At 45.8% G+C, this 62,825-nt stretch overlaps 3 protein-coding genes and 1 long non-coding RNA gene across 5 annotated transcripts; 3 read left to right on the forward strand and 1 right to left on the reverse strand.

Annotated features, from left to right (window-relative positions):
* The first annotated feature begins 19,682 nt into the window (after nucleotides 1–19,682).
* Nucleotides 19,683–22,902, forward strand: LOC101780124. The gene is made up of 3 exons (XR_215869.3): nucleotides 19,683–19,972; nucleotides 22,364–22,513; nucleotides 22,624–22,902. It is a non-coding gene; the product is annotated as an uncharacterized LOC101780124 (long non-coding RNA).
* A 6,871-nt stretch (nucleotides 22,903–29,773) lies between these two features.
* On the forward strand, nucleotides 29,774–33,593 carry LOC101780797. The gene is made up of 7 exons (XM_004983196.2): nucleotides 29,774–29,935; nucleotides 30,168–30,544; nucleotides 31,967–32,093; nucleotides 32,574–32,716; nucleotides 32,903–32,965; nucleotides 33,057–33,122; nucleotides 33,223–33,593. Exons 2-7 carry the CDS (start codon nucleotides 30,374–30,376, stop codon nucleotides 33,298–33,300), a joined length of 648 nt encoding a protein of 215 aa, XP_004983253.1. The 5' UTR covers nucleotides 29,774–29,935; nucleotides 30,168–30,373; the 3' UTR covers nucleotides 33,301–33,593.
* Nucleotides 33,594–34,662: 1,069 nt separating this feature from the next.
* On the reverse strand, nucleotides 34,663–39,117 carry LOC101780395 (pentatricopeptide repeat-containing protein At2g01390). The gene is made up of 3 exons (XM_014804597.2): nucleotides 38,281–39,117; nucleotides 35,959–37,018; nucleotides 34,663–34,799 (listed from the first exon to the last, which is right to left on the reverse strand). The coding sequence occupies exons 1-2, from the start codon at nucleotides 38,939–38,941 to the stop codon at nucleotides 36,036–36,038; spliced, it is 1,644 nt and encodes a 547-aa protein (XP_014660083.2). The 5' UTR covers nucleotides 38,942–39,117; the 3' UTR covers nucleotides 34,663–34,799; nucleotides 35,959–36,035.
* Nucleotides 39,118–58,253: 19,136 nt separating this feature from the next.
* LOC101781197 lies at nucleotides 58,254–60,414 on the forward strand. 2 transcript variants are annotated; one of them, XM_004983197.3, is made up of 4 exons: nucleotides 58,254–58,762; nucleotides 58,846–58,964; nucleotides 59,319–59,447; nucleotides 60,039–60,414. In XM_004983197.3, the coding sequence occupies exons 1-4, from the start codon at nucleotides 58,492–58,494 to the stop codon at nucleotides 60,231–60,233; spliced, it is 714 nt and encodes a 237-aa protein (XP_004983254.1). In that variant the 5' UTR covers nucleotides 58,254–58,491; the 3' UTR covers nucleotides 60,234–60,414. The 2 variants fall into 2 exon arrangements, with proteins under 2 accessions (XP_004983254.1, XP_004983255.1); XM_004983198.3 differs by lacking the exon at nucleotides 59,319–59,447.
* The last annotated feature ends 2,411 nt before the right edge of the window (nucleotides 60,415–62,825 follow it).

Here is a 62,825-nt window from a genome sequence, read left to right on the forward strand (position 1 = left end):
CACTTACATATTGGATCACCATTATAGGTATATGGATAGGGGAACGAAACGTGCTCCTCCAGCACTCGGCCGCCACCACCCATTCAATGTTTCATCCTGCAATATATATTAAAAGTGTGATGCTAGAACCAGCACCCGTTCAATGCTTGTGTAAGGGGGCAAAAGATAGCCACCCAAGGTAACTTGCAAAGTTTAGCAAGTGTTGTAACGACCTAACTTAGGAAAATGGCTCATGCTCACTCTACACGCTGAGTGGACCATACCTACACTGCAACCTGCTTATATTTTCGCTCTCGCTTTGGGTAAAAGAGTTAAACCAAGGTTGCAATGCTTCGTAGCACCGGTTATTTAAGTTTGCCTCAATCTCTCTTGACTAGCAGTATGGAACTATCCCATACATGCTCCTTTGGTGGAGTGACCGCATGGTCACTTTTGGCCCATGGGCCTCGCAAGTACTCCCTCCATTTCAAATTATAGATCATTTTGACTTTTATAGATACATGATCTTTACTATACACCTAGATATAGATTATGTCTAGATACATAGAAAAATCTATGAATCTAGAAAAGCTAAAGACCTACAATTTGAAATGGAGGGAATATCATATTGCCCTACTTATGCTAGGGTTGGTGACTCTATGTGGCCACTATAAAGACCAAGAGATAAGGATGTTTCTAATAGGATTTATTTGATTATGACATTACAATTGTCATCATTGGGAGATATGTTATTACTATTGGCGATATTATAATCGTACCATTACAATTCTTCATATATTTGGGTATTGCAATATTGCAATTCTTCATCTATTACTATTCTCGATAGGGCTATTGGGCCCACGCGCAAGCCACCGTATTTGCGTATTGCACCAAATGCCCCCGCAACTCCTCCCCCTTTCTTTGTCTCAGCAGGTGGCGGTGGCCACCGCCGTCACAAGCTCCTGCTTGGTGGCGAGCATCTCCCTGCTCTCCATGGCCGAGCATGTCCCCCTATGGGTGCCAGCAAGCATCTTTCCTCCCCCACCATGACCACACCTCACCTATAGAATGGTCACGTGCCTCTGTAAGGATGGCACCAACAATAAGAAGTTTAGATTCGAGTTCGTTCACCCACCACAAACACATTCTTTTCTCATCCAATATTTTCTCTGCTTCTTTTACACCAAGGTTCTTGCATGGTTGTGGTTTTCTTGCACCGATGAGGGGAATCAGGAGAGTCAGAGATGGTTGTTCTAGAGGTATTCATCCCCGTCCCCATCCCCATTGCCGACACCAAATCCCACTCCCGCCAAGCCAAAGCAAGAGATAACTAGGCTTTGAGGTGCGCATTTTCGAGCTAGCTGAGAAGGCTATCATGTCTTTCTCCAGCAACCCGGATGGCAACTGTCACACCCGATTTTAAGGACAAAATCGAGTGCATTAAATACATGTGCGCCAGGATCAAGTTACACACATGTACGACAATAGTGAATAACAAAGACAGTGCTAAAGCGAAAAGAGAGAGTATTAAACATTATTACATGACCGAAAGTCTCAATAAAACATAAGCCTAATTTATTATGCAGCGGAACTCCAAAGACGACGACGACTCCACAGGCAGCTGACTGAAGAAACGTACGCCTAGAACTCCTCAAAGTCATGTAGATACTCCTCTTCCCAATTAGCTTGGTCTGAACAGCGGTTTTGCAAGGGTGAGTACACTTATGGTTGGTACTCAACAAGTCGTGGGGAATAGTGTAGTGTAAGGCAAATTCAAGGTATGGCTAAGGCATAAATAGCATTCGCTTTTACTTAAGTTGGTCAAGTTTTATTAGCAATTAACTAAGTGTAAGTTCATACCACCCGAAATTAAACATGATCATAAATAAAGTAAACAACATATGCATGAAATGATAACAAGTTAAATCCATCTTTCGATAATATTATCATGTGAGGGTCCAGGCCGCTCTTAACCGTGAGCACGGCTGATCGATCAGTTTTACACTCTGCAGAGGTGGCACATCTTTACCCATAAGTCGCGTAAAATTTCAATAGAACTTTGGACCCAACCATGCGGTGTTTGCAAGGCACCATACCACACTTCCGAGGTGTGATTGCATAGGGACGCTACGAGGCCTTTACAAAGATCCGCTAGCAATGTGGTAACCCGCTAAGGTTTCAGGTCGAAGCGAAACATAGCAGTCCCCTAGAGGGTATAGTGTCTTAGCCAAGCCCACTTCCCAAGAGAGCGAGTGCTATATCCCATCAACGCCTCCCCTCTTGCCCTTTTGGTAAGATTACCCCAAACTAGAGTTTCTAATTATTCAGCCAAGACCAGAGCCATTTAGTCTTGTGGTAGCACTATTTTCCTAGGTGGTCGCTCCATGTTCCGATTAACAATAATGATCTTGTCTTAATGAAAGGTATAATAGAAGTAAAGCAAGATTAAACATTGTGTTTAGTTAAACCACCATACCAAGTAAGCACTAAGCATGAGCTACCCAACATAAAGTAAACCGGTTGGTCAAGGCAAAGGTAAATCAATCTAGGCGAACCTTAATTGGGACCCATCAATTTAATCTTAACATGTGCATAGCATAAATGTTGAGTACGAGAAAGTAAAGGTGTATAGGACAAAAAGGTAGTGATCAAGGACACGACTTGCCTTCTTGGCCTTGCTCCTGCTGTTCGTACTCCTCGAAGGCTTGATCTTCAACTCCCTCGAACTGCGGGACGTCTACACGCGTCACACGAGCACATACAAGCAAACATGGGCAAAAGTAAGAAAACACTACACCAATCATAGTTAAACAGAGAAAACAAGCTTGAAAATTTGATCTACGCTTCAAAACGAACACGTGGATATAGAGAATGCGAAAAACGGAGTTAAAATGCAAAAGATATGTTTAAAACAAGATCCAGGGACTTTTCTGTGAGAAAAACAAAACTTTTAGGGCCAAACCGCAAAAACCGAGGGCTTATACGTAATTACACGTATAAACCGAAGGTCTAACGCGCAAAAACTCAAAATCCGGACGGCGGGTTGATTCTTGAAAGTTCAAGGGTTAAAACGAAAAGTGCGAGGGCAGATCTGTGAATATTTTTCAACGCGATTTGGACCGCGGGTTAAATTGCGAAAAAGGCGGGGGTTTAAGAGCAAAAATGGCGCGGCGCGGCGCGGTTGATCGGTACGCGGCCGGATTGACTCGCGATCGGCCGTCGGATCAAGATCTGACGGTCGCGGTGATCGATGACTCGCGGTGGCGGCGGAAAAAGAAACGGCCGGCGGCGGCGAGCGGCGGCGTGCGACGGCGGGTCGCCGGAGTTGGCCGAAAAGGCGCTCCGGGGCACGGTTTGGCGCGCGTATTGCACCAGAAGAAAGAGGAGGTTGCGGCGAACTCTTTTTGGGGGTCCTTGGCGACCGGAGCTCACTGGAGGCGGCGCTTGACGGCGGGGAAGAGGCGGCGGCGCGGGAGCTCGGGCGCTAGGGTTTTGGGTGCTTCGGCGTGGGTGCTCGAGGCCGGGAGGTGGCGGCGGTTTATATAGGGGCGGTGCTTGGAGATAGGGCGGCCCCGGGTTTAAACTCCCCGAAGGAGTCGGAGCGGAGGCGGGCGGTTGCGGAGTCGGCGGCGGCCGTTGCGGGAGTCCCGGCCGGATACGGCCGGAGGTAGGCGACGACAGTGGGGCCCACCCGTCAGGCCGGAGGAGGAAAGCGGTAGGTGGGTCGGTGCGACTTCGTGGGCCGGCGCGCGTTCGCGGGCCGCGAAGGAAGGAGCGAAGCGGCGGCCGCGCGAGAGATAGGGAGCTGGGCTGGCGGGGTGTTTCGCAGGCCGGTAAAAGAGAAAACGGAGGGGGGGCCGGCGAGCGAGGAAAGCGGGGCTTCGCGGGCCGATGAGAAGGTGGAGCGGGCCGTAGGCACTGGTGCGCGGCTGGGCCGAAAGATGAAGAAAAAGAGAAAGGAAGGAGAGATGCGGCCCAGGAGGAGAAGAAGAAAAAAGAAAAAGAAAGAGGAAAAAGAAAAGGTTTTGGAAATTGAATTTAAACTTGAAATTCAAATTTTTGGTTCAAACTCCAACAATCAAAAATTATGCTCCAGCATGAATGCACAAATAATTCCTATGATGAATTAATTAAATTAAATAAAATGAAATTAAATGCTTAGAATTTAAATGACACCCTAATTTGAGCAAATTTTAATGAATTTGAATTCTCTAAAATTTTGGGTGTTACAGCAACCCTGGGTGGAAGCGATGCTGGAGATGCAGAGCATCTTCTCTACCCAAAACCTTGACTCCTTCCCCAACTTATCGTGCAAGGGTAGCACGGGAGGATGATGATGCAGAGTCGACGTGGAGCAACGAGGAGGAGCGAGAGCAAGGAGGTGTGGCTCGCTGCTCCTATGGGAAAATCCATGGCGAGTCCATGTCATTTGCGAAGCTAGCGCTGAGATGCCGCTGCAGCAATAGCCGAAGGAAGAAAATGAGGAGGCAGATGAACTGGAGAGATAGGAGAGCAGAAAGGAAGAAGACGGCATAGTCATTAATTGAGTTATCAATCCTCACGACCCACTCTAATTGAGTTATCAATCCTCACTGAGTCATCGATCAGCCTTTTGTAACTCCCTATCATTAATGATGAGTCTTGTAATATTATAGATTTAATTGAAGATAAATGGGCCAAGCCCAATCAAATCCAATAGCTGCCTCATGCACCAATGCAGGCAGGCTGCGTCGCTGCATCCGCATGCGGAGCCCATCAAGGCAACAACATCCTCACGTCATGTTGCATTCTGCCCACGTTGTTGCTCCTTGCAAGCATGCAAGCGGAGGTGCGTGTAGCGCAAGCGGCGAGTGGAGGCTTCCGTGGTAAGCAGAGGACAGAGGTGGCCATGCGACATGGAATGCATGTGGGCGGGTGGAGGCTATGACAGGCATGCAATTTGTGAAGTTGGGGAAAAAGAATTGGGGAAGAAGAAGAAGTGGAAGCGTACTTTTGCTTTTACGTTTTGGTTCATGCAAAGGCGTTAGGAGGAGAGACAATTGTTCACATTGTTGTCCATTATTATGGCTGAAAAGAGAAAAGAAAAAAAAATAGGAACCTACGAATAAAAACAATTCATTTAAAATTTTGAAAGACGTGCCAATTTGATGTCCAATCCAGTTGTATGTATTGAATGTCAAATATCAAAATTTCTAAAAAAAATAGGACCTGTCTATCCATCACCTAGGTGAAGGACTCCCATTACTTGAATTCTAAACCATCTGATCAATATCCGACATCTCATGTTCATCTTCTACCTCCCGTCAAAAATCAGCTGGACTCTTCACAGCTCGCCATTTCGCCACCCACCGTCTCCTCGTGCCTCCACCCTTCCACCGCGTGCAGGCTAGGGTCTTGCTGCCGCCTGTGGTGGAGCACCTCGGATTAACTCAACTAAAGCACGGTTATGTCGCTTAACACGCGAATCTCATGCCTTAATCAAGTTAACTCGACGATTCGTCGGATTTCATCCGATTTAACCACTTAACAGGACCAAGTTAGCATAGCTCACACGAAGGTGAGTGGTTCCAGAGAATACAACAGATCCACAATTTATTTAACAATTCATTACACACTGGTTTGAAATCAGAGTTTTACAAGGTTCGCAAGAAACAACGGAAGACAAAAGCATAGCGGAAGCTAGCGTCGGGGTCGGATGTCCCTGGTGAGGCCAACAGGACATCAGTGATCCCACTCCCCGCCGTCCGAGGAAGGATCCCACTCGACCGTCCACCCAGGAGGAAGCTGGGGCGGCCAAGTGCCAACAGCAGCAAGCTCGAAAGTTTCAACTTCACCTGAAAAGAGATGCCACAAACAAGGCTGAGCTTCTAAGCTCGATAAGACTTAACCGACCAGTGGGAAAAACTACTCCACCACTTCTAGACATGCGAGGCTCTTTGGCTGAGGGGTTTTGTTTGCCAAAAGTGACTATGTTAGGTCCCTACTTTCAAGTTTTAGCTCAGATTCTAAATTCATTAACCAGTCTACATTGGCAACTTACACTACGCAAACATAGATCCAACATTATGTATATAAGCTCAACATCAAGACCATGTCATCATCAGACTCCTTATTTACTCAGTGTAGCATAGCGATCAAGCAGTCTCAAACTGTGAGAGGCAAACGAATCGATTCGAGTTCTTTAACCATGCATGGCGAACCTAACCTCATGACATCCGCGCACCACCGAGGGTCACTTCCTGTGTTAGCCGTCCCCATCAATTCCCTAACCCGTGTCGGTCCACTTCCCTTGGTGCAAGGTTCCACAGACCCGGCCTCTGCCGTTTCGTGACCACACTTGCCACCACATGCGGACGCACGGGAACTTCGTTCTAGAGACCGTGGATCGAACCGCTCACGTCCAGGTTCAATCATGTACTAGGTTTCCCCATCCCATAATGGGTATGAGATTAGTACTTTCAAACACTTGATCACGAACACCACCACTGTCGGGCCTTAAACAGATTCAATAAACAGACGGGGCGATCAGCCGACCACCAAAAGAGTTCACCAAAACCCTACGCCGTCCATCATCCTTATAGTTGTAAATAGAAGGAGAACAACCAACTCCTATAACTCACGAGTGATAGAAAATCACTCGACTTTTACCGAGTCCTATTAAGCATTGCAACTACACGGACCCAACACACTAGTGTTCAGATCAAAGGAACTAAGTCATGCATCTATGGTTGCAAGCAACTCCTATACGTAAATGCACATTACATAAGAAGGAAGGCATGTGCAAGTTTAGAAAGTGGGTTCATGCTCCGGGGCTTGCCTTCAAGCGGGGTGGAGGTGAACTGGTCCTCAGCGGGTTCTGCTTCGGCTTCTGCGATCGACGGCTCAGCTACTGCTCCGTCTTCAGGCTCCGGATGTAGCTCGTAGGTGCCGTCGACGAGATGTAGCTCTACACGAATGCAAATGCAGGAGTTAGCATGTAGACCATTATTTCAACAACCCCTTCAAGCTTTAGCTCAGACACTTGTAGCAAAGCTACAAGAAAGGTGGCGGGGGAGTTCAAATTTAGTTGGTGGAGAATAGGATAAAAGGGTCGGATGGGGATAAACTTAGGATCTGACCCTTAAACTTAAGGAATAACTGTACCGGGGTCCTCAGACTTAACACAGAGAAGTCCCCGATATATTACACAGATACCCTCGGGTCAAAGAAAAGATATAGCTGAGCCCTCAGGCGAGGTGGATAAGGTTCGGCGAAACAGACAGGGTCGGGTGAGACGGAAAAAGGGGTCGGGCGAACCGGGAAGGGGTCGGCAGCTTACCTTCAGGTCTACGGGTGAAGTTTTGGGGTCAGGAACGAACAGACTTGGGCGGAAAGACTAAAGCGCTAAGGCTTGGGCGGCGGCGAGGTTCAACGGTGCTCCGGCGGCGGCAGTGCTTTCTGTGGACAACAAGCAAACTCGGGCACAGCGCGGAGGAACAGGCGGCTGGTGGGTTAGGGAGAAGCGGGTTTGAGCGGAGAGGGGAACTTCTCAAGAGCTCAAGCGGCAGTGCTCAAGTGCGAGCAGAGTATGGTGCGGCGAAACAGCGATAGCGAAGGAAACTCCGGTAGGGGCTCTGATACTCCTTTTTATAGCTGCGCGGAAGAGAGAGAGTTGAGTAGCATGAAGATCGGGAAGAAAAGGATGGAGTGCGCTGCCTTGCCGGCGATTGAGCGGCGATGGGCGGCAGAACAGAGCCTTGGAGACAGGGTCTTTGGTCATTGGTGTGACATCCTGACCCAAGGCTTAATAGGATTGATAGAATACTCATACCAACAAGTTGCAACTTCTTTTCCGGAAGCTCATCCTCAAAAAACTTCGGTTAAGCGTGCTTGGCCCGGAGCAATTTCGGGATGGGTGACCGACCGGGAAGTTCTTCCCGGGTGCGCACGAGTGAGGACAAAGTGCACAGAAAAGACTTGTGTTGGTCTGTGAGGGAATTCTTGATATCCTAGAGAGCTGCCAGGTGTAAGCGGGCCCAGCCCCGGGGGGGCGGGACGCCACAATTGGGCACTAGGGATGAGGCCGGCGCAGGTGCGGCTTTGCCGGGATTTAGATTTGCCAGATGCGAGCATGGTCTGGTCGCGTCAAGTGGCGGATTGTGGGCGGCAACTTGACTGGCATGACAGGAAGGAAGGCACTACAAGCGAGGCTGCAGCAGGCGAGGTGAAAGGGCGAGCGGCGGCTCGAGCGAGCGCAAAACAGCAGCTTGCCGGGGCACATCACTGGCGAGGCGGAAAAAGGAGCTGTCTCTGCCGGAGCCATGGTTGGCGGGGGCGGTATCGTCATGGAGCGAGCTCGTGGGAGGCGCGACTGTGGAGAGGCGGAGAAATCGGAAGGCATCGGGGCTTGCAGCCGGGGATCCAGGCGAGGTGATGGGTGCGGGGTGCGAGGCGGTCTGACGTAGCAGCGGCAAAAACTCTGCCACGGCGGCGACAGGGCACCTTGGCGCGGCCGGCGAGGGTGCGAGCAAGACGAGGCGAGGCAGAAGGGGTTGCAGGGGCTTCCGTTGCGATTGTGGAGGAAGGCACGCTGATCCATCCTGTCCCGGCCGGCGACTGGGCGAGGCGGCGCGCGTCGGAGAGATCGGGCCACGCGGCGGGGCAGCTCTGAAGCGGGGTGCACGCTGCTCTGGCGTGTTTGTCTCAAGAGAACCGGGGGGGGCTGGTTGTGGTCCACCATTCAGTCTCTGGTTCTCCACAGCTCCAAGATTTTGAAGGAACACTGTTTTTGGGACTTAGAGAGAACCGGCGGTTTTTGTTGGGTTTTCAGGGGTTGAGGCTGAGAACGGGACCTTAAGTGCTCAAGCTCATGAAAAGCTGAGTTAGCTGGATTAAGGGCTCACCTTAAGATTAACTCGGCTGATTAACCAAGGTCGTTACAGCCTACCCCCCTTAAAAAGAATCTCGTCCCGAGATTCGGGTGTAAGGGCAACCAGTGGGGCTGTGCGGTACTTACCTTCTTGGTTGAAAAGAAAACCTCGGAAGTGTTTGTTCAGATACTCCTCTATTTCCCAGGTTGCTTCTTCCTCCGTGTGGTTGCTCCATAGTATCTTGTACATTTTCACGGTTTGTCGTCGGGTGTGTCTTTCTTTACGGTCGAGGACCTTGGTCGGATACTCAGTGTAAGTCAGGTCGGGCTCAATTTGAAGTTGCTCGTGTTCCATGACCTCAGTTGGGACTTGGACACACTTCTTCAGTTGGGATACATGGAAAACATTATGAATGGCCGAAAGCTGTTCTGGTAGTTGGATCCGGTAAGCAACGGGTCCACAAATTTCCACAATCTCATAAGGACCAACATATCGGGGAGCCAATTTCCCTTTTACTCCAAACCGTTGCACTCCTTTAGTCGTAGAGACTCGAAGATACACGTAATCATCAATGTCAAACTGCAGGGGTCTCCTCCTCTTGTCGGAGTAACTCTTCTGTCGAGATTGGGCTGCCTTGAGGTTTGCCTAAATTATCTTAACTTGCTCTTCTGCTTCTACTACTAAATCAGGACCATAGGTCTGTCTCTCTCCAACTTGTGACCAACTCAACGGCGTCCGACATCTCCGACCATATAGGGCTTCAAACGGTGCCATCTTCAAGGTAGTCTGATAGCTATTGTTATAGGAAAACTCTACCAAGGGTAAGCACTTATCCCAATTCTTGTCATAATGGATGACACAAGCTCGTAGCATATCTTCAAGGATCTGATTTACTCTTTCGGTCTGACCATCAGTTTGAGGATGATAGGTAGAGCTACGAATGAGCTTGGTGCCAAGTGAGGCTTGTAGCTATTCCCAGAAACACGCTACAAACTGAATTCCTCGATCAGATATGATCATCCTAGGCACACCATGCAGAGAAACAATGCGGTCAAGATACAGCTCTGCATATTTCTTGGCCGGGTAGGTGGTGTGAACAGGAAGAAAGTGGGCAGACTTGGTAAGGCGATCCGCAATAACCCAAATGGAGTCATGTCGCTGCGATGTAGGGGGCAGTCCAACAATGAAGTCCATGCTGATGTCTTCCCATTTCTAGGATGGAATAGGTAGTGGTTGCAGAGTACCTGCTACCTTCAAATGGCTAGCCTTGACACATTGGCAGGTGTCACATTCTGAAACATAGCGTGCAATTTCTGGCTTCATTCCACTCCACCAGAAAGTTTGACGGAGATCATGATACATCTTATTGCTGCCAGGATGGATTGAGAACTTGGAGAGATGAGCTTCATCTAAGATTTGCTTCTTAAGAGTGGGGTTAGATGGTACAACAAGTCGATTTCTATAGTACACTCTCTCATTCTCATCCTGCCGGAATTGCTTGTACCCTTCATCCTTCCATAAAATCTTCCTTTTGATTCGCCTTATTTCCTCATCATCTAACTGTGCTGACCCAATTTGGTCCTCCAAAATAGACTCAAGGGATATATAGCCGAGGGTTCCACGAGAGACAATTTCCAAACTAAGCTTTTCCATATCCTTACACAGGGTCTCTGTGAAGTTGGTTGCCGTCAAGCAATTGTAATGAGTCTTGCGGCTAAGAGCATCTACCACCACGTTGGCTTTGCCGGGGTGATAATGTACTTCCAGATCATAATCCTTTATCAACTCCAACCATCTTCTTTGGCGCATGTTGAGGTTGGCTTGAGTGAAGATGTACTTGAGGCTCTTGTGATCGGTGTAGATGTTGCAGTGGGTGCCCATCAGATAGTGTCTCCATATCTTTAAGGCATGAATCACTGCTGCCAACTCAAGATCATGGGTCGGATAGTTCAGCTCATGCGGTCGCAACGCCCGCGAGGCATAGGCAATGACTCGGTTGTCTTGCATAAGAACACACCCAAGTCCAGTGCCAGAGGCGTCGCAGTATACGTCAAATGGCCTGGAAGGGTCGGGTTGGGCCAAAACTAGGGTTGAGGTCAGCAGGTGCTTCAAGGTGTGGAAGGCTTCTTCACACTTGTTGTTCCACACGAATTTGACCTCCTTCTTCAGTAGCTCAGTCATCGGCTTAGCTATCTTGGAGAAATCCGGGATGAAACGCCGGTAGTAGCCTGCTAGTCCAAGAAAACTTCGGATCTGGTGAACTGAAGTGGGTGGCTTCCAGTCCATGACCTCCTGTACCTTGTTGGGGTCAACTGATATGCCATTCCGAAAGATGGTGTGTCCCAAGAAATTGACACTTTCCAACCAGAATTCACACTTGGAGAACTTGGCATAAAGCTGATGATCTCTCAACCGTTGAAGAACCACATGAAGATGCTCGGCATGTTCTTCTTCGCTTTTCGAGTACACCAGGATATCATCAATGAACACCACCACGAACTTGTCCAGTTCAGGCATGAACACTGAATTCATGAGGTACATGAAATAAGCAGGTGCATTGGTGAGTCCAAAGGACATAACTAGGTACTCGTAGAGTCCATATCTTGTGGAAAAAGCAGTTTTGGGAATGTCATAGGGTCTGATCTTGATTTGATGGTAACCGGAACGAAGATCAACCTTGGAGAACACTTTGGCTCCAGCTAATTGGTCAAACAGAACATCAATGCGGGGAAGGGGATACTTATTCTTGATAGTCACCGCATTGAGGGGTCGGTAGTCCACACACATGCGTAGACTTTCATCCTTCTTCTTCACAAAACAGGGCTGGGCAACCCCAGGGTGAAGTACTGGGTCGGATAAAGCCTTTCTCCAACAGATCATGTAGTTGGGTTTTCAACTCGGCCAGCTCGACGGGTGGCATCCGATAGGGTCTCTTCGATATCGGGGCGGTGCCTGGCTGCAGTTCAATGGCAAACTCGATATCTCTATCTGGCGGCATGCCGGGCAAGTCATCTGGAAACACATCGGGGTACTCGCGGATAACAGGAAGGTTTTCTATCCGGGCTTCTGTTACAGGGTACGCACAAGGATTTGCGTACTCAGGGCGGGTCAAGTGTAGGGTAGAGTTGTCATGTAAGGGTGAGTTGATGTGGAGAGCTCGGGCAGCTACATCTAGAACCACCTGGTGTCAGGTCATCCAATCCATCCCTAAGATGATATCTATTCCTTCTAGGGCAAGGATGATGAGATTCTCCCTAAAAAGAGTCTGGCCTAACTGGATAGGCACAAGGTTAACTATCTTGTCTGAGGCTATTTTCCTTCCTGGGGTGGAGATCACATATGACCCTTTGGTGCGACCAACGCTCAGCTTACATCTCTCACCAGTCTTATTCCCGAGGAAGCTATGGGATGCTCCCGAGTCAAACAAAATAACAATAGTTTGATTATGGAAAAGGAAGGTACCTGTCATTACTGGCGCACCTTCGGGGAGCTCAGTCAGGCTGGTGTAGTTGAGCTGACCTTGGCGAACCTGCATCTTGGGCCTTCTTCCCCTATTGGCCGTGGGGTTTTGGCCAGGCCGCTGATTCTTGTTTCTGGGGCAGTTCTTGGCAAAGTGCCCTTCATTACCGCAGGTGAAACAGCGGTTACCATTCAGAGAGCGTAGCAGCGGCGGTAAGGTCGACCGGGGCGCCTGCAGTTGGAAACCGGGGAAACGAGGTGCCGCTGGTGGTGGAGGGAGAGAAATCCATCGTCCCGATTGCTGTGGCCTGTGTGGCACCTGAGGGGGAACCATTCTGAATCTTCGAGCAGGCGGGCTCGGTAATGCCGCTGAGGCCTTCCGCTTCTGGTCGGCCTTAAGGGCCTGCATGCAGTCTTCTTGGGAGATGGCTAGATTCACCAACTCATTATAGGTATCCACCTTGATAGGGTTCAACCTCTTCTTAAGCTCTAGGCTTAAACCTCTGCGGAACATGTCCCTCTTCTTCTCGTCGGTATCCGTGTGATAGCCTGCGTAGCGGCACTAGTCGTTGAAAGCTTGGGCGTAGTGTAGAATGTCGCGGCTTCCTTGGGTAAGGGCTAGAAACTCATTGAGTTTACGCTCTAGAAGACCTTCTGGAATGTGATGCCCTCTGAAAGCAGTTTTGAACTCAGTCCAGCTGACAACATGGTCGGCTGGCAACATGGCATGGTAGTGGTCCCACCAAAGCTAGGCGGAACCACGCAGTTGTTGAGCTGCGAACCGGGCCTTGTTCTGGTTGGGGCACAGGGCGGTGAGGAGTTCGAATTTGGATTCGATCGTGAGAACCCATGCGTCGGTGTCGAGAGGATTCTCAGTCTTGTGGAAGGTCGGGGGCTGTATGCTCAAAAAGTCTTCATAGCGAGCAACTTGAGGTTGCTGATGAGCCCTCCCTCCATGGGGCTGCTACTGTTGCCCTTGGACAATGTGCCTTAGCAGCTCCGTTTGAGCCGCCAAGATGGCTACCAGCGAAGGTGGGGGAGGAGGCGGGGGAAGGTCCTACCTCTGCTCACTGCCACTGGGCACAGAGCCGGATCGGGTGTGGTGCACCATCTGCAAGAGTCAACGTTCCATTAATTCCATAATCTCAGAAGTATTCCAATCATGCGGGAACGTATATGTTAAATCCTTAAATGCGACTCTTGCCGATAGTGCAACACCACAACATTTCTCATCAAGGAGAGGTACACTTCTTTTTGCCATCCTAGTTAGAAACTAGCTCGGTCCTGCACACAACCTCGGGCGAGCCAAAACCGTATCCCATGGGTTCCACTATATCCGACCTTAAGTGCTCGGGTTGGGAGAGAAACCGGGCAACAAGGGGTCGGGCGAGGCGGAGACCTGCCGCGAGGGGTCGGGCGCATCCGACCTTACGACTCGGGGTCAGCCAAGCTTTGGACAGACCCACAGAATGGAAACCTGTGTGTGGTCACAGCACAACAACCGTGAAAATAGGTCCCCTTTGAATGGAACTATATAACCCTTCGCATACTCGAGATGCGGAATCAGCGCACGTATAATAGACGTGGGCGAACAACCGTGATGATAGGCCCGTTAGAATCGAACCATACCACCCTTCGCATGAATTAACATACGGAACCTGCGCACGTATGATAAACGTGGGCAAAACAACCGCGATGATAGGGTCCTTTGAATAGAACTCCCTATCAACCCTCGCATACTCGTGATGTGAAACTCGGCACACGTATGATACACATGGCGAAGTGCTGGGGGTTAGCAAAATAACCAATAAGTAATAGCCACCTAAAATAACCCCAAAATCGCCTAGGGCCTCTCATACTAAAGTCATCCTTAGCGCTCGTACGAGATTTCTCAACATTTTTCTTACAAATTTTATTCAAAAAGAACGTGTTTTAGGACCCATTGTATTCTCTGTCCTGCTAAACCAGCTCTGATACCAGCTGTGGTGGAGCACCTCGGATTAACTCAACTAAAGCACGATTATGTCGCTTAACACGCGAATCTCATGCCTTAATCAAGTTAACTCGACGATCCGTCGGATTTCATCCGATTTAACCACTTAACAAGACCGAGTTAGCATAGCTCACACGAAGGTGAGTGGTTCCAGAAAATACAATAGATCCACAATTTATTTAACAATTCATTACACACTGGTTTGAAATCAGAGTTTTACAAGGTTCGCAAGAAACAACGGAAGATAAAAGCATAGCGGAAGCTAGCGTCGGGGTCGGATGTCCCTGGTGAGGCCAACAGGACATCAGTGATCCCACTCCCCGCCGTCCGAGGAAGGATCCCACTCAACCGTCCACCCAGGAGGAAGCTGGGGCGGCCAAGTGCCAACAACAGCAAGCTCGGAAGTTTCAACTTCACCTGAAAAGAGATGCCACAAACAAAGCTAAGCTTCTAAGCTCAACAAGACTTAACCGACCGGTGGGAAAAACTACTCCACCACTTCTAGACATGCGAGGCTCTTTGGCTGAGGGGTTTTGTTTGCCAAAAGTGACTATGTTAGGTCCTTACTTTCAAGTTTTAGCTCAGATTCTAAGTTCATTAACCAGTCTACATTGGCAACTTACACTACGCAAACATAGATCCAACATTAAGTATATAAGCTCAACATCAAGACCATGTCATTATCAGACTCCTTATTTACTCAGTGTAGCATAGCAATCAAGCAGTCTCAAACTGTGAGAGGCAGACGAATCGATTCGAGTTCTTTAACCATGCATGGCGAACCTAACCTCACAACATCCGCGCACCACCGAGGGTCGCTTCCTGTGTCGGCCATCCCCATCAATTCCCTAACCCGTGTCGGGCCCACTTCCCTTGGTGCAAGGTTCCACAGACCTGGCCTCTGTCGTTCCGTGACCACACTTGCCACCACATGCAGCCGCAGGGGAACTTCATTTCAGAGACAGTGGATTGAACCGCTCACGTCCAGGTTCAATCAGGTACTAGGTCCCCATCCCATAATGGGTATGAGATTAGTACTTTCAAACACTTGATCACAAACACCACCACTGTCAGGCCTTAAACAGATTCAATAAACAGACGGGGCGATCAGCCGACCACTAAAAGAGTTCACCAAAACCCTGCCCCGTCCATCGTTCTTATAGTTGTAAACAGAAGGAGAACAACCAACTCCTATAACTCGTGAGTGACAGGAAATCACTCAACTTTTACCGAGTCCTATTAAGCATTGCAACTACTCGGACCCAACAGACTAGTGTTCAGATCAAAGGAACTAAGTCAGGCATCTATGGTTGCAAGCAACTCCTATATGTAAATGCACATTACATAAGAAGGAAGGCATGTGCAAGTTTAGAAAGTGGGTTCATGCTCCGGGGCTTGCCTTCAAGTGGGGTGGAGGTGAACTGGTCCTCAGCGGGTTCTGCTTCGGCTTCTGCGATCAGTGGATCAGCTACTGCTCCGTCTTCAGGCGCCGGATGTAGCTCGTAGGTGACATCGGCGAGATGTAGCTCTACACGAATGCAAATGCAGGAGTTAGCACTTAGACCGTTATTTCAATAACACTTGCAAGCTTTAGCTCAGGCACTTGTAGCAAAGCTACAGGAAAGGTGGGGGGAGTTCAGCTTTAGTTGGTGGATGGGTGTGGGGTGCGAGGCGGTCTGACGCAGCAGCGGCAAAAACTCTACCACGGCGGCGACAGGACGCCTTGGCACGGCCGGCGAGGGTGCGACCGAGACGAGGCAAGGAATAATGGGTTCCAGGGGCTTCCGCTGCGATTGGGAAGGAAGGCGCACTGATCCATCCTGTCGCGGCCGGCGACTGGGCGAGGCGGCGCGCGTCGGAGAGATCGGGCCACGCGGCGGGGGAGCTCTGAAGCGGGGCACACGTTGCTCTGGCGCGTTTGTCTCGAGAGAACCCAGGGGGCTGGTTGTGGTCCACCATTCAGTCTCTGGTTCTCCACAGCTCTAAGATTCTGAAGGAACACTGTCTTTGGGACTTAGAGAGAACCGGCGGTTTTGGTTGGGTTTTCAGGGGTCGGGGTTGAGAACGGGACCTTAAGTGCTCAAGCTCATGAAAAGCTGAGTCAGCTGGATTAGGGGCTCACCTTAAGATTAACTCGGCTAATTAACCAAGGTCGTTACACCGCCTCTCACCACCACTATCACCATCATCGTTCCTCCCGCCCCAGCACCGCCCAACCGTGAAAGGACCGAGATGTCGCCTAAAGGGCGGTGAATATGCGAGATGATAAATTTTAAAACTTCAACCCACTCAACAGCACTGCCCAGGCTAAACCGGTCATACCGGTTCACCAGACAACCGGTCAAGACAGGGTGACACACAAGTGCTACTCGAGTCCCTCCTTGACTTCTAGCACCAACCAAACTTGAAGAGTGACTTCTGTAGATGATTTCCAACAGGGAAAAATAGTCCTTGCACACAAGACAAGCACACCCAAGTAGATCAAAGCGGAAGCACAAGTAAATTGCTAGAAATTCACAACTGAAGCAAACCAAAATGAAGACATGAGGATTTGTTTATCCAAGTTCAGATTCACCCCCAATGAATCCTACGTCTCCATTGAGGAGCCTATTAGAATACGAGTCTATTTCAACTCCATTCCAACAAGCTGGGTCTCTTTCGACCACTTTTCTTGTCTCCACTAGTTGATCTTTTTCCTTGTAGAGGCAAGATCACAGCCCTTACAAACTTGCCGCTGCTCACGACACCTTGGGAGCTAGCCAGCGACACCTAGCCATTTAGGAGGCACACCTCCAAGAGTAACAAATGCTTCAAAGGCTTTCTCAATGCGACCCACAAGTGCTGAAGCTATAGATTGCTTTTTTTCAACTCACTAATACTCACACAAGATCACTCTCTCAACCCAACTTAAAGATTTCTAAAGAATCACTCAAGACTCACAAACAGAGGTTGGGGAGAGATTTTTGGTCACTACATGGTGTTCAAGTCGTGTGGAACCAGCAACCCCTCAAGGAGGGGGCTAGGGGGTATATATAACCCCACAAACCAAGAACTAGCCGTTGGTGCTAATCAAACCGGTTGTTAGACCAGTCAGATCGATCTTGTTTGCAATACTAGCCATTGCCCTCAGATCAGTTAACCGATTTGCCAAACCGGTCAGGCCGGTTTGGCTGAGTTAGCTATTTGCTCTCTGAACCTCAGACCAGTCTGTTAAACCAATTAGACCGGTTTGGCTGAATTAGCCCCAAAACACTCAAACACTCATTTACGGTTCACCTACTAATTGAAACAACCATTGTTAGTTGAGCGGGGACAGTTAGCTCACTCAAGGGTTTTCTCAAGGCCAAACTCACATAGGTCAACTAAGAGGACTTTTGGTGTTGTCAATTAGCTAATGTTGCATCTCTCTTGATAGTACAGCTTACCTATACTCAAGAATAAATATAAACACTATATCATCCACTTGAGCTCGTAAGTCTTCATCCATGCCATACTTTGATCAATAGTCATTTGAGGGCTCTCATCATAGCTATTATCTTGAGCACATCCATCTTGAGCTAGTGACATGATAAGATATACTTGAATCCTTAAGTCACTCCATTTTACCAATAACACTAGATTGAATGCACTGCATTACTTCCCTCGGTAAGGCCTAGATATGATACTTCGAAACCCCCCGGATACTAGCCACTTCACCTTAACAAAACGCACATGGCCCAAGCAGTCGCTTGTCCAAAGGTTGCTTAGTCCCTCGCTCTAGTATCTCGCTTGATTTCTTCACCTATTTTTGCCACTTTGAGTTTAGCTTTGTTTTGACATCAACCATGAAATCACATTTGAAATCCTCTTCAAATGCTTGTTCTTAATTGATAAAGAATATCTTATGAATTGCAAGATTCCAATAGCAAGACCAATATGTAGCACATAAGCTCGTCTTTTTATCATATACACATGAAGTCTTACACCATCCATTTGTGAATATCACTGTTCTTTTCTTAATGATCCCTTTACTTGTTAATCAAGGTATCATATGATTTGGAGACTTATAGATCAACTACCAAGCATATCCTCAAGTTTTACTTCACCCTTGCTTGTCATTGATCATACAATTTCATCACGGGATCACACACTTGCTTGATTTTCTTTGTTGTGAGCCATATAATACACATTTATTTTAAGAGACAATATCATATCACAAATATGAGAATAAAACCATGCTCACAATCTTAAGCAAACAAGTTAGTCCTTTAATTGTTTTGTCATTCAATTCACCAAAACCTACTTAGGGGCCTAGATGCACTTTCAAACCACCCTCCTCTACCGCTCGGCCGGCAACACCACCGCCGCCGCACCTCACCACCCCACGCTCGCCACCTTCACCGGACTGGCAACCTCCCTCTATAGCCGGCATATTCTAGTGAATCCCTAACCCAGAAACCTAAATCCCTAACCCCGAGCCCTAATTCCTCACCGGAGCTCGAATCCACCTCGCCGGAGCTCGAATCCAGCCCTCGGATGAGTTCAAAAGGATTTGAGTGAGGAGAAGCTTCAAATCACTTAGGTGAGTGATAGCTTTCTAAAAGGTAAAATTGTCCACAGGACATCATTCAAAGTTAGCTTTTGCTACAAACCATCAAAGAAACATGTCCTTCACTATTCAACCATATCAATTTGGTGTCACTAAACTCTAACTTTTATTTAGATTAATTGGAAAGCAACAGGAAATGACTAAATTACCCTACCGACATAGACCGATCCCCAAACCTTATCGGCTCGTGTCATCGTCCCACTCTCACTCCTGCTTCTACTCCTACACCCCTACCTACTGCTTCTGCTCCTGCTCCCCTAGTCATGCAGGTGTTTTGGATCGCATTGCTTTGTTCTTGGATTTCCTGTCCGCGCGTGGAACAGTGAGAGCAGGATTTCATTTTGATTGTCCGGGTGAGGTATTTCGGCTTGATTTCAGCATCTAATTAAGCAGCCACAGAATATTTTTCTTCAAGTATTCGCTCTTATTGGATTTCTGAAGCGCTCGTAGAATATTTATCTGTGTTGCCTCTTGTCTCTAGTTATCTGTTTGGTGTAATTTGTTTCAGTCTCCTCGAGTATGCTGGAACTTGAAGTGTGCTGTTCAGTTTATGACCATGTAATATGTGTTGGTACAATATTTGATTGCTTGGACAATGATCTGTTGGTGAAATATGTTGTGTATGGAGGGCAAGGGTAAACTTGTCCAGATTTTATGTATTTTGTAACCTCTTTGAGTTGGAAATACTATTATATGGGTTATAGTGTCCCGTAGCAAATTGACATGGTTGAAGCGTGTCTTCTAATAAAGATGTATTTTTAGTGGTTTGTGGCAAAAGCAACACTTTGAACGGTGTCCTACAGCCAATTTTGCGTTTCTAAAAACACACCCTAGGCTGTTGGCCCCACGCCCCCACGACTCCACAGCCGCGGCCCCAACTCGCCCCTGGATGCTGAATCAGTGGTTCGAGTCGCCGCCCCCTCTACCGGCCTCCACCTCCTCCGGTCGCATCTCCGACAGCCTAGACGTCGCTTCTCCTCCGCCTCCGCCGGCTTCCAACCGCCATACGCCAAGTCGGGTTTCGCCCCGAACGTTAGCAACCGCCGCCACTCCTGCTCAGCTGGGTCGCCGCCACATCCGGAAGCAAGCTCTCTGCAATCCGAGGTACCTACACCTCCACATTCTCCAGCTCAGATCTGCAATTGAAAGTCGAACGCGGCTTGTTTCGTTCTCGTCAGTCATGGCCTTACGTGGATAGTATTTGAGTCGGTTGACAGATTGATGGTGCGACCATATGTTGCTTGCTTGTATATATGTTCAGTAATGACTTAGCTCACATTGTATTGTTGCTCTTGGAAAATATTCGGCGATTGCAACTGTTCAACTATGGTACATGTTCAAAGAACGTAACAGGGGTTGACGGGTTGTAATGTTCAGAGATGGTGTTCAGACATCTAACAACGAGTTTCGAGTGTTGGCAAATTGTAGAGGCAGACTCCTCAAAGGGTGATCTATAATGAGTTTTGAGTGTTGGCAAATTGATTTCAGAGTATGCAATTTTTATTTTGATTAGATAAAAATTACTGTTCCAACATCGTTTTAGCTTTGGTTTGGCATGCAATTGATGATAATGTCATTCAACGCAATGCTGTCTGCCAGAGGGACAGCAACACCCTATTTTTCTCTATGCTGTGAGCACCAAGCCCAAAGCAGTTTGGGATACAATGTCATATAGATTTTCAATTTTCATAGATATTTGTTTTAAGAAGTGGTTGCCCATGATTTATAGACCTAAGGAATATGACTTTGAGTATGAAGAGGACACAAGAACTGAAGAAATCATTAGTGCTTCTTTAACTGTCATGTGCTCGTAATGAAATTTGGACCTGACGTATTCGTATGCAACTTTGGATCCAAATTATTGTCTAATATCACAATAATAGTGACTTTATTCCAGATGAGTATTTAATATCACAAGGAAGGAAAATACACATCGTGTAGCATGCTGTAAGTTGAATAGGATTACATACTCATATGGAATGAAGTCATTATTATTGTCATATTTCTCACTTCACTAATAAGAAAAATACTATAAAAATATTTCTCACTTCACTTCACTGGAATGAGGACAGTGATATCTCCACAAAGTTAACAAAAAAGGTCACTTACCCTTCAGAGGCATTACAGTCTTTCACACTAATGATAGACAATGAGCCTTATCAAAGCAGGATTGCCAAACAACTAGCTTCTTCGAGCAAAGTCTTCTTGGAAAAGCTGCTCAGAAGCAAGTTGCTAGAAACAGGGCCTAAATCCATTTTTTGAAGCATTTCAGAAATAAAGTTGTGTTAGTATCAGTATCTAGATCTTATAACCCAATTGTGTTGTGTAGTGTATTCATAATATAGAATTGCTTCAAAAACAAAGATAACCCAGATCTTCCTTAACTGGGTATGTTTTCAGGCATCTAGCTTTAATACAATTTCTTTGTCAATTCTCTGTTACACTGTACGCTAGTTCCGTCTTGATTTAGGATTCGTTTAGCATGGCTTTAGCTTGTGAGAAAACAGCTCTGGCTCTAGCTCATCTGGAAAAGCAACTTTTTTTAGCTCTGGCTTATCTTGTAGGAAAACGTTTGGCAAAACAGTTTCTCCTAGCTTTTTAGATTGGAAAGAAGGTGTCAAATGTCCAAAATACCCTTATATTTTTTTCTCTTTTCTTTTTTTTTCTCCTCATTTTTCTTTTCTTTTTCTTCTTTTTTATTTCTCTTTCCTCTCCCCTTCTTTTCTTTTCCTCCCTTCTCTCCTTATCCGATCGGCACCTCCCTCCCGACCTTATCCGCCCGGCCCTCCTCCTCCGCCCCTCCAGCACCACCCCACCATCCCTGGATCCCTCCGCCACCACGGCGCCGCACCGGACCTCCTCCTCCACCTATCCGCCGTGATGGCACCGCACCGGACCTCCTCCGCCGCCACCACCTAGCCGCCCCGACCCTCCTCCTCCGCCACCCCGCCGCCACCTAGCCGCATCGGACCTGCTCCTTCGCGTCGCCGGCCCCAGCCCTCCTCCTCCGCCACTCCGCCCCCACCCCGCCGGCCCCTTCTTTTCTTTTTCCGCTTCTCTCTCCTCCTCCATCCGCCGTTGGACCAGTGCTCCGCCCCGCCACCAGGTAAGCGCTGAGGTTAGCGATGGAATTGGTCTCGTTTCGACGGGGAGAAGCCACGATAAGCCACTATTTTTGGCTTCTCGCGCGGGGAGGAACGCACTTAGCGCATTTTGCGGGGCTTCCGCCCAGCTTTTGCTTGCGAGCTGTTTTGACGGTGCCCGTTTGGCACGGCTTCATCAAAAGCCGCTCGAGAAGCCAGCGGATGAGCCGTGCCAAAGGGGCCCTCAGTGTTTGAGGGCTTTGATTACAATATGTATAGTTTAATTGAAATCTTTCTCTTCAAATAATCGAGACAGATTCAATTGTCAATAGTTAGAGGGACGGAAGCTAGCACTGTGTGAGGCTTGTAGCCTGCCATTAATTACCTCCTCCCATGCTCCATATCCCTGCAGGAAGTCATGACTTGCTGAAAAGCAGAAGAGGTTAAATATAAGAGCGAGCAAGGATGAACTCTGGCAGGAAGTTTGGCGGTGGGCGCCCACCAACAGGAACTCCTTCCCTTGCATTGTCTTCAGTTGTGATTGCTCTCTCACTCCTCGCTGGTGCCTCCATTAGCTGCTGATTTCTATCCTTCTCACTGGTTGTCATGCACACCAGCTGTTCGATGAGAACCCGCTAATTTTTTTTTCCTTCTTAATTTCTGCTTCTGTAGACTATTCAACCCATGGAGAGTGTGAATAGTGGCAGTGACAACAACCAGAAGAGCTGAGTACAAACATCACGTGCTGGAAGCTGAACATGGGAACCCTGGTTTCAGAGGTTGATTCTTTTTGTCTTTTAGTATGTATTGTTGAGAGATGATACTGAAATTACATACTTTGTTCAGACAGAAAGATAGCATGAGTCTGAATTACTGTTTGTGCTTCTGAATTTTGATGGCTTCCCTCGTATTTGTGGCATGGAAAAGAAAGATGTGAGAAGTTTTAATGTTTGCACCTTCCTCTTGGTTTAACATAGCCATGGGGTTATTCAGTTTTTCAATTTCATATCAACTATAAATGTTGGTTGCCGTCCCAAGCCTGAACATGAAGTAGGGATACCTTGGATAACTGTGCATAGCTAACAAAAGAAATTTGGCATGAGAAATTCAGCTAGAAGGCAATTAAATACAACTGCATGGTAAGTTTAAGTTCTACGACCTGTTAATTTGAACCATCGCTAGACATGAAGCTCATGACTACCAGAACCAAATCAGCTTTTCTTTTTACACACGAGTCTTTATGATATTATCCCTGAATGCCTTCCTTCAACTGTTAATACAGGATGAAGCACATTCTAGCCATCCGAATTCAGTATCTGACTTCTTTTTGTCTGAAGCGACATATGTTGCATCATGTGTGTTTTCTTCCACAGCTCTATTTCTGATTGTCGCAATCCCTTCCTAATTGCGGTCATGTTCAAATCTAGTGTTCAGCTAGGTGTAAAAAAAAACTTGAAACCGAGTACTCATGTTCATTCATGTTCATGCTCATTTATAACAATAGGTACCATTTGCATTCATGTTCATGCTCATATATAAAAAAAGGTACAAAATATCAAACCTGATTCTATTGGTTTAGATGTTTTCTATTTGAACATTTTTCTCTCTCAAAATGCTGATACCCAACCCAATAGAAAACAGCTTCTGTATTTCAACGTCTTTGCTAATCTATTAATGTCTTAACTTTTGTTATCTCGTGATAATTGCTTGGAATTGCATATATGAAAAGAATAGCATTTAGACCTTCACGGTTCAATAGACTGAAAAATGGAGTTGCATCGCAAGAAGATTACTAGAAACACAGGCGCGGCAAAGCCACGCCCTTGTCTTAGCTAAGTGGCCCATGGATCCTCCAAATCGGCTGCTAACCCTTTTTTTGTGCCGGGAGCCCAGGAGTTGTAACTAAAGGTAGACCTTATAGTGTTAGGCCTATTTTTCCTTAAATCTAATAATGTACTGCTGGAGATAGTGCACCTGTGTTAAAAAAAAAAGGAGTTCGTGTGTGTCACCTTCTTATTTTAACAAAGCACTGTAAAGTACATCACTCAAGCAATAGAAACAGATCGTGATACATAGCATAAGCACCTAATGAAAGCAGCCGCTGCAATCATGAGCACCCAAAATAAGTGGACTGATTAAACGCAAATTAAAGTTGTGGTCACAATAGTTAGTAGAGCAAGAAAATATAACACCAAGGAAAAATGCAGAGGAATAAAGAAAATGAAGGTCAGAAAATTGAAGATTTTACCCCTCCCAGCTGGAGTCAGTAGCATGATCTGAAATATGAATCAACATGAGAATGAAAAACTTCTGAATCAACATGAGAATGAAGAACAAATTTGCTCAACAAAAAGAATGAAGAACTAAGTAAAATTACAATTTGACCTTGTACTCTGTATACTAATACTGTTTTTTTATTTCTAATCTGAATCCTTAATCCTGCGTGAGTATTTACGATCGGTTTTGAATCGTGTTCCTGAATTGTATAAAAGAGTGGCAGGTTAGATGAAACCAAGCATTATATTACTGCCAATATAGCTGAATGTTGACTGACTCCCACTATTGGAACCCTGATATACAGACATAAATGAGAACATGAACAAAGTATTCAATATTTGCTTGATTGCTTTATATTTGCATTGTATGCCATATACAGAGTACTGCTACACTGAGAAGTTGCAAATTACACCCTACATTTCAGTACAGGAATGGATGGAAATTAGGACATAACCATAATAGAATTGCCATTGTTATCTAATTGTTCTTTAGTTCTAAATCTTCCGGTTTGGGTTTCTTCTTCTTTCTTTCCTCTTGGAAAAAGTATCTAAAAATTTAATCCATCAAAGATTGTCCTTGTTCAGCATGCATGCAAGGAAGTAACAATCTAACAATCTAACACCATTCCAAAATTATTGTTACACAATTATGGCTCTTATGCTTTAGCACTATATCCTGGGAAATGGAACTATTCAGGACAAATTGCAACTTAGTCATGCAGGTTTAGTTCAAACAAACCTATCTTACTGAATACTGACAACTAACACGCCCTTGTCTTAGCTAAGTGGCCCATGAAAAATTTCAGATTGTAGTACACTACAAAATCTAAAAGGTAGCATGCCATAAAGCAGAAGACATATACTTTTTTAAAAAACTATAATAAGAAAAGAAAAGTTCAGCCAATTAGTGCTAATTTGTCTCCTTATCAGTTAAGCATGCTGAAGCCCAACATGCAGATGCAGTAAGTAGGCTGGGAAACAGTGTAATTTTGGGCTCAAGAAGAGGACGAGGCAATCGGGCAAGTAAGCAACAAGAGCCGATTTGAGTTCATACTGGCTGGATTGGCTGCCATCGGCTGTACTCCAGGAGATCTGCCGCCGGAGAGTGGGTCGGTGATCTGCCAGCTTACTTACATGCCTGTGTTTTGCAGTCCACTGCGTTGCCATGCCATGGCCCTTGTTCTTGAGCAGCAATGTCAGTGGCCACGCCAGCTCGGAGAGAGACGCGGCCTGACGAACGGGTACAGTGGCTGCCCCTACCGCGAACAATTATCCTCTGCGCATTGCTATACTTGTGTCCTTCGATGGGCAAGCCGACGGAATGGTCATGAGTTTGGTGAGGTTGCAGACGCCCGCACCGTTGGCCGAGCACAGCATGCGCTTCCACATTTCCAAATCACAGCGCTCCGAACGTGTATTTCATCGAACACTTTACGTTAATCCCTCGAGCGGCTGCAGCCTGCAGGCAACGATGAGTTGAAGGGGGTTCTTGGAGACGATTGCGTAGAGCTCGGCACCCTGGAGGATCTGAGCCCAAGCCGCGACGGCCTTCCGTCAGCGCAGCGCGGCTAGAGCAGCCTACGGCGGTGTCGCTGTTGTAGTGGAAGGCATACGCGTCGGCGACCTCGACGACGTCTCAGCACGCTTCATCCCGTGGTACGCTGGTGTTCCACGCGCCCGAGGGAGGTGGGGTCTCTCAAGATTCTAGAGCTCGACGCCGCCATCGTGTTGGAGCTGCGGACGAACGGTGCTCTATTTTGTGCGGGAGAGGAGGGTGGCTTGGCAGAGGAGTACGCGACAGCGGCGATAGAGGAACGGGGCGCCTGGTAGGCGGGCGGAGGGAAGAGGGCGGTGGGGGAGGAAACGCCTGTGCAAGACGCGAAGCATCGAGACACTGCCGGCGCCTGTGGCCTGATTCTACCGTAGAAACAGGATCGGATGGCCGAGAAATACAATGTAACGTGGCCCAATCTTCACGCAGAGCTCGTCCGCATGTTTCGTCAAGCAGAGATTACATTTGTAATAAAAAAAGTGTAACACCTGTCGAGGCCGCACTGCCAGCCTTTTTTTAGGGTGGGCACGTGTACAAGTAGAACTTTACTCACACTTTCATCCTCACCTCGTAGGTTAACCTAAAGATGCTATGACTGGTTGGTGGACAACAATTTATAAATTGGTTCTACCCTTGCTCAATTAGCAACCTACGCTCATGGACTAATACCGGGCTATATCCATATTGGGCTGGGTGTTACAAAATGTTGGTAAAAATATGGAGCTTAAGGACCTGTTTGTTTGAACCGCAGCTTTTTTAGATTTTTTAAAAAGATGTTAGATTTTTTTCTAAAAAACTAACACTATACGAAGTTTTAGCTTTTCAACTTCCTATACAAACTCAATTTTTCCGAGCTTCTGATTTTGAAGTTTACGATTTCTTTGAGCTTCTGGCTACGAGAAGGTAAGGCCTTGTTTAGTTGCCAAAGTTTGGAGGTGCCAAATTACTGTTACAGCGCTGTAGCACACTGTAGCGTTTCGTTTGTATTTGTGAATTATTGTCCAAACATTGACTAATTAGGCTCAAAAGATTCGTCTCGCAAAGTACAATAAAACTGTGCAATTAGTTTTAATTTCGTCTACATTTAGTACTCTATGCATGTACCGCAAGTTTGATGTGATGGGAAATCTTCTTTTTCATAATGTCAAACTTGGGAGTTGGGGTGAACTAAATAATGTTTAAGCTAAAAGGCGTAAGTTTTGCAAGAAGCCGACACAACACTCGCCTTCTAGAACCTCTGGCGTCACCTTTTCTTTTCGAGGAAAAAAAACACGATCACTCACTGCGCCTTCACAAAACCCGCCGCCCGATCCAATGGCTCTCGTATGTTCCCGCGCCATCGGGCGGCCTAACATGGCCCAGTGCCACATACCGACGGCGGAGATCCACCCCTCGTGGCGGGAAGGTCGCAGCGGCGTGGGGCCGACGGCGTGCAGATATTTCCTGGCCGGGTGGGTCGACGCGCGGCGGGGAGGAGCCGGCGCACCCTGCTGCCATCGCCACCACTCCACCACCACCGGCGGCGTGCACACCCAGTGAGGCGTGGGCCCAGATGAGTAGGACCCGGATTGTCATCGACTGGGTTGACGCAGGAGTGGCGTGACGGGGGCCTGGGTCCGGATAAGACGGCCCCTGCTGCATGGAGTATCGACGGGCGTGACGTCACGCCGAGCCGCGTGGGCGCGCCCCGTCCCGTGAGGGGCGCCTGCGGCGACGCTCACGGCGTTAGCCGGGGACGCGCGGAGGAGTTTACGCCCGTGCCCCTGGTAGCGGTGGGCCGTCCTGATAGCGGTTTTGTTTAGCTGCTGGCCCGCAGATGTGGTGCTCAGGCGCTGCACGCAAGCCTGCGTGCCCTAGTATATTGTTTTTTAGGCTCCGCTTTTGTTTCATGTTAGTTATTTTATTACTTGTTTTATTTATGTTTGTTAGGGCTTGTACGGAGATCCTTTTAGCTTTAACATCGCATACCTTCTTTGAGCACAAAACGTACACATCTTTTTTGAGCACAAAATGTACACACGATACATTGACCAAGAAATCACCTTACCCTTTTCTTCCTATTTGCTTGTGATTTTTCTCCATACTTTCCCATTTGACCACCATGGCAACTGGCCATCGTTAGCCCCACTCTCGACTAAATTTGATCCGTTTCAATCGAACCCAACCACATACAAAGTTGTTAGTCCGATCCAATCTCAATTTTGCGAGCATGTATAGCTCCAAGTGAAGCTGTTATCCTCGCTTCCAACCACCTTCTTATTTCACCACCCCAAATTGCTCCCCACTGCCTCAAATTGGTCACCACCACTTCAACTCCTCAAATTTGTCGCCACCTCCACCCCAATAGCTGTTGTCTTCAATCGCCATGACCCTACTAGCTACCACCGGCACTCAACCTTAGTTGTCATTGGCCTCGACCCGACCTAGCAATACCTACCTTGAAGTGGAGATTTATTTCTCTTGTGCCTCGTGCTCAAATTAAAATGATATGTGGTCATCAACATCAATGTCTTTTTGGCGAGAGAAGTTTTTTTATTTTGTGAAGATCTCTCTCTATACCTTGGATCACTACTTTTCTTGTCAAAAGCCACTACCTATTCTGCCCAAGCCACCGGCACTTCTACAACCCACTCTAAAACTAAGAAAATCTGCCATATTGCCTAAATTTCTCCCCTATATATGTGGGACTTGTGCGTCTTTTTGTGGTTACTAAGTGGAAATAAGTGTTTCTAGGCCCTAGAGGCATAAGACTGCTCTAATGAAAAAATAACGAATTGAGAGTGGTTGAATTTGTTTTTACTTCAGAATTGAGCGGTGTACATAACCCTTGGGCTTAGTATTTATAGATCTAGGGGTAGACCAAGGATTCTCCAGTCTTCTCATCATTACTTCTCCCAATTAGGGTTCCACCTCACCTTAGTAGTACACGGTGACTCATGTCGGGAACACAGGGCTCTTCCCTACTTCATACATTGAGGTGTTTTACGAATCTCATGGATAGTCAACCAAGGTGGGGGTCGACTTACAACCTCCAGCTCGGAAGACATGCTTCCAAGAGTGTGCCGGTCGGAGACCCTCTGGGTAGCGCCAAGGGAGAAATGATATGGTGTTTGGATACAATGTTAGAATGTATAGCATCCACTCTTGCTCGTGGTGCATGCTATAATTAGAAGACTATTGCTAACTAAGACCCAATCACATTAGAGACATGCTTATCAGGAAAAAATTATCATTATCTTTTGCGACTCCCTCTTCAAAAGGAAAAACCTTGGCCTTTACAAACTCTCATGGTGGCTTTTCGTCAAACATGAAGCTCAAGTCAATATAACTATCTTCCAACCAAAATGCATATATATTAACCAAAAGAAAAGGACATACTAAATTCTATTTCCAAGCAACTACCACTTCTCACTGTTACTATTCAAACTAGCAATAATTTAGTTAAATAAAATGAAAATACAGTTAATATATTTGTTATCAGCAATAGTTTAGGTGTGTCTTATAATTATAGCTATTTGTTTAAATATTTTTGAAAAATAAGAACAGTCAAACATTAAATAGTAAAATCAAAAGTGATATTTTTTCTTTATGCTTTTGAGACGGAGAGGACAATAATTTACGAATACGTAATCTACGAAATAACTAGCCATCATTTCACTTGAGATAAAATCATTCGATCTAATGGGCCCACTAGCAGTCTAGCACCCGGTGCCCGAAGACTCGGTCCACGATCCCACCAACCTACTCCTGCCTACGTCTCCCCGCCTCCCCCTTCCTTTTGCCCGGCTCCGAAATTCAAAACCATTCGAACCCACAGCCGAATAAACAAACCACGCACGTACCCTCCCAAGGGCACTCCCGTCATTTCGCAACTCACCCCGCGTCGCCCAGACGGCGGACGTCAGCCACGCGCCGCGCTCCCATTGGCCGGCGCCTGCGCCCCGGGATCCAGAGCAGGCAGGGGTGTAGGGTACTAGGAGCAGGCCAGCAGCACAGGGAAACCGAAAAGCAAAGAAAGTCACACACACCCACACGCATCCACACTCTGCTTCGCACAGACCAGCGCGCGCTCTTCCCAATTCCGCAAGGACCACCGGTTTGTCCCTCCAATTTGGCGCGGATTCGGGCTCGGAGGCGCGTGATCTCTGAATTCCAGGTAATGCTGGCGCCCAGATTGGGCTGGTTTTGCCGGGGTTTTGGCTGCATTTTCCTGATCGCGAATTGGCCGTATTGTCGATGCGGTGGGGAGGTTTAATTGCAGAATTTACTGGGAATTGCGGATCGTGGCCGCTTGATCTCGTTCTTGGAGGGAAAATCTTTTACTGATTGATTTGGTTTTCAAGGCATTCTGGGGGCGTGTTCTGATCGAGATTCGATTCGTTCTGCAGCGAGGAGGTCCAATTCGGTGTCAATTTGCGCGAATCCTGCCTCCCCGATGCTCGATCTCGAGTGCCCTGGAAGTGCATTCGCAGGATTGGCCTGATCCCGCCGCGAATTTTGGGGATTTACTGGCCATCTCGCCGTGCAAGAACAGGGGAATTGGGTGGCAATTGGGGAGGATTCGCGGCAGGGGGGACGCTGATCCGGTGGCGAGATGATTGCGGCGGTGAGCCAGGTGCCGGCAGGCTGGGGCGAAGATGAGATGTCCGTGCTGCCGCGGCACACAAAGGTAGTGGTCACCGGCAACAACCGCACTAAGTCCGTGCTCGTGGGTTTGCATGGAGTCGTCAAGAAGGCCGTCGGCCTCGGAGGATGGCATTGGCTGGTAATTCGCTGTTTCCACTCGCAATTGCGGCTTACTTCCTATCTTTTTTATTCCCAGATCTTGTTTTGCTGCAATGTAAATTGCTTTTCGACTGGTTACTTTTGGGTTTGAGTTGCTCTATGCTTTCCGATCAGGTCCACGTTGGGAGGATTTTAGCATAATTTAGCTTGGATTGCTAATCTGGATTAGTTTATTGCAGTTTCTATCGATCTTGATTTCTTTACCTTTTGTTATAGTTCAGGTTTGAGTTACTGCTGCACTTTTGTTGCTTGCTGTTTGATAGCTCGATTCATTGTTGGGCTATTCCTAATTGCTTTTGGATCTTGCTCCCGATCTAGGTTGCAATGTTGCACTTAAATTTATTCCCAGATTGAAACTATCTCCAGCTATCTTCCATTATTCAGAAGGAAACTTAGATCTCCGTTCCTCACTGTCACTTCGTTGTTTGTGGTCCGGGTTGCCCTGGAGAGTTTCAAGTTGTTTGATCTGTGTTTGAATTGGGCTGTCAGCATCAATTGTGAAACTCGTGGTCGTGGTCTCGTGGACCCTATTGCTTGTTGGGTTGGATATCTTTGGCTACCTACACTGGAGTCGTGGTTGCGCTTAGTGCTAGATTTTTGGGGAATTTTAATTGAGTTGTGTTCTTTGGAATTTCTAGACGCACCTGTTAAATTATTTGTTCCTGTATGCGTCTGGATTTGAGCCTTGGCACTTGGAACTTGGGAGGATATTCTTAGGAATATCTGCAGGTTGCATGCACTCTGTCAGTATTCCACTGTTCCTAGCATTTTGTCAGCACAATGGATCGGCTTATAATCTTAAATGGATTGTAGATTTATCCTTTTTGTTTTTGTTATGAAAAATGGATGCATAAAACTAATGCCAAGCAGTCATCATGACCTGCAGTTACCGAGTTCATAGACATCTGAACTGTTTACGACCAACCTGAAAGTAAGAATTTTGGAGAATTAACAATATTACGTGAGCATATTTTCGTTCTGTAATGCTAATGCTGTCTGTAGATGTGATCATGGTTTGCTGATTTCCTGCGATATGTTTGATTCTGGTTCCAAACTTCCAATATAAAAACTGCTTATGTCGCTATCATATTCATTGGCAACGAAGATGATGCATTGATTTAGACTTGTCACCAATGTGATAGTTTGGTCCTATTTGGCACTCTGCCCCTGTTTTCCTGATGTACCGCACCACATGTTCTCTGGATCATTTTGTGTCAGGCATATTTGACGCTAGGTCCTTTCTAATCTATAAATAAATGCATAACTTGACTGAGATAATAATAGGTATGACAACATTTGATTTCAAACTAAGTGGTCATGCTAAAAGGTGCCAATTTGCATCAGTGACATTTTGCACTCAATTCCAAACAAAGTGTGATTTTTGTCTGCTGTCAAATTCCAGGTTCTTACTAATGGCATAGAGGTGAAGCTGCAAAGGAATGCTTTAAGTGTGATTGAACCTCCGACAGGCAATGAGGATGATGATAAATTCGATTGTGAAAATATGCAATGGAATAGTTCAGATATGGGTAAGATACTAGGATGGTATTTTTCATTTCAGACATCATCCTGTTTCAACATGTGTCTTTTAAGTGTCATAGTTCGTGTTTAGAACTCGTTCCAACATGCTTGATACCCTGATATACTTCAAATTGAGTATGCATAGATGCTTTTGGTTTTATTCATAATGCGTTTATTTCTTGGAGACCGCAAGCATTACATTTTTCTTACAAAAAGTTAAGAAACAAGTGAGCCCTATTACTTGCCCTAAGCTCCAGTTTGGTCTCTTCTGCACTTACTGGCCATACATTTTGAATGAGTTTGATTCTAAAGCGTGTGGTCAAAAGTACTCGAAATATACCAGCATTGCATTTGATTAAAGAATATAATTACACATGCCTTTAGGGTCACGGATCTGTTTAGCTAATCAGAAGTCACAGTTTTCTTGTTACCTAACCGAGCCCTGCACCTTTACGTATGCGTCTGTAATGTTGCTTTGTTTCTTGCAGCATCCGATGACGCACAATCACCAAAGGCAATGCGGTCAAGGAGCAGACAGCATAGGGGATTCCACAGAAAATCCCTCAGCCGCTCAATGTCATGTGACTCCCACTCCAAGATGTCTGTTTCATCTTCCGCAAGAGCTCACACGGTACGACTTTTGCTCCTTGGGTTGTGTGCTTGAGACCATTTGGTTGGAATCCAACAATCATTCCACAGTAATCTATGTCAATGCATGTAGTTGATCTCAGTCAGTGCTCAACTGTGTTTGGACCACATTGCTTCTGCAGCTTGTATCTTTGCATTTTGCCTGAAGTGTTGATTGTTAACTCTGCAGAAAGTTGACCTGAGCAAGCTAGAACTGACTGCGCTGTGGAGATATTGGCGCCACTTCAATCTCGTAAGTACAGCTTTGATTCCTAGATTAAAGCCCTGCTATCAACTGCGAATGTCCAATTCCATTGTTCTAACTGACTGCATTTGCTGAACAGGATGCAAGTCCTAATCCGTCCAGGGAGCAGTTGATCGATGCTGTTCAAAGGCACTTCATGTCCCAGGTTGATAAACAAACTTCAATTCTTACTTCTTGTCCAGCAACTTGTATCATTATGGTATGAGATCCTGACATGATCTAATTTGCTTTTGCCCATGCTGAAGCAATTGGATGAGTCACAGGTCATCATTGGCTTTGTTCAAGCTGCGAAGAGGCTGAAGACAACTATGAAAGTGGCCTGACAGTGAGGCCTGAACTTCAACTAACAGAATCAAGATAGGATGCAGCATGTTTGATGAATGTTGCCGTGCTATGTAATATATATGCATGAAGTTTCTTAGACTCAGGTGGCTAGGTTAATGCACAACTAGACTATGTTAGCCTCATCTGATGTAGATATGCAGCATTCTGTCTAAAGATGTTTCAAGTTTCAACCTCTAGCTCAGTTATTTCCTGCTGACTGGACGTGGATTGAAATGACAAGTTTAAAACAAGTTCTTTAGTTATCCTTTGGGTGTTTACCAGCCCACGTTCAGCCCAGCAATTGCATGTAGAATTAATCAGGACTGCAAATATGGTGGCTCGAAGGGCCAGTGAATTACCCAATGATGGCTTTCGTATGGTAAAACCCTTCTGAAGTAGGAGCCAAGACTCAGGGCCTGTTTGGTTTAGGATTGCTTATAAATAAGTTGCTTATTTGCTTATTGTAGTTGCTTATTTATAAGTCTAGATGTTTGGTTTGGGTTGCTTATATGATTAGGATTGACATATTTGCCCCTGCTATCCATTTTCGTCTACCCCTGAAAATGGCCCAGCTCCTACCCCTTGGTTTGGGCAGCGGCGGGTGCGAGTGGCGGGCGGCCGGCGGCGGCCGCGGGGCGCGAGTGGCGGGCGGCCGGCGGCGGGTGCGCGGAGCGGAGGCGGGCGGGTTGGAGCGGCGGCGGCGGGCGGGAGCAGCCGACGGCGCGGGAGGAGGAGCAAGGAGATCCAGCGGGCGGCCGGGCGGGAGATCCAGCCGGCCGCGATAGCTTGCGGACGGCGGGCGGGCGGGAGAGGCGACGGGCGGCGCGGAGGCGGCCGGCGGTCGGGATCGGCAGCAGGCGGCGCGCAGGCGGGCGGCGAGCGGGCGGGAGCGGCGGCGGGCGGCGCGGAGGCGGCCGGCGGGCGGGAGCGGCGGCCGGCGGCTCGCAGGCGGGCGGGCGGGAGCGGCGGCGGGCGGCGCGGAGGCGGCCGGCGGGCGGGAGCGGTGGCCGGCGGCGCGCAGGCGGCCGGCGGGCGGCGAGCGGCCGTCGGCCGGCGGAAGCGGCACCAGGCAGTCCACACGGGAGAGAGGAGAGAGAAAGGGGAGAGAGGAGAGAGAATGAGGGTAGGAGGAGTAAAGTGCTCCATAAGCAACTATAAGCAACCCAAAAGTTGCTTATTTGCTTATGCAAAAGCAACTTATAAGCAAGTCTATAAGCAAGGGTGTTTGGGTCATAAGCAACTTATTTGCTTAAATATAAGTTGCTTATTTATAAGCAAGGCTAACCAAACAGGCCCTCAGAAAGTCAGATTTGTTTGATAAAAGTGACATCACCTAGCTTCATCATGCGCACCTTTCAAAGTGGTCTGAACATCATGGAATAGACAAAGTGGGCAACTTTTGTAGCAGCCTCATAGTCCTACCTGAGTACTTTTGGAAATGGCAGTAAAAATGTAACCTCCAACTTTGATGCAGCCAAACCAAAGGCACCCATTAGTCCTGTGAGAACAAATTCAACAAGGATTAAGTGGGTCATTCAGAGGAATATGAATGTTGCAATTTGCAGGTGATCCCAGCACCTAATATTAGATCATGCCAACTTGTTTCCTGTTTGAGAGTAACCCATGCTAATGCAAAACCTTTACATAATCTCAAGAAAACAGTCCATCTTAAGCTGCTGTATACATAGGAACACCACAGGAAAAGAATACTAATTGTAGTCTAGCTCTAGCATGTTAAGCTTGAACAGTAAGAATTCCTCCATAAGAGATTTGCATGCTGATTCTTAAGAATAAAGCATAAACTTCTTCCAATTAGCTTGATAACTTTTCAAGTAACATAGCTCCAGGGTATGTTTGCTTTGCGTCCACAACGTGCTGTGCTGCAACTTGGGTGTGCCGCCTATGCTTAGGCTCCTGTTTGGCCTGTCACCGCAGCTTAGGCATACCGAAGTTGCATGCTAGATTTCTGGTTCATTTTGTCACCACGGCTCGCCAAAAGTCTGGTGGATGATTTGTCCACCAGACTTGCAGCGCCGCCGGACTTACATGTGTGTATTTTGAGCTCTAATGTGAAATAAGAAAAACTTGAGGGAAGGAAAGTTGATGAAAAAAAGGTAAATACCTCTCCACTAGCACCTTATTTTCACTTCTCTTAAAAAAAATATGCTTTTTTAAGTTTGTCTTAAACTTTAGGGTAAAATCTATTTTACACCCTTGAACTATTGCCAAAGTCCAATGTTCAATCCTGAACTCCTAAACCGGGCATCCGACAACCCTCAAACTATTGAAACTTGACAAATTGCTTCTTTGATCCCATTCAAAGGAGGTTTTTATTTGATGTGGTACTGACATGGAATCAGTTTTGACATAAGGGTTAGTGATGCCAAATGGTGCTCCTCATCTCTATAGGAAATCCAATAATACAATTTCAGGTCTCACGCTTAAATCCAATAGATTTTCTGCAACGAAACCAATAAGCTAACATCATGATTTCCAATTCTAGGTTATTATTATAGTTTTGCACTAACTTCGATGCCATTCCTTAATATCATTATCTATAGTTTTGGACAACATGAAGCTCCAACTTTACACTTTACAAATGAACCCAATTTTTTTTCATATCAAAGCAAATATCAAGGGTACATGTGTGCCAATACCTTCAAGCTGAGGCAGGATGGATCTGAAATGATTGAGCTAATAATTAGAACACCGTATATGAAGCCATCTTGAAAAATCACCCATGAAGGCCGCAAAACAGATAGTTACATAAGCTATCTTCAGATGAGCACTGATCAAGATACTGAAGATGCCATTGTATATTCATTCTTTCTCTTCGGTAGTATTCTGATTCCTGTTTCCGCCTAGCCTTTTGCAAGCCATGTGTCAGCACTTCATATGTACCCGAGCAAGCAGGTATTCCAGTAGTTCTCATTTGTGCGAATAGATCAAGAGCACCATCAACTTGGCCAGCTTGAAAATAGGCATTGATAAGGGCTGTGTAGGAAACTACATTCTTGTCTGCAGTCAACAATCTAAAAATATGAGCTGCGTATGCAGATTGCCCAGCATAGCCTAATCTGAGTATTAAAATAGCTGATAGATATGTCCCAAGATTGTAACCAGATTTAATCAATCCTTCAACAATCTCTACAACTAAATCAAATGAACCATTCCTGATGTATTGACCAAGAAGAGAACAATATGCAGATCTACCAAGTTCACACCCTACTCTTAAACTATAACGCATAACTGTGAGCCCACAGGACAGTCTACAGTCTGCACAGCTGGCCTTAATAACATCACACAGGATATGGCTTTCCATTTTCACATTCTTTGAGGTCATTGCATTAATCATTTCTTCTATAGCAGACCAGTTTTTTGCAGACAAAAGGTAGATAATAGTACTTTTATCAGTAATGTAGCCTTGATCAGATAATATTGGGTCACATTCAATGCCTTCATATGAAAGATGAGGGTTTACTTCCCGAAGAAGTTCATCGCTATCACCACTAGCTTTTAGAGCTTCTAGTGCTTCCAAAAAAATAGGCCGGCGAAGAACAATGAAATGCTCCTTCATGTACTGAAGAATGCGAGTCATAACTGATGTCTCACCAGCCCTGGAGCATTTCTGGACTAGAATATTGCAAAGTGCTTTGTCTGGTTCTATGCATGCTTCATTCATCTTGTCCATAATCTCAAGAGTAGCTTCAAATTTTCCTGTGTTCAGTTAGATTTATATTAATATATGATGGTACAAAGACTTGTAATGTAAGTATATACAAATCATATCAATGATATATGTCAGCCAAAATGGCATTTTGGATATAAACTGACATATTGTTTAAAGAGAAAATTGTTAACACTTCGATTAAATTGAACAGTTATCAGTAGGATTAATGCCTGAAACTGGGAAATGACACTAGACAATGTACTTGCATTTAAGAGGTTGGAGAAAACTGTTGTGATTTGAGTCATACTTTAATGGTACAAAGATAAAACTTCCAGCAGCCAGCGCATAGTACAACTAAGAACTAACATTAGTAAGATGCTTTTTTGCTCTGGATCCAAATTTGGGAGATGAGCTGATAAAATGAAGACGCAGGCTTCAGACCTCGACTGGCACTTAGGCCCACATAGAAACTCTTCCCTGACTACAGATTTGTCAGTTCCTGCTTACAGTGTATGCAAGAATGCTTAAATGGAGCTTTCCAATTTTCATAAGAGAAATTTGAGTCGTGCAAGGTGATATTTTCAACAATACATGGATCTGACTTAGATGGTTACTCAATTGAATTCAGGAACACTATATAGATATTCGAATGCTGAATATGATTCTTCAACAATGTGGGGGGTAGTAGGTACATTCTCAAGGCTGTAGAATGGAATGGCTGCAGTTACTTCATTTCTAGTCTAATAATATGGCCAAACATAAGTGAAACTAAACATGAGAAAATGAAAAGTAGGTAGTTAAAGGAGCCAATGCATTTCCAACGACTAGGGTTATTAGTTTACTAGTTAATGCAAAACTATATAACTAAAGGCAACTAAAGTTGTAGAAGCACAGTTAACATCACAGAGAACCAGAGAAACGTGCCTCAAATCACACAAGCTAAGCCATATCAGCAAAGTATGTGAAGCCTGATAAACATAGGAGAGTAAGATGCATAATTTTCCAATCCAGCTGTTGCACCAGAAATGAAGCATACACTCCATTTGATAAAACCAAGTAGATCAGGATACCAATTTCCAATCTTATCACCCACATTCCAAGACTAACAACCGAAGATAACCTGCCACCATCAAGCATTTCATTGAGCAATTCCAACACAACCCACCATGGCTCCTTTAACATAGCCAACAAGGAGATGCCACCTTTCCAGCGAATCATGAAACAGCAACCGAGTATCTCATATCTAGAACGCAGTAGCTAAGCATGATACCCAGATAATATCGAACGGGCATTGGACCGAACACCTCACCTGCGTCAGCGAGATGCTCGATGAGCACCGTGTACGTCTTGCAGGTCGGGCGCAGCCCCTCGGCCACCATCTCCCCAAACACCCTCCGCGCCTCCTCCGCCCTCCCGGCGTCAAACAAGATCTTGACGCACGCCGTGTAGCTGACGACGGTGGGCCTGCTCCTCGCCTTCATCTCCACCCACACCCGCATGGCACCGTCCACGTCCCCGGCCCGCGCCAGCCAGTGCATGACGGTGGTGAAGGTGGCGGCGTCGGGCGCCACCCCGGCTCGGAGCATCTCGGCGAGGAGTCGGAGCATGGCCGGCACGCGGCCGGCCTCGCCGAGGAGGTGGATCATGGAGGTGTAGGTGAAACGGTCGTGGCGGAAGGTGGGCGACGCGGCGGCGGCGAGGCGGAAGAAGAGGAAGGCCTTCTGGAGCGGCGGGTGGGTCTTGAGCACGCGCGCCACGGTGTGCGAGTCCCAGGCGAGGCCGGGGAGGGAGAGGAGGAGCGGGCGCGCCGCCGACCAGGGGTGGTCCCGGAGGATGGCGGTGGCGCGGCGCACTACGTCGCGGGTGTAGGTCGGCGCGGCCGGGGGAGGCGGCTCGGCTTTCCCTGCGGGTTTGGGGTGGCGGCGGCGAGGTGGTCTGGCGGGGAGGAACCGGCGGCTGCGGCGGAGCATGGCGGCTGCGACGAGGGGAGACGGTTTCTCCGCGGCTGAGCAGGTTTGGGGCGGCTGCGACGAAGGGAGACGGTTTCTCCGCGGCGTCGCGCCACAGTGCGCACGCCGTCTGGCGACGAGCAACCCAAAAGTAGTGGCGGCTGGTGGTGGTTGTGCTCCTCCGGCGCGGCGAACACCCTGTCCGCGCATCTGCTGGGGTTACCCGGCAATGCTTCGGAGGCTGGGCCTTGAGATTTCCCCGGCAAGCATGAGATGGCCCAACCCAACCAAGCCCGTGCTATCCCAACTCCGAGCCTGGTTTAAAAGTTAAAACCCAACTACCCATTACCGTACCCAAGAGGCCTGAAGGCTCATCTACTGAACTTATAAATCCCTCAATATTTTCGGAGAGTTGCGATCCTAAATTATAGATCATTTTGATTTTTATTTATAAATTAGAAAATATGAGGAAAAAAGTCCCAATACACATTACGCAAAACATGAGTGATAATTTGATGTTGTTTTGTTTCTGAATTATTGATTTTTTCTTCCTGAATTATTGAATATAATTTTTTTGCTTCACTTTTTATCTTGGTCGTTTGTTCTTTTATAACGTTGGTTTTTATTTGATGTAGGTCCTATGGGCTTAAAAAATTGAGTAGTACGTCATTCTTATCCCAAAGCCTAAGCATTGTGCCTATTTTCTTGATCTCGTCGATCTGGGAATGATCGTGTAGTTCCCTCGTGCTAATCACGTGAGATCAAGCGAGATCAAGAACTAATCAGTTCTGTCATGTTTTCTTTTACAACGCTCATTTTTTTGATGTTGACGCACGCTTCCTCGTCGGGCCCATGCACTGCACCCCTATTGCCTCCCCGCTCTGTCGTTGCTTCCTCACCGACCTCCTGCGTTGAATCCCCACCAACGCTAACCTGCTTTCCCGCTGCTGTGTTGTCGATTACTTGCCGCGTGATTCCTTGTCACTGGATAGATTCGCGATCATCTACTTCATTTGGCCTTCGCCACTTGGCCAGGAGGAGTTGTGTGGTGGTGCTGTAGCTGTGAACGATTGACGTCTAGATGCTGATGTCAAATTTTGTTGTTGCTGGTTAGTGCTATTCCTTTATCCTCTATTTTGTTCTTGGGTGTATTGCTTGGTCGGCGGCCGACGCCGCGAGTGGATGTCGTGGCGGGCGGTGGCGCGAGCGGTCAGTGGATGGCGAGGCGGTCGGCAGCGGCGGACGGCGAGGCCAGTGGGGCACGGGTGGATGGCGGACGACGCGTGATGATGGATTGATTCGTGGGAACAGAGGAGGGGCGGATGCACCACGGGCCGCAGAAACACACGCAGGCAAGGAAGAAAGGGACTTTTTTTTGCAAATCATCTAAAACTACGTCTGTTAACTCCAAGGACTGCGGGCTGATTACGAACAAGTTGAGGGACTTTTTTGAAAAACTACCTGATGGTTGGAAGAAACAACCGTACTTCAATATTAGATAGAGATTTTGTTATGCGCTTAGATATATCCTATGCCTAGATGCATAATTAATACCTATGAATCTAGAAAAGCCAGACCTATAATTTAGGACGGTGGAAGTACTGTACAAGAGCCAAAGGATTTCTACAAACCTACAAAAGTTTGGAATTTAAGTAAACAAGTTCAGAAAGAATTGGCAACAACTTTCTTAACTTCAACTATCCATGAAACATATTAACGGTCTTCAACACCTCCACCAAAGAAAAGTAAATGGTCAATAGCTAGCACTTGTCTTTTTCATTACAAGATTGATATTTAACATTCATATATTTCTTTCACTGTGTACGCTTACACCCAAAACTTTCTTCCACTTAATCTTATTGTTCTCTCACAGCCCCTCAATGACATTTGCCCTCCTCTCCTCATCTCTAATGAGATCGGGTCTCTCCTATGAGTTAGGAATGGAGATTGATTGAGGATTTTGAGGAGTTAAGGTCAAGGATTTGGAGCTTTAGATGGAAGACCAGGGGAGGATTAGCATGGCAATGGAGGTGGCGTGGTGAGAACATCACTAGCTAAGGTGGGATAAGATGGCTAGTAGGAACTGTAAAGGGCCACTGGCATGGGGAGGGGGAACTTGGTCCAACAAGTTAGTATGGTGGAGGGAGAAATAACAATGGTGAAAGGATCGTGTGATGCCTAGAGGGGGGAGGTGAATAGGCTTGATCTTTAAAATCGAAAAATTCTTCGCAACGGTGTTAAATGTGCCGGAACTTCCGACGTTGTGCTGGAACTTCCGACGCTGTGCTGGAACTTCCGGTACAGGGCTAAAACTTCCGACAGAGTAAAAGATACTCTATGAAATTCAAAAACAAATAGGTTATAGCAGAATCTATTTCAACCAAAAGTTTAGTAATAATATATAGATACTACCGCAGGTGATCTTTATGATAGAAACTTCACCAAAATGCAGATCGACACAAATCAAACTCTAGGTCAACAACAACTTGAAGAACACAATAAGCACACGAGACAAAGGATTTGTTTACCAAAGTTCACTCCCACAAAGGAAGCTACATCTCCATTGAGGAGCTCACAAAGTGTCGGGTCCTCACTAATCCTTTACCTCTCTCAATCAACCACAAAGGAGGATTGAGTCACTTACTATGAATCCTCCAAGAGGATGGGCAATACAAACTTCCCGGGCGCACCACAATGAGAGGGTGCTCAAACGGGCGGCACCGAACCGTATAGAAGCAAGCTTCAAGAGTAACAAACACGAATCGAAGGCCGAAGATGCTTCAAGTGCTCTTCAGATGAACTTGATTGACCTCTCACTCAAAGATTGAGTCACACACCTCAAATCCGTCTCTCACCCAAGCCCTAGGACAAAACTCTCAAGGATTTAGCTCAAGGAGGAAGTGGGGAGGAGTATTGAGTGCTCAAGGGGTGTTTGTCTCGTGGTTGGTTAGCCACAAATGAAGGGGGGTTGAGGAGGTATAAATACTTGAGCCCCAAAAACTAGCCGTTGTAGTTCTATTAAATGCTTGTCAGAACTTCCGACACTGGGTCGGACCTTCCGACATAGTTCAAATAAAACGGCTGGGAACCTGCAACTTCCGGTGCCTATTATCAGAACTTCCGACACAGGGTCGGAACTTCCGACACTGTTCAATTAAATCTGCTGAGCACCCCCTGTTGGAAGTTTTTGAGAACTTCTAGTAGGTGTCGGAACTTCCGACCCCATGTTGGAACTTTCGATACTCACAGAAACTGTGAAAAATTAAATGTGCAAGTGTGTGAGTGGTGTCTCTCATGGGTGGTTAGTATCTCAAACAAGCACTTTGACATCTTCAAGCTATCCATCCGCGTCCCCCTTTATAGTACGGTGTTCCTATACTCAAATTCAAAAATAGAAATTATAAAAGATCTTCCTTTATGCTTCAACACCATCCTTAAAATGAATTTGGGGTTTTTTCTTGCACCTTTTCATTTCTTAACATTTGAATCTATCAATTTCTCGATAAATTCATTAGTTCCTTAGTTATGCATGTCATCAACTCCAAAACCCACTTAGGGGGTCAAATGCACTTTGAATCTCCCCCTTTTTGGTGATTGATGACAACACAACTAAGGCTTACAAGAGAAATATATAAACATTTTGAATCCAATCATATAGGTGAGCTCCCCCTTAATATGTGCATTCTTTAAGATAAAATTAAAAATGGCCTCAAATGCCATTTGCACATTTAAAGAGAGCTCCCCCTATACCCTTGCATTCGTGGGGTGCAAAGTGTGACATTAATATCAACGTGATGCATATGACAAGATATATCACATCAACAAAGTGGGAACGAACAATACATCAAACCATAATCATCACATAAACATTAAGTTCTAGATCCATACTAACACAACAAAGCACAAATAAATCTTACAAATTTAAAAGTCTCACTTGGCACACCACACATCACACCAAAATAATGTTTAACATGTCCACAAGCCCACAAACTAAAATACTCATAAAAAGATAGCAACCACCACCACATGGTCCATGGTGAGCTCACTCCCCCTTGGCATCAAGCTCCAAAAAGGGGAGGCTCTTCCATAGCCATCACTCATCCTCCTCCTCCTCATCCTCATCATCACCCTCATCTTCTAGAGTATAAGCAGCGGGGATATCGTCTTCTTCCTTCTCGGACTCCTTGCGCCCACCCAAATCTTCATCATCTTCTCCTTGGAGAGCCCCAAAGAACATGGAGAGCTGCCCAATTTCCTCCCAAGGATTGTAGAATACCAGTGGAGGAGGAAAATCCATAGGAGCACGAACAGGAGAGTGTGGGATATCATTCTTAGCCATGAGCTCCTTTTGCCTCTTTTCTATCTTCAAGAGCTGATCATCTACATGCTTCTTGTGGGCATACATTTCTTCCACATTGTGGTGGCCCACATTGAAGTAAGCAAAGAGACCTTGTGATAGAAAGTTGAAGATCCCTTTCTTCTTAGGAGCATGGGAGGGTGGAGGACCTCTAGAGCTAGAGGGCCTATGAGAGGATGATGGCCCATGAGAGGGTGAAGCTCCAATAGATGGTCCTTGAGAAGATGAAGGCCCATGAGAAGGTCCTTGTGGTGGAGGACGAATACCATGGGAGCCAATCTTGCAAAGCCACTCAATGTGACCCTTCTTTGGCTTGTAGATCGGATGACCCTTGTCCGTCAATATCTCCAACTTTGTCACTTCCTTGATCATAGCAAAAGTATAAGGAGCATAGTAACAACTCTTCTTGGGTGAGTAAGAGCAAATGATAATCTCCTCCCAAATGAAGTAAAAGACACTAAACTCACGATGTCGGGATGCATTCTTGCAATTAGGTTCTTTGACATGTTGGAGATGTTGTCCGCATCATCATCTTTAAGACAAAGGGTATAGCGGAAGAGTTGGTTTAGCAATTTATAGAAAGGAAGCATACCCTTGGTAATGCCATGCTCAATTATCCCATATGCATTGTCATACATAAAAGTCATCTCACCATCTTCAATGACATTTTTCATCTCATGAATCTTATATCTAGCGAGATCACGTTCGCTATAACCAAGAATGTTTGCAAATTCCGCATATGTCACCGAGAAGGGCTTCCCTTGAAGAGTCCAATGCATCACCTTATTAACCCGATCAATATAAAGATTGGTATAAAATTGAGCTATGACTTCCTCGTTCCAATCACAATTGAATTCCATAAGAGAGATAAGATTCTTATTGTTGCATGCTTCCCAAACTTGATCAATGATAGACAACTCAATTGGATTGAAATATGGCCAATCAATGGACTTCATTTTAGTGGTAGGATGAGTTTTGCAAATAATCACCGACTCATACCAATCGGTGTGGAAGCGCAGCTAAAAACGGACATCTTCATAGAACTCCTTTTGATATTTAGATGGCCTATCATACCAGAGAGCTCGTATATCATGCTTGCCCTTTCGATAATCCACCAACCGAACTCCATTATATCCCGGCCTCTCTTCTCGAATGGGTTTAGACATCCGAAGGATCACTTGTTCAAGAAAATCCAAAGTGATCATCTCATTCTCATCCATATGAGCACCCGGAGCGGATGCATTCTACATGCGAGGTCGACCACCTTGACTAGACCCCCCAGCTGGAGTAGGCTTCCCCTTGCCTCTAGCACGCGTAGGAACTTTTGGAACGGCCTTCCTCTTCCCTTTGCTTTGAGAAATAGGCATTTGATCTTCTGATTCGGTGGAGGAGTTAGATTCAATCTCCGGGGTCTCCTCATGTTGTTTGCCTCTCCTTTCATGACCCATCTGACATGATTTGCGAAAAGGATTAGGATGGAGTCAAGATATGATACACATGAATTAAAATAGAAACTTCAAGCACCTGTCGGAACTTCCGACTAGGGGTCGGAACTTCCGACAGAGCCTGAGTTCGTCCAAAATTCATGGAATCTGAGATTGCACCCACCAATTTGAATAAGATCATAGGTATGATTTCTAAGGCATATCTATAGTCTATCCTCCAAACGAAATTGATTAACTCCTACTACATTGAGAGATCGGGCGACGGGATTTTTGAATGAGTTACCTCAAAGATATTCCGCGCGAATCAAAGAACTTCCGATGGGGATTAGAACCTCCAAGGAGTGGAGAATCCAAAGAGACCACTAGCAAAAACTTCCCACGGTTGGAAATCAAGATCGTCTCACGAGATTGAGAGAGAAGAAAAGGAGCCGACGGTTTGAAGTGAGGTGAGAGGGTTAGGGTTCAAGTAGTATCCAACAGGTATATATACTCCCAAGCAGTCTATCAGAAGTTTCGACGATAAATAAAATCAACTCCTGAGCACCCTATGTTGGAAGAAATATGAAAGTTCTGATGGTTATCGGAAGTTCCGACTATGCGTCGGAAGTTCCAATGATAAATAAAATTCTCCTGGGAACCCTCGGTTGGCGCTTTGCTAATGCTTCTGGTGGCTGTCAGAAGTTCCAGTGGTGTGCCGAAAGTTCCGATAGATTTGAGATTGTTCCAAAAAGATTGATTTTGAGATGGATAAAGATTGAGATTTCAAGATATATGGCTTATAGACATATAAGACAACTTGACACTTAGTGATCAGCCAACAAGCAACATTACATAATAATGATCACTTGAGTCAAGTTTTGATCCAAAGATCAAAGTCCAAGTTTTAAAAGAAACTCAACACAAAGAAATCCATTTTTCCTATCTAGGCAACGATCAAGTATGTGCAATAAGTCAAGCCAAGTTACGAGAATCCAAGATATTTAGCTTATTCCTCAAAGCATAAAATCTTTGCTCATCTAGAGGCTTAGTGAAGATATCGGCAAGTTGCTTTTTGGTGCTCACATGATGTAAAGCAATATCTCCTTTAGCCTCATGATCCCTTAAGAAGTGATGTCTAATATCTATGTGCTTTGTTCGAGAGTGTTGCACCAGATTGTTAGCTAGCTTGATGGCACTCTCATTGTCACACAAGAGTGGAATCTTGCTAAACTCACAACCAAAGTCACTCAACGTTTGCTTCATCCACAAGAGTTGGGCACAACAAGCACCAACTGCCACATATTCGGCTTTGGCGGTGGATGAAGCAACCGAATTTTGCTTCTTAGAGCTCCAAGACACCAATGATCTACCAAGGAATTATCAAGTCCCCGTTGTACTCTTTCGGTCTACTTTGCAACCGGCATAATCCGAATCAGAATAACCAAGTAGATCAAAAGTGGAGCTCTTGGGATACCATAAGCCAAGGTTAGGAATGTATACTAAATATCTCAAAATTCTCTTAACAGCCATCAAATGACATTCCTTAGGATTGGCTTGAAATCTTGCACACATGCACACACTAAGCATTATATCCGGTCTAGATACACAAAGATAAAGTAGAGAGCCAATCGGGGAGTGATATACCTTTTGATCAACCGGCTTTCCTTCTTCATTAAGATCGAGATGCCCATTCAATGCCATGGGTGTCTTGATAGGTTTAGCATCAGCTATGTTAAACTTTTTGAACATATCTTTTACGTACTTGGTTTGACATATGAAAGTCCCTTCCTTCATTTGCTTGACTTGAAATCCAAGAAAGAACTTCAATTCACCCATCATGGACATTTCAAACCTTTTGGTCATGATCCTACTAAATTCCTCACAAAACTTTTGATTAGTAGAACCAAATATAATGTCATCAACATATATTTGGCAAATAAATATATCCTTATCAACTTTATGAGTAAAAAGAGTAGAATCAGTTTTGCCCATTACAAAGTCGTTCTTGAGATGAAAATCCTTAAGGCATTCATACCATGCTTTAGGAGATTGCTTAAGCCCATAGAGCGTCATATGGAGCTTGTACGCATGGTTGGGAAATTTTGGATCTTCAAAGCTCGGCGGCTGTTCCACATACACCAACTCGGATAGGGGGCCATTCAAAAATGCACTTTTCACATCCATTTGACAAAACTTGAAATCATGGTAAGTAGCATAGGTTAATAAAATACGAATTGACTCAAGCCTAGCTACGGGTGCATAGGTCTCACCGAAATCCAAACCTTCAATTTGAGTGAAACCTTGTGCAGCTAACCTTGCCTTATTTCTTGTGACCACACCATGTTCATCTTGTTTGTGTCGGAAAACCCACTTGGTGCCAATCACATTTTGCTTTGGTCTCTCAACCAACTCCCGTACTTCATTTCTTGTGAAGTTGTTTAATTCTTCTCATTTTCAAAACTGGGTCAAGCGGCGCATTAAAAAGGGTTGCATGGCAATCACCCAATCCGGATCATCAAGTGCTTCATCTACTTTGAGAGGTTTCAAAGAAGAAATAAACGAGTAACATCCACAAAAGGTTGCTAAACATGAACGAGTAGTTACCCCTCTTTGGATACTTCTAATGATGTTGTTAATGGGATGATCCCGTTGAATGCTTTGATGAACTCTTGGATGAGGCACTTGTGATTGACGTTAAATTGGTCCATCATCATCATTTTCAAGTTGTGGAGCATCTTCTTGAGCTTCACCACTTTGTTCTCCCCCTTGATCAATGCCATGAGCTTGGTCGTCACTATGAACTTGACTTTGATCTTGAATTTGTTGAGAACTTGATAGTTCAACTCTTGTTGATGATGATGGATCATTGTTGTCCTTTTCAACCGGCGTTTGAGCCTCAACTTCATGCGGTCTCACTTCACCCAAGTCCATTCTCATGATTGATTGGCTTGGTGGCTCCTCATCATCTACAAGGTTTTTATCAACTTGCTCTGCAAGAGAGCCGTTGGATTCATCAAAAGTCACATCTACCGTGATCTCAACACAACTGGTGGTTTGTTGAAAACACGATAGGCGTGTTCGTTAGTACCATAACCAAGTAGAAAGCCTTCATCAACCTTTGGTGCAAACTTGGAGCTTTTAGGTTTCTTGTTTAGAATAAAACATTTACTCCCAAAAACTCTAAAGTAGTGCACCTTGGGTTTGTTATCGGTAACTTCTCATAGGATGTTTTGCCCAAATATTTGTGGAGGTAGAGATGGTTGATGGCGTGGAAAGCTATGTTAATTGCTTCCACCCAAAAAATATCCGGGATCTTGTACTCATCAAGCATGGTTCTTGCGGCTTCAATCAAGGTTCGGTTCTTCCTCTCCACAATGTCTTTTTTTGCGGACTGTATGGAGTGGAGAACTCATGCTTGATCCCTTCTTCATCAAGAAATTCTTCAACATTGGTGTTTCGAAATTCCGAGTCATTGTCACTCTTTATCCTCTTGATCTTCAACTCATATTCATTTTGAGCTCTTCTAATGAATTTTTTGACTTCCCCTAGAGCTTCACTTTTATCATGCAAAAAGAATACCCAAGTGAAATGGGAAAAATTAGCAATGATAACAAGACCGTATTTATTACCGCCAATGCTAACGTAAGAATGGGTCCAAATAAATCCATGTGTAGAAACTTCAATGGTCTTGACGTAGTCATGATGTTCTTAGCGGGGTGTGGAGCACCAACTTGCTTCCCGGCTTGACATGCGCTACATATCCTATCTTTCTCAAAGATAACATTTGTTAGTTCTAGGATGTGATCACCCTGTTGAAGTTTGGCCAAGTTCCTCATCCCAACATGGGCTAGTCGACGATGCCAAAGCCAACCCAAGTTAGTTTTTACCACTAAACAAGTCTCGACCTCAACTTTATTTGTTGTGAAATCAACTAGATAGAGTTTTCCTTCAAGTGACCCGTAAAAGCAATAGAGGCATCCTCCCTTTTAAATACGGTCACACCCTCATTAGTAAAGAAACAATTATAGCCCTTCTCACAAAGTTGTGATATGGATAACAAATAATATCTCAAAGATTCAACCAAATAAACATTAGAGAGAGAGTTGTTTTGAGATAGCAATGTTACCCATTCCAATTACATCCCCTTTGCTATTGTCTCCATAGACAATGCTTTCTTTAGGTGTGTCATAATGCTCTAGGGATGAAAACATATCCTTCCCCCCGATCATATGATTTGAGCATCCACTATCAAGCAATCGTGCGGTACCACTGGAGGAGTAGGTCTACAAATCATGTTAATCTTGAAATTTAGGTACCCAAAAAGATTTGAGTCCTTGTTGGTTAGATGGATATATTTTTGGAACCCACATAATTCTAAAGATAGCCTTTTTCGTGTAGCCACCAACATACTTGGCCACTATTTTACCATTGTGGTCCATCGTAACCATGTAGTCGGTGGTGTAGCTTGGTGAGGGCTCATTCGCAACCACCTTGTCCTTTGACTTTGTCATGGTTTTTTCCACAATGTTTACCTTGGTAGTTGCTTTGACCATTGGCTTGACTTGAGTTGTATTAGTCTTTGTCACACCATGTGCCATGTTCATCAAGTCACCAAGTGTCGGATTTAGTAGCCTGGCAGTCCACCAGGAGGTTACCCAAGTGGTTGATTTCTAGGCAGAGAGGATCGAGAGATCAAGAACTCGAAGGTGATCATGAGAACAGAAGGATTTAGACAGGTTCAGGCCTCCGGAGAGTAATACCCTACGTCCTGTATTGGTGGTTTGTATTGCTTTGCGCTGGTGCGTGGAATAGCTCACGTGGGATTGGATTGTCCTCGGGAGGCGCCCCTGGCCGCGTTATATAGGCTGACGATCCAGACTTACAAGTCGGGTTGAATCTAATCTACTCGTTGTTACATGAAAGGTAATCTGAGTCGGATTACAATACGTATCCTACAATATTCGGGCAGATTTGAATTGTCCGGCCTCCTTGACTTGTACTCCAAGTATCTTCATGTCCTTGGCCCATACACCCTGGTCGAGGACGCCCAATTGTTAAGGCCGACTAGTATCCTGGTCGGTGGGGATCCATGAGGTACCCATATCCCTCATTTCCTTTTTAAGGATGAGCAAATCTTCTTGCCTATCAAGAGACTCTTTCTTTTTCTCCAATCTCTCTATAAGCTTTTTGATTTCTTTGTAAACTTTCTTTCCAAATTTATCATGTTAGATTTATATTTTTCTTCTTCATCTTCCAAATCATTTTGCACGTTACTTGATATGGAGGAAGAGAGAGAAGAGGAGGTGGTTGTTTCTTCTACCTTGGTTCCTCTTGCCATGAGATAAAAAGGAGTGTCATCCTCACTGTTGGAAGTGTTGTTGAAGAGTTTTGTTGGTGTAGGAGACTTGAGTATGGCTAGAATTGCCATACATTTCTTGTTGGATTCTTCATCACTTCAATCCCATTCTTGACCAACATGAGCTTGACCTTGATACTTATTCTTGTACTCCTTGCTCTTCTCCTTGTACCTTATATCTTCTTTATCCTTGTTTTTCTTGTATGGACAATCGGCAATGTAGTGACCCATTTCCTTGCACTTATAGCATCTTCTTTGTGATGGTTTCTTCCTATAATCACCACCTTTCTTGAAATTCTTTTTCTTCATGAACTTTTTGAAATTTCTCAAGACCAAGGCGGTTTCTTCATCGGTGCTTCCTTCATCATTTGTGTCTTATTTCTTTGCCTTGAGAACTTTGGGGCTTGAGTCAACCATGATGCTGGAGCTAATGTTGAGAGCAACACTCTTGTTCATCTTTTGACTAATTGACTTAGCCACATCTCTTTCAACCAACTCTTGATGTAAGATTTCACAAGAAGTTGATTGGGTGTCTTTGTTTTGAAGCTTGGATCCCTTCTAATCATAGTGGCAAAAGTAGGGTTCCTTGGTGTGAAAGCGCTAAGCATCTTCTTTGTGACCTTGTGATCATCTCAATTCGTGCTTCCAAGAGATCTAATGTCCGACACAAGGAGCATTAGTCTATCAAACATTTGCCTCACGGTTTCTTCATCAAGCGTGACAAAGTGCTCTAACTCTCCATGAATCAAATCCATCTTGCCTTCTCTAACTTGATCAGTCCCCTCATGTGCCTCCTTTAGTGTGTCCCAAATCACCTTGGCAACCTCAACCGAGTGGATCTTGTTGAATTCTTGAGCACATAGAGAGTTGGTGATGATTCTTACAGCTTGTGCATTGCGAAAGTAATCTTGAACTTGCTTGGCTCTCGGTACACCATTCTTGGGTGGAGTTACACCTACAACCACACCTTCCCAAATAGAAAGGTGAATCCCGTAAAGATGCATTTTCATATCATATGACCACTTGGGATAATCCATCCCATCAAAGTAAGGAGGTTTTCCCAAGTGGACCGATTGAAATTGTGAAGGAGGATATTGAGATGATGCATTTGAGTAATTATGAGGAACTTGATGTAACTCGTAGAAAGGATGCTTGTCCCTTCCTTCCTTGATCCTCTTCTTCATCAACTTCAACGGCTTCTTCTCTATCTTGACTTTCATCTTCTCTTTTCTTCTTCTCCTTGCTTCCAAGTCTTCACCCTCAAGATTATCACTTGAGCTAGAATCGTCATCAGAGCTTGCTTCACGAATAGAGTGTGGATGACTCCTTGGTAGCTGGCCTTGAGGGTCCACGGGACCTCCAAGACCCGCATTGGCAGCAACTATGGCAGCGGCTCGAGCGGCAGCTTCTTCGGCGGCGGCGGCACCATCCCCAACTTGAGACATCTTTAATCCCTTAGCGATTAAGCCTTAATCAAGAGATTAGGCTTTGATACCAATTGAAAGGATCGTGTGATGCCTAGAGGGGGGTGAGTGAATAGACTCGATCTTTAAAATATGAAAATTCTTCGCAACGGTGTTAAATGTGTCGGAACTTCCGACGCTATGCCGGAACTTCCGATAGGTCGGAACTTCCGATATAGGGGCAGAACTTCCGATAGTGTAAAAGCTACTCTACGAAATTCAAAAATAAATGGGTTACAGTAGAATCCATTTGAATCAAAAGTTCAGCAATAATATATAGAAACTATTAAAGGTGATCTTTATGAGAGAAACTTCACCAAAATGTAGATCGGCACAAATCAAGCTCTAGGTCAACAAGAACTTGAAGAACACAATAATCACATGAGATAAACGATTTGTTTAATGAAATTCACTCCCACAAAGGGAGCTATGTCTATGTTGAGGAGCTCACATAGAGTCGGGTCCTCACTAACCCTTTACCTCTCTCAATTAACCATAAAGAAGGATTGAGTCACTTATTATGAATCCTCCAAGAGGATGGGCAATACAAACTTCCTGGACGTACCACAACGAGAGGGCGCTCAAATGGGCGACACCGAACCGTTTAGAAGCAAGCTTCAAGAGTAACAAATACGAATCGAAGGCTGAAGATGCTTCAAGTGCTCTTGAGATGAACTTGGTTGACCTCTCACTCAAAGATTGAGTCACACACCTCAAATCCTTCTCTCACCTAAGCCCTAGCACAAAACTCTCAAGGATTTGCCTCAAGGAGGGAGTAGGGAGGAATATTGAATGCTCAAGGGGGTATAAATACCTGAGACCCCAAAACTAGCCGTTGCAGTTCTGTTAAGTGCTTGTCAGAATTTCTAACACTCGGTCAGAACCTCCGAGATAGTTCAAATAAAACGGTTAGGAACCCCCTACCGGAAGTTGCTAAAAACTTCCGGTGCCTATTATTGGAACTTCCGACACAGGGTCGGCTTCCAACATTGTTCAATTAAATCCGTTTTTGAGAACTTCCGGTATGTGTCGAAACTTCCGATACTCACAGAAACTATGAGAAATTAAATGTGCAAGTGTGTGAGTGGTGTCTCTCATGGATGTTAGCATCTCAAACAAGCACTTTGACATCTTCAAGCTATCCATCCGCGTCCCCCTTTATAGTATGGTGTTCCTATACTCAAATTCAAAAATAAAAATTATAAATGATCTTCCTTTATGCTTTAACACCATCCTTAAAATGAATTTGGGATCCTTTCTTGCACTTTTTCATTTCTTAACATTTGAACCTGTCAATTTCTTAATAAATTCATTAGCTCCTTAGTTATGCATGTCATGAACACCAAAACCCACTTAGGAGGCCAAATGCACTTTCAAATGGTTGGTGCCATTTGAAATGATAGGAAAGTAAGCTATTGCGAGCTATGGTGATGAAGCTTGTTGGCGTGGATAAAAAAACTCAAATAAGGATGAAGACTAGAGGTCCATGAAGATGGGAAGCAGTTTGATTTGGGTCCAAGCATGGAAATTTTTTAGTATGAGAAGGGCAAAAAATATGGCTAGCTGCAATTTAGCCCGACCCTCTTATATCAAGAGCGAGACCATACTGGGTGAGTTGATATTATCCCAACTTCGAACTCCCGATTCTCTCTATACACATCCCAAGTGGTAGCCAAGGAGTAGTGTTCATCAAAGGATGTTACTTTTGGTCACCACCCTATCCACTGTTTCAACCTCCAGTACTAGGATATAGGACATTGACACTATCATTCCCTAGTGTCAAGATTCAAGAACACACGGGAAAGAGCAAGAAACACATGTTAATCCTTTTGCCAAGCACCGACACTCGGGATTAGTCATTTGGGAGCAAAAACTAAGAAAAATTGTCTTTCCCAAGTGTGTTCATGGGAACTACTAAAGGTTACCATGTGCTATGTTTCCCGAGTGTTTTAAAGGACATATAGAACTCGAGTGTTTTAAAGGAACATACATAACTTAGTATACATTATCGAGTGTCAATTTTAACACACGGGAATTCTAGCGCATGGGACTTACTATATGTTAGAGTGTCACATTCAACGCACGGGAATTTGTTATATGTACCGTGTGCCATTTTAAGCACACGGAATCCATTGCGTATACGGCATTTACAAACGGTGACGATTCCAAGGTTCCGTGTGATTCCATTGCTGTTTTTTTCCCGAGTATTTGACATAACACAATGGAAACTTAACATAAAGTATTTTTCTATTACCACGTGGCTCATTTTGCAGTGTATTTTTCTTTTTTTAAGGGAAGAATTACCCACAAATGGTTCATCATATCACCTAAATCTTACACACATACAACCATAAAATTGAGCATCACAGGAATAGATGGCCAAATTCAACTTTAACTTTACCGTTAGTAATGGTACAAAAGTAGACAAACTCAAGTTCAAATAAATAAAACTTGAATAGTTGGTTTATATACAAAATAAAGAAATGGTTTGTTGAACATGTTGACATTATTCAGCAAAAATATTGCTGCCAGAAAAAAATTATTTATGAGGCACTCTCCGGAGTTGACCCACCAATTATTGCATTTGATGAACCAATCTCTCTAGGTACCACACCTTGTGTGTCTTGGGCAGAGGCTGAGTTCGATGTAGACTAAACAAAGCAAGTAGTTAACGTGAGCAACTATAAATTCATTTAAATGCAGGAACGTAACCATTGCTTGCTATGTCGAAATTTGTGTTACACCTCAGTAATCCAAAGTATATTGTTGTAGATTGCGACATACCTCACATGTATCCCGAATAATGTCGACATGACACTATTGCAGCTAGCAATGGTTGAATAATGTTATGCACGAAACAATATCCCTATCTTAGCTATCTAGGAAGGCGGCCGGCTCCATTTCACGCTCTCTCAGTTAACAAAAAATTTACCCTGAACTTCCTAATTACATCCTTCAATCTCAAAAACCGTTTGGGAATGTGTACGCATATTTATCAACATTGAACCTCAATTCATACTTGCATATAGTGGAATTCAAGTGATTTGGTGTATATTATTTTCTAGAGAAAATCAGAACTTGAGTAGACTAGAGATCCCCCGGCGGCAAAAACCAACACACACAAGTGGTACATTGGCACACTTAAGTGCCATATGCATGAATAGGTTTTTGTGTGCTCCCCTTATCTCATAAAGAATACAATTCTATTTTCTAGATATGCTGCAAGCAACTAACCGTACTTACTAAAATCATGGCTACAATTTAATTTTAGGTTGCAAATCAAACCTGACCATTAAATCTAGAAATTGCACTCCAACTCCTAGGATTGCACTTTTTTGGATATTTTTTTCCAAACGTTACAATTGCACTTTTCATGTGATGGAGAAAGTGGGATAATTGAAGTGATTTAAACGAATTAATGCTGTGTAGGCCGGTCGAGAGTTGCGACACACCCCTCCACGGATCAAATATCCATGGATCGGAGGACGGATATCACATGGGGCTGTCTATTGTATACTCGAGTGTTTTCCCCCTTCCCCACTCGAATTTCTGGACCGTTGGATCCAAAAGGAATGGACGAGATCAACAATAGCAGATCCTTATCTTCTGCTCGTTCCCATCCCCTCGGCTCGACCGCTTCCCCTACCTCCCGACCCCGTCACCCCGATACCGCCGCCGCCCGCCGCCCTCCACCTTGTTGGCGCCGTCCCCGGCGCCAGCGTGGCCCTCCCTCCCACCACCGCCCCTCCCTCCTCCTTCCTCCTCCGTTTTCCCCCATTGCCGAGCTCGTCGCCGCCGGTTGCCCCCGCCTCTACCACCGCCCTGGCCATCTCCAGCGGCTCCCGACGCCGGATCCGCCGCCGCCGTCTCGACCGCAAGCTTCCACACCAAGTCGCTGCTGGTGTTTGCCCCCGCCCCTCCACAGCCCAACCGGAGGTCCTCCACCGCCCCAGCGGGCGGTGCCGCCCCGCCTCGCCGCCGTCTCGACAGCCACCACTGCCCGCTACCCTGCCGCCCGGAGCTTCTTCTATGTCCGTCGCACACAGGTAACCTGAACCTCCGAAACCCTGAACCCTAAAAAGCTCGCCGGAGGTGGAGAAGAAGGGGAAGAGGTGGAAGAAAAAAATTTGAATTTGGGAGAGATGATTTTCACTCGAGTGTAGTATAGCAATACCCCATCACATATCGATACCTTGTCTACATTGGTGGGGCTGAAAATTAATTCCGGCACTGCACACAGGAGGGATCGGAGGAAGTGTGCAGCGACGGCCATTTAGCGTCCCGATGCAAGCAAAGGCCGCCCGATTCAACAGGAGCCCAACGGCCGCATCCACCTCAAGTGATAGCAATGACGCAGCGGACTCCTGGAGGACGCAGCTCACATACGTCATACGTGTGTGTGCATGAGGTGATAGAAAATGTGGGTTATCTTGGGACGTGCGGTGCACTACTGCCGTGGCAGGATCATTCGTAGTGCCGATGGTCCAGATTGAGGCCTTTGTCGGTCAGGTCAATCCGGACCGTCCACAGTTTCAGATGCCCTTTTAACCTGGACCAGTTGCGCGCATGGCAGTAGCGTCAGTCTAACACTACGGGAAACCTTAAATTTGTCGAGTGTTTTCTTTTTGCCGAGTGTTTTTTTTCGGACACTCGGCAAACAAGCTCTTCGCCGAGTGCCAAGCCAAAAACACTCGGCAAATCGGGGCTTTGCCGAGTGTCACATAAAAAACACTCGGCAAAGCTCCCTCTTTGCCGAGTGTAAAAAAAAACACTCGGCAAAGAGGGGGTTTGCCGAGTGTCAAAAAAAACACTCGGCAAAGAGGGGGGTTTGCCTAGTGTTTTTTTTGACACTCGGCAAAAAAATAATTTTTTTTTTCTCTTTTCACCATGAAATTTTTTCTACTCCCCACATACAATATGTGGTACTCCCGTAGTGTTAGACTGACGCTACTGCCATGCGCGCAACTGGTCAAGTTTAAAAGGGCATCTGAAACTGTGGACGGTCCGATTGACCTGGATCAAATTTGAACTGCAGGTGACTCAAATTATGGAATAAAATGAGTAGAAAAATGATATTCATGTTATTTGGACCAATTTGAGACCTGACCCATGAAATGAAAAGAAATTTCGAACATCTTGTTCAGGAAACACGACCATGAACGTGTGGCAGTAGTATTTTTAAATTGTAAAAAAACAATCAAAGTCTGAAAATCTTAAGATTTGTCATGATGTGATGATATAATACGTGGAGGCTGTGGAAAAAAATTGAGAAGATTTTGCACATTTCATCATGTACGATGATTACAAACCGAAGCATCTCAGAAGAAGAATAGTAACTTTGAGAAGGATTCGATAAAATTTAGAGTCGAAGTGACGGTCGAGTTCGGTTTGACTACAAAACTTTTTGTATAGTCAGTAGAAAATCTATATTGGTTCGTGTGAAAATTTGGTATTTTTTTGAAACTGTTGGATATTTTTTAATTTTTTTTCAAAAAACATTTGCCGAGTGTCCTACGTTGGACACTCGGCAAAGAAACTCATTACCGAGTGTCCACGTAGGACACTCGGCAAACTAGAATAAGTGCCCGGCCCCCTCAATAAGTGCCCGGCCTCCTCAAACTCTCCCGGCCTCCTCAAACTCTCACTCCCCTCACTCCCTCCTCTCTCCCTCCCGCCGCCGCCCGAAGGCCCCCGCCGCCGCCCGCCGCCCCGCGCTCCCGGATCCACCGCCGCCCGCCCGACGCCCGGCGCCCCCGGATCCGCCGCCGCCCGCCGCCCGGCGCACGGCGCCCCCGGATCCGCCGCCGCCTGCCCGGCGCCCGGCCCCCGGCCCCCGGATGCGCCGCCGCCTGCCCAGATCCGCCGCCGCCCGCCCGGCGCCCGGCCCCCAGCCCCCGGATCCGCCGCCGCCCCCCGGCGCTCGGCCCCCGGCCCCCGGATCCGCCGCCCGCCCGTCCCCTCCACATCCGCCGGCGCAGGGGACTGAAGAGAAGATAAGAGAACATTTGCTGCGACGGCTGCCGAATAAGTGTCGGTGCAAATTTTTTTTTTTCAATAATATTTCGCCGAGTGTTTTCTGGGCACTCGGCAAAGTCTTTGCCGAGCACCCGACACAAAAACACTCGGCGAACCAGTGTTTGCCGTCAAGATTTTTGCCGTGTGTCGTTTGCCGAGTGTTACACTCGGCAAACGCTTTGCCGAGTGTTTTTGGGGCTTCGCCGAGTGCCCCTGGCACTCGGCATCTTCCCTGTTTCCCGTAGTGTAAGACACACTTTGTACCGGAAAATATCGGTGTTTTATTTCAAAAAAAAGATAAACATATTAGATACCCCACTCCAGCGTTACTTGTGATATAGTAGTACTCGTACATTCTGAAATCTTGCTCCATTCGTGACGCTCACGTACTTGCTTGTTCAGGGCCCTCGTACATTCTGAATGGAGCGAACAGTGTTTTTTTACTCCTGAGATCTGAGTACAGAGTAACGTGGCAAATAATTCGGTACGTTTCCGGTCGCCGACAAGGCTTGAAGGCTGGCATTAAACTTGCTGTGAAGCTCTCCTGATCCTCCCTACCATGGCCACGCCGCCACGGTGCGTCTAGCGGCTGCAGATGGAGCTGAGCAGCCCACGTACCATGCGAGACCTAGCCTGCCTTGTAACACGTGCCCCGGAAATTTAAGGCTGCGTCGTCGGCCGTCGCCGTCGACCTACCACCCCCCAACATGCACCCACACGTAGTACAACTCTCTCGATGGAGCCTTGCTCAGCTGCTTCACCGGCCGGCTGGCCCGGAGCTATCGGAACCCTCAACCTCGCATCGTCGTCGCATATAAAAAATCATTGTTCGCTCCTTTCGTGAGGCCCTGAAGAAGCAAACGCCAACGATCCTCCTCACCCGGTCATCGTCGACCTCCTACATACCCAAAGGCCAAAGAACACCGGCCGGCCGGCGCGGGGACGACGTGCCGGGCATGGGAAATTGCCAGACGGCCGACGCGGTGGCCGTAGTCATCCAGCACCCACCCGGCGGCGGGGTTGGCGGCGGCCGCGTCGAGCGCGCGCACGGCGCCCTCTCGGCGGCTGCAGTCATGGCCGCGAACCCCGGCCACTACGTCGCTGCGGTCATCCCCGGTGATGATGCCGCGGCGGCAGCAAGCAGGGCGAGGAAGCGGCGGCTGAAGCTGCTCCGCCCCGACGACACGCTCGCGCTCGGCGGCGTCTACCGCCTCGTCAGCTTCGAAGGTATATATATTATGCCCGTGCAACTCTCGCATGTCCTCCTGCTTGGTTAATTCTGTTCAGTGTTCATGGGCGACCATTGGCAGAGGTGCTGAGGGAGTTTGTCTCCAAACGGCACGCCACGCTGAGCCGCCGCATGGTCGTCGCCACCGCCGCCGCCGACGCTCAGCGGCCGGAGTCGGACCGCTCGCTTGCCCAGGAGCAGGTACGTGATGTGTGGCTATCTCCATTACTGTTCTGGTGTGGTGTGGATGATGGACACTGCACCTGCCGAACCAAATTGAACTAGCGCGACTTACACTGGGACCATGCGTTCTGATTGCGAGTTCGGCGTCCTTTTCTTGCTTTAATTTTCACTTTGACCTGCACCAAAGTGTATATTACAAAAGGTTAATTCCACCCACTTTTGGGGTGTCCAATGACCAATTTCCTCGTTATAAATAAGGTCTTTTGCATACTACTATGTGCAACAACTAAGTTTCCCGTTAGATACACATAGAGGGGGTTGTGAGTGACTTATCAACTTAATTAAAGGTCTCTTTTCATGCTGAATAAATAGGAGGAAGAGCTTCATCGTGGGGAAGAGATAGCGATACCCAAACGTCCTGTAGGTAGAGGCGCGATTCTCCACCGCCGAGACGAAATGGGTCACCTGAGGAGCAAACAGGGGATGAGCATGGCAAACAAGGTAGGGAGGGGCCCATCTTTGGAGGACAGATATGATATATTGATATGCTGCTTTCACCCATAACATAGGCATAGTGCTCTCCACAAAATCATGGGGGTCGTCAAACATGACTAGTCAGTGGTCCACCCGTAAGACATGACAAGCGCGCTACATCATAGGTGTGTTTGGTTGGTTGTATCATTTGATTCATGTATGAAATGATTTAAAATAATAATGATCCTTTTGTTTGGTTGGGTGAATTGGACCAACTCATCCAGGATGAGGTCATCCCACTTAATACATTATTCTACTAATTAGAGTGAACCATATGGTACAAGCAAATTGGTTGAACCACCCCATCCAGGATCATCCATGCATGCATCATGTAGTGCATGCAACCAAACACACCTATACGTACATCACAATGGAGTTTCGTTTCACCAAATCAAAGAAATAGGCTACTTCAAAGATCTCCATGTCTAATGTTAGTCGTAATGTATTGCCCACATAAATTTAAAAAATCTAAAGGTTCATTTTGACAAAATTAATCCAGATTTACATTTCGATTGTTGTCTGTCTATTTCTAACCAGTAAAGCTGATTTCATTTTCAGGCCCAGCTGCCAAGTCCTGATCAGGAGGCCACTTCCAGTCCACCTGATCCGACCGCGAACGACCTCCGTCCGTCGGATCTGGAGCCAGACTTCAGCGCTGCCCTAGTGATGCTTGGCGGCCGGTTGGGCCTCGCTCGGCATGGACAGTGGAGGCCCGCCCTGCCGAGCATTGCAGAAGGGAGCGTTGCGTGCTAAGAGCTTGCTTGTATTTGACATGGCTCATTGGCTCCTTCTGCTTGTTGGTGACTTAATTTGTGCTTAGATAACACGCGAGGAAACTTTGTATACTTCCATCACAGACTGCTTTTAATCTCCGTTTTGAAAAAAAAAATCAGCAGGTGGCATAATGAAATACGTACTCATCAACTAATAACCAGAAGCCTGTGTCAGTCTTTGTGAGGATAGAGATGTCGTTTTTCTAAAAGGTCAAGATGACTACATTCCATGGCATTGAGGCTTGGTTGATCAGGCCTTTCTACTTGTTAGCTTTAAGTTTATATTTTAAGTTACTCAGGAAGTTTTGAAGTTATTTAAAACAATTGTTTTTTCTGAAATAACTTTAAAATTTGTTTTGTTAAAGGACTTCGAAATTCTCTTTGTCAACTATGATGTAAACTAATTTATGAATTACTTCATCCCGCAATAAGAATATTATGTATTTTCCACAATTTTAGAAAAAAAATGTGCCCTAAAAATCAGCATAATCTTCAAAAGAGCCTAATTTGGTGAAATTTGGTTTTATTTTTTAAGTGCTACATATGTTTTTTATGTAAAATAGGTTCATCTCCATCTGTTGTACCACTACAAAAATTTAATGAATTTTTGAGGCAACTTGAAAGCCGTTTTGGTTAAGAAAACAGGGTAGAGAATCCACGGGCATGTATTTTGGAAATTTCCTAGATAAGATCTAATGTTTTTCTTTTGCTAACTTTTCAATATCCAAATGCTGATCTCAAAAAAGAAAAACCCTTACAGTTCAAGCCCGAAGTCATCTGATCTCATATGGCCTTTTATCTCGTACGGTTCAAAAGCCGTCTAAAACGATGATTTTCTAGGGTCGTGATCCATATTCGTAGAAAACATTTCAGTTCCAAATTCTCAAGAGAAAAAGAATCACTTGCTGAAATTGTTTGGTTGGCCGCCTGAGCAGCTGAAAAGATAAGAAAGTGGTGGAATAGACCAATATACTTTTGGACATGTGATGCTTTTTTTTTTCTTGAATGATAGCTGCCTCATGCCTACCAGCCCGCCGGCTAGAGCTAGGGCCATCCCTAGGCAGGTGCAAGGTGTGCACCCAATAGGGCCCCATTTATAGAGGATCCTAAACTCTTGATCAGTGTCAATTATGTCATTATTTAGGCTATTAACTTAGTCGTATGTAGTTTCATCAATTAAAAATTATTCACAATCTTCCCATTTGCCCCTCTGTCTTTCTTATATAGTTTTATACATATCTTATTGAAATTAAGAATAGAAAAACTTTGTAAGTTGTTCAGATAGCATTTTGCTTCAAATAGAAAAAATATTTTTTTACAAGCATCAAGGTCTTAGTAAGTTGCTGTCAGTTTTCACCGCCAAACCATTAGCCTCTTGTATTAAGTAGATCATGTTTTGCAAAAGGAAAAAAAAGGTTTGATAGATCTTTTCATCCAAAAGTTGCTACTTCTCTTGCAAATTATACGATATATTTCCATCATGACCAGGGACTACACAATTTTAAGGCGATGCATTTTTCCTATAGGAAGCATGTAGGGGGCTCCTTTTATAAGCAAAATAACATTTTTTTTGGATGTTACATGTATTTACTGGTTTTATAGGAGGCTAAAATTTATTTTAGCACATGGCCCTCAATTTTCTAGGGGCGGCCCTACTAGAATTTTTTTTGCTGTAGCATGTAGTTTGTTGCTAGGCATCTCTTTCAGGCCATCGATTTTGAGAGCCTAGGGTTAGATTGAGCTGCCTGGGCTAGCTGCGTGGCATCAGGGTTGCAACCAAATAGCCACTGCCAACAAATATTGTGGCGGTCAGTATTGCTGCTCGTGCGTCAATTCCCCGCTCTCCCATCCCTAACGTCCCTCTTGGTCTCTCCGAAGACGTTGTGGCTTGCAAGCACTACCACTAATGCTTTGCTATCGAGATTCAAGCTCTGCTACATGCAAGGGCGGATCGACCATTTTGATGTGCAATAGTTTTTCAAGTCCCAAGGGGAAAGTGCTCTTGGTACAAGAGGAAACTAGACTGATGATCATTAGTGTTATAAGAAGAGGAGCACGGAGAGAGATGGGTTGCGAATGTAGCATCCATTTTCTTTTTATAAAAGAAATATTTATAGTATTGTAAAAGAAAATAAATATTTGATGGCACCACGAAAAACATTGGTTGAGATGTGTTTTTGAAGCCATCGGCTGATCCCGTTAAAGGTTGAGATGTGTTTGTTGGGGGCTCCTATCTAGCTTTTAGAAGCTAGATAGGAGTTGTAGCTTCTAGCCCATTCAAGGTCCATCTCCATCCTCTTCTTCCTCCTCCAGCCAACCCACTTCCTCCTCCTCCTCCTCCACCACCTCCACGACTTACCCCCTCCGGCTCCCACATGATTTCTTCCATCATGTGCAGGGCACGCCGATGACCCCGGTCCACTTGCCGTCAAATTCCCGCAACTACGGGCAGCTCCTCCACGACTTCAACTATGTTGCAGGGGGGCCGACGGACTACGGGCGGCTCGAGGAGGGGACTTTGACTACTCTCCTCCACTACTTCCCTCGCCAATACACTGACTCACTGACTCCC

Source organism: Setaria italica, chromosome IX (assembly GCF_000263155.2).
Source record: "Setaria italica strain Yugu1 chromosome IX, Setaria_italica_v2.0, whole genome shotgun sequence".
NCBI classification, from domain to species: domain Eukaryota; kingdom Viridiplantae; phylum Streptophyta; class Magnoliopsida; order Poales; family Poaceae; genus Setaria; species Setaria italica.

What these genes read in the sequence shown, in the direction of transcription:
- LOC101780797 (XM_004983196.2), top strand. Translation starts at nt 30,374, where the DNA reads ATGATTGCGGCGGTGAGCCAGGTGCCGGCAGGCTGGGGCGAAGATGAG. An exon ending in TCGGAGGATGGCATTGGCTG is followed by an intron (nt 30,545 to 31,966) that starts GTAATTCGCTGT and finishes GTCAAATTCCAG; the next exon opens with GTTCTTACTAATGGCATAGA. An exon ending in ATGGAATAGTTCAGATATGG is followed by an intron (nt 32,094 to 32,573) that starts GTAAGATACTAG and finishes TGTTTCTTGCAG; the next exon opens with CATCCGATGACGCACAATCA.
- LOC101781197 (XM_004983197.3), top strand. Translation starts at nt 58,492, where the DNA reads ATGGGAAATTGCCAGACGGCCGACGCGGTGGCCGTAGTCATCCAGCAC. An exon ending in GCTCGCTTGCCCAGGAGCAG is followed by an intron (nt 58,965 to 59,318) that starts GTACGTGATGTG and finishes CTGAATAAATAG; the next exon opens with GAGGAAGAGCTTCATCGTGG. An exon ending in GGATGAGCATGGCAAACAAG is followed by an intron (nt 59,448 to 60,038) that starts GTAGGGAGGGGC and finishes TTTCATTTTCAG; the next exon opens with GCCCAGCTGCCAAGTCCTGA.
- LOC101780395 (XM_014804597.2), bottom strand. Translation starts at nt 38,941, where the DNA reads ATGCTCCGCCGCAGCCGCCGGTTCCTCCCCGCCAGACCACCTCGCCGC. An exon ending in CGAGCATCTCGCTGACGCAG is followed by an intron (nt 37,019 to 38,280) that starts GTGAGGTGTTCG and finishes AACTGAACACAG; the next exon opens with GAAAATTTGAAGCTACTCTT.